General features: G+C 32.6%; 6 protein-coding genes and 1 pseudogene across 8 annotated transcripts in view; 3 read left to right on the plus strand and 4 right to left on the minus strand.

Moving 5' to 3' along the window:
- Window positions 1-1,263: 1,263 nt before the first annotated feature.
- On the minus strand, window positions 1,264-6,577 carry LOC114188380 (uncharacterized; annotated as a pseudogene).
- A 1,027-nt stretch (window positions 6,578-7,604) lies between these two features.
- Window positions 7,605-8,698, plus strand: LOC146884748 (uncharacterized). Its single transcript, XM_085676014.1, has 3 exons — window positions 7,605-7,904; window positions 7,979-8,365; window positions 8,450-8,698. The coding sequence occupies exons 1-3, from the start codon at window positions 7,605-7,607 to the stop codon at window positions 8,696-8,698; spliced, it is 936 nt and encodes a 311-aa protein (XP_085532140.1).
- A 1,582-nt stretch (window positions 8,699-10,280) lies between these two features.
- On the minus strand, window positions 10,281-12,303 carry LOC146884749 (uncharacterized). The gene is made up of 8 exons (XM_085675478.1): window positions 12,192-12,303; window positions 11,854-12,121; window positions 11,699-11,774; window positions 11,495-11,622; window positions 11,333-11,432; window positions 11,126-11,258; window positions 10,443-11,038; window positions 10,281-10,359 (listed from the first exon to the last, which is right to left on the minus strand). The coding sequence occupies exons 1-7, from the start codon at window positions 12,216-12,218 to the stop codon at window positions 10,826-10,828; spliced, it is 945 nt and encodes a 314-aa protein (XP_085531604.1). The 5' UTR covers window positions 12,219-12,303; the 3' UTR covers window positions 10,281-10,359; window positions 10,443-10,825.
- Window positions 12,304-16,728: 4,425 nt separating this feature from the next.
- LOC114191582 (piezo-type mechanosensitive ion channel component) lies at window positions 16,729-47,244 on the plus strand. 3 transcript variants are annotated; one of them, XM_028080833.2, is made up of 21 exons: window positions 16,744-17,233; window positions 17,809-17,889; window positions 18,564-18,723; window positions 18,809-18,966; window positions 21,607-21,763; window positions 21,868-22,054; window positions 22,745-22,860; window positions 24,311-24,395; window positions 26,895-27,110; window positions 27,186-27,363; window positions 32,246-32,374; window positions 32,505-32,678; window positions 32,808-33,041; window positions 33,421-34,956; window positions 35,539-38,027; window positions 39,624-40,019; window positions 40,723-40,881; window positions 45,235-45,741; window positions 46,262-46,409; window positions 46,484-46,628; window positions 46,786-47,244. In XM_028080833.2, exons 1-21 carry the CDS (start codon window positions 17,185-17,187, stop codon window positions 46,919-46,921), a joined length of 7,440 nt encoding a protein of 2,479 aa, XP_027936634.2. In that variant the 5' UTR covers window positions 16,744-17,184; the 3' UTR covers window positions 46,922-47,244. The 3 variants fall into 3 exon arrangements, 2 of the variants coding, with proteins under 2 accessions (XP_027936634.2, XP_027936637.2); XR_003605982.2 differs by lacking the exons at window positions 45,235-45,741; window positions 46,262-46,409; window positions 46,484-46,628; window positions 46,786-47,244 and having other exon boundaries at window positions 16,729-17,233; window positions 39,736-40,019; XM_028080836.2 differs by lacking the exons at window positions 16,744-17,233; window positions 17,809-17,889; window positions 18,564-18,723; window positions 18,809-18,966 and having other exon boundaries at window positions 21,719-21,763; window positions 21,868-21,947.
- Window positions 47,245-48,403: 1,159 nt separating this feature from the next.
- On the minus strand, window positions 48,404-50,616 carry LOC114190363 (methyl-CpG-binding domain-containing protein 4-like). Its single transcript, XM_028079212.2, has 2 exons — window positions 50,479-50,616; window positions 48,404-49,063 (listed from the first exon to the last, which is right to left on the minus strand). Exons 1-2 carry the CDS (start codon window positions 50,530-50,532, stop codon window positions 48,572-48,574), a joined length of 546 nt encoding a protein of 181 aa, XP_027935013.2. The 5' UTR covers window positions 50,533-50,616; the 3' UTR covers window positions 48,404-48,571.
- A 2,264-nt stretch (window positions 50,617-52,880) lies between these two features.
- Window positions 52,881-55,256, minus strand: LOC146884750 (uncharacterized). The gene is made up of 5 exons (XM_085676015.1): window positions 55,056-55,256; window positions 54,084-54,611; window positions 53,903-53,988; window positions 53,567-53,683; window positions 52,881-53,331 (listed from the first exon to the last, which is right to left on the minus strand). Exons 1-5 carry the CDS (start codon window positions 55,254-55,256, stop codon window positions 52,881-52,883), a joined length of 1,383 nt encoding a protein of 460 aa, XP_085532141.1.
- A 9,398-nt stretch (window positions 55,257-64,654) lies between these two features.
- Window positions 64,655-64,853, plus strand: part of LOC114192006 (putative E3 ubiquitin-protein ligase RF298) — a 4,413-nt gene continuing 4,214 nt past the window's right edge. The window contains exon 1 of the mRNA XM_028081511.2: window positions 64,655-64,853. This exon is cut by the window's right edge and continues 29 nt beyond it. The gene's annotated coding sequence lies outside the window, so the exon portion shown is untranslated.

Consider the following 64,853-nt stretch of genomic DNA (forward strand, 5'->3'; position numbering starts at 1 on the left):
CTGTAAAACCTTTTGTAGTAGTTTTAATGTAGTAGTTTGAACAGCTGGAATACTTTAGCATGTTTTAACCGTAGATCTATATATTTTATTAAGTATTCTACTATTTTATTTCTTGTGTTAGTATTGTGTGCTCAATATTGTTAATATGTTTATCCGTACTTATATTTTTGTTTTTATATCCGTTATTGAATTTTCTTAGTCGATGATGAATTGGTCTTTAATAAGCAATTAATTGTTATTTTGTTTTGAGCAATGACATCCAAGTTTAATTGTTATTTTGTTTTCAACAATGACGTATAAAACTATTATCAACTTTTTTAAAAAAATTTCAATTACTCAAGTTTTGTATAATTTCAATTAAAAATTTACAAACATATGATTATCATTACAACAGATGTTGATTTATAAATTTTAACAAAGAATTATTGACCACTGCTTTGTACATATTGGTAACGGTTTTTATTGTTATTGGTCCATAAATTGATCTAAAACATGTTATTTGGAACCGTGTAATAGGCTCTTGTACAATTATACTGGGACATATACATTTATATTCACCACTCATCTTCGGATTTGAAATTACATCAAATCCATTCGTTTGTTTCGGTGTTCGTATCATAACGCCGTTAGGTTGAAGATATTCTGTTATGTAGTTTGAATTAATATAAATATTTTACCGTGACGTTGTTATGTAATGGAGGTGCATAAATCAATTAACGTGGTGTTGTAAGTTAAGTTAACGATGAGTTGGTGGATGAGTTGGTTTTGTCTTAAATACAGCTTTGCATATGTGGAGAATGGTAGAAAGCAATGGTAGAGCTTCGCGGTTTCGATATTGCTTCGTACAATCGTTCATCAAATTCAGCTTGTATGAAGAAAGCAGAAATGGGACCAGAGAACAAAATATGCATCGATCTGGGTAAGAATTACTCCTCCATCACTGTGATCTGGCTATGAAATTGGGCATAATGAAAAATTGTAAATTTGTCTTTAAAGTTTCATGAATAAGATAATTACCCACTCTGTCGATCGTTATTGAATTTAACACATCAAGTGTATACGAAATTTGTTTCTTAATCTGGTATCTAACAACGCGATTTCTAATTTCCAGCATCGACCACGGGTAGACGTTTCACGCATCATTGGCCTGCTTGGATGTATCTCCAAACAAAGTAAGTTTCTACTACAATGGTTAACAATATATCATACTATATCATAGTGCTGGACAAAATAATTTGAAATTAATAACAAAAAATTGCCAAGCTATACATTTTGGAACACCTCTTTGTAAACAACATTTGTTGTTTTGCTGCATCTTTTGTTGTCATTGTCATGGATTAAGATCTTTAATCCAGATTTACTTTGAACTCTAGAAACTGCAACGTAGAGCTGACCGTGGCTAAATACGGGTGTCGGCAAATACAATCCGACAAAACCTAGTGACTGTCCTTGAGATTTGTTTATTGTCATTGCATATGAAAGCATAATGGGAAATTGCTTTCTAATTAGCTTAAATGGCCATGGGGACTGGGACGGAGACATTGACATTCGAGGAATATAAATTTCTTGTCCATCCTTGTTACCTGTTATCAATTTAGCACCTATGACATGGTTTGCAAGCCTCGTGACAATCAATCTGCTTCCATTGCATAATCCTGTAGCTTGGTCCAAGTTTCTCAAGAGCATTATAGGTACTCCAATCTTTAGTTTTGATCTTATGGTTAGGAAGTCCAGACATACTGAGTGAATTTAGGAACTCAGAGGTTATATTGCTATAAGCATCACTTGAAGCGGATTCATCCACTGAATCAGAGCTAAGATATTCTTTTTCTTCTCCTGTGAACAATTGTTAGATATAATAATAAGACTATTATTAATACCGATCTTTCCAACATGTACCATTATAAATTCATGATCTCCATTGGCATACCTGGAATTAGTGATAGCATGTATTCATTGATTTGATTGACAATCTCAATTCTACTTGCTAATATTGCTCTGGGCTGCAAAAATGATTCTTCTGTGTACTTGTGAATTAAATCTGGATATGTTGTATTCACAATTGCTTCTATGGGATCATTGAACTCTGAAATCAGAAATTCTTTGGGTATTTCGACTTCTACTAAACCGTCATTTGGTTCTTCTAACTTACCATCACCAATTTTAACAATCCAATCCGAGAATTCCTGAATCTCGGAAGCAGTACTACCTTGTAAACCTGGCTGTTGTAGACGCATATTTTTGGTCAATGTTAGAACTTCACAGTGATCCCAAAGATAAGACGCATTGATTGTAGAATTTACAATATCAGACCTGCTACCTCCAGGGATAACAGGAAGGATTTGCCTAAAGTCACCTCCGAATAGTATCACTTTTCCACCAAAAACAGCATTATCTTTCGTCATACCACCCATTATGTCATTCAAAGTTCTATCTAATGCTTCAAAACAATATTTGTGTGCCATTGGAGCTTCGTCCCAAATAATAAGTTCAGCTTTCTTTAACAACTCCGAAGCTTCAGATCCTTGTTCGATATTGCAAACTGAATTATCTAATGTTGGTACTGGTATCTTAAATTTAGAATGTGTTGTTCGTCCTCCTGGTAGTAATAGAGAAGCTATTCCACTTGAAGCAACTGTCAGTACAATTTTTCCTTCAGAACGAAATGCAGCTGACAACGTTCTCCACATGAAAGTTTTTCTAGTTCCACCATATCCATATAGAAAGAATACTCCTCCTTGTTTATTTAGAACGGCCTTACTAACCTTTTCAAAAATTTGCTTTTGTTCAGCTGAAAGGAATTGTTATGACAGTTGTTAAATAATGTCATTTTCGTTTAAAGTAATACAATAAGAAAGAACATAGCTTCTAAACCTGTCATTGATCTTAAGTTGGATTGGAACAATTGTCGTTGCTCAGCAATGTTGTAATTCAGTTCTGCATAAATAAGCCTATTTCCACAATTTTGAAGAACAAAATCATTTGGGTATGGCATGGTTGGGAAGAATTTTAAACTGCTTCTATTCTCTTCAAGCAATTTCTCTATCTCGATCAAAGTCAAGTTTTGGAGCATTTCTGTTGCAATGGTTAAATCTGCGTACAAATAATTTATAGAATATATTGTTACATTGGAATAGACAATCTCGTTACCCAATTCATGTGCAAATACACAAAATAGATATAACCTGCAATTCCGGAAATATTTCTCTCGCGATACAAAATTCCATCTGCAAGCCACTCCCATGTTTTGTTCCATAGATCTTCTGGATGATTAACGCTATTCGACAACAATATAGTAACGAATAGTTTCCTAAGATAATATCCGGAACCCCAATCTTTTGCTTCTCTCATAGCTTCAACATATTCTGTATCATCTGTTAAAATTCCTAGAGCTAAGCAAGCTTCTCTAAATGTAGAATATGTTACATTGTTAACTGTTCTTATATCTATGTACGATGTTGGACCTTTTACATGGGTTAGCATTCTCCTAAGATAAAACACTTCACCAGTACTTGGGGGTACCCAAATTAGCCTTCCAATAGTATTTCCTGTTTTCCTTGGTTTCCAACATCTATCTTTCTTTACATAAACAAATTTGGAAACGAATTCAGCATATGTTAACTTTCTGGCTTCTGCATATTTCTTATTACATTCCATCCAGCCTGTAAACATTGATTCTGAAACTGTTGCTTTTCCCACAATATCATCCATTTGGTCATCATCCTTAAAGTACACTGCATGTTCTCCCGGTAGATGAAAAAACAATCTTTCTACTGCTGGATTTCGTCCATGAATGGGGAACGAAAATATTCTCCAACATGCCTCGCATGGAGATACGTATCTGCAGTCCAGATATTGTTTGATTTCATCTACTGCTTGTGTATTCAAATTTCCTTCGTTCTGCTGTGGAACTATGGCAGCTGTTATTCTGTCGTAACCTTTGTTGATATACTTAAATAAGTACTTGATCGAAGTACTGCGATTACACCATTCCACATTTATATGTGCTTGGTACTTAAGAAGTAGTTCAGGGTTATAAGGAACCACAGAACGGTTATCAAGGCAAACACCATTCTTTGTCACAGTTAATGAATCGTTCCTTCTTCGATAATGTGGATATCCATCTTCTGATACACTAGTGGTGTTCTGAAAGTTTTTTGGATATAGGCGCGAGCATTTTCCATTTTTCATGCAAGGCAAAGATCTGTTTATAGTACCACAAGGACCGTGTATCATGTGATCTAGAACACATTGATGCAGTTCAGGACATGTAATTGGACACGGGATTTCAGCAGAGATGACTTTGTCAATATCATCAGGAGTTGGGTATTTACTGCTCGGATGCAAAAAGATGAGCAAGTGTGCATGTGGTAGGCCGCGCTTTTGAAATTCTATAGTATACATGACTACAAAATAATCACAGAACAATTAGTATAATAGAATTATATCATTATTCATAGAAGGGATAACTTACATGCAATAGTTCGGCCCAATAAATGATTCTTGGTTAGATCTATGAGAAGTTGTTCGAATTTAATCTTGAACACCCTTGAAACTATATCAGGACGATCGGTTGAGGACAACTTTAACTTTTTCAATGCTCTAGTAATTTCTGGCCATTTAGGATTGCACGTGAAAGTTATGAAGAGATCTGGAAATCCCAGATAACTACAAATTGTCATTCCATCAAAATACAGTTGGTCCATAAATCTTCTGCTACCAATAAAAGATGAAGGAAGAACAACCCTCTTTCCTTGTTGCGATCCCTTACTTTGTGAATTATCTGAGGCTTGACAGATGTTATTATATTTATCAACCCTTAACTTAGATTGATTATATTTAATGAATGACAATCTTTCGGATTCCATCATTGTATATCCATCAACAATGAATTGTTGAAAAAGTCGTCTAGATGTAAGCAAAGTTAATGCTTCTGAGTGTCTTGTTTGCAACCTGAAACAAAACCACTCCCTAATTGTCAATCTATTTCTTTTCTGGATGATTCCTGGTCTATCACGATGATTGACATCATGTCTATATCCATCTTCCCCATATGGGAATAGTAAAGGATATTGAAACCCTAGGTAGCTTGTGTGCAATTCATTTATTCTTTGTAATTTGCCGGATTGCTTTTCCATTATGATGTCTCTACCTGAAGCAGTATCAACATCTCCAACAATAAGGGCTGCAACTTCTGAAACATTGGGAACATTGTATATCCTTCCATCTTTTGTCCTATCTGCAATAAGTCTCAATTTCAAATCATCAAATGGTTGGTTCCTATATCTATCCCTTGCCATTCTAAATGATTTAGCATGTACATTGAACTCATCGAGCATCCTTTTTAATTTGCTGACAATTTCCAAATCGATATCATCTTGATTCCTGCAAAGAGTAAGAGGTAATATAAGTACTTGTTGAGGTTCGTTTAAGTTGTATAGAAGAAACTTTTCATGTACCTTAATGATTCCATTCTATTTTGAACTTCATTTTCGGTGTCGTAAATATATAGTTGCGCAAACTTTGGAAGCCCACCGGGTACTGGTAAAAGGCTCCCAATTCTATGACAAGATTGACCTTGGATTCTTAAATTGGGCGGTCCTTTTCCATTATTAAAAGTTCTGTCAACTTTAGCTCCAGGAGATGTAAAGGCAAACATCATATTGTATGTCCTAATATGACTTTGATAATTCTTGCTTTCTTTGGATTCATTGTCAAATAACAGACGTTTCAAAACAATTGGTGGTTCTTTTAGAATTGGTAGTTGAACTTTACCATTACCGCAACACAAATGGAAAGTCGGACTTACACATCTCCTGGTCTTTTTAATCCTTTCCTCGTACCACATGTACGCCTTGCATTCCCTGCATATGAATGTTGGATCTCCAATGTCTGCGTACACTGTGTATATTCAAATATACTTCTAGTAAATGAACTAAAATATATGAATAATAAAAATTATAGGTACTATATAAAATCTTATCTGGGATTCATGGGCTGTTCGATTTCCCAATCTTGTGCTATAGAGTCATGTTCCATGTCTTCGTTCCGCTCAGGTGATGAATCTGAAAAAGGTCATTCGTATATGTCAAACATATATTCAAAATTCAAAATTTCAACAGTCTATAAATAATATACTACCAATTTAGAAAGTATTACCTCTAACGATATCCTCAATCCGGGGACTTGTACTCTGATGTAGTCCAACATCTTGTACTATAGCATGGGCTGATGTCTCATATGTTGAACTTTGACGAAACTCTGATGAAAACTCGTTTGCAACTTGAAACTTCTGAAGCAGATTTTGGCGATGAGAAGTGTCATTATGAAATCTAAAGCTCATAGCATTAGTTTTCCTTTGAAGTGGTTCTTCATTATAATTTCCTTGAATATAGTTATTTGGTTTAATCTGCCGATTGAAGAAATCGATCATTGTAATATCAGACAGTGGTGTACAGTTCATTTTCCTTCGATGATCGTCATCATGTACATCTCTATGATTCCTTTTCATTTTCTTTTCTTTGAGCATCATCTTTCTTTTCAGTCTTGCATTCGCACAAGATGCATTGGACTCCATCATCAAACTGTTACTGAAACAATTATCACAAATAATATTGTTGTTCAACCAAAATCATTCTACAGATTTGTATTGCATATCGAATTTCAAGCCAAACACATATTTGTTTTAACATTGATGAATTAAAAACTTCTCCCACTTCATTAGAAGAACACAAAGCATGTAACAATGATATAGAAATAAAAAATAATAATAATACAACAACACATTGTACCTGAAACTTAATGTAGTTGATTTCTGGATTTTGTTTTTCCTATAACTCCTCTTAGTTTAAGTCTTTGATATACCTGAAGCTTTGTGTTAAAATATCTTAGATGAGAGAAAATAAAAAATGCGCGCCAAATTAATATTATTTGTTTAGTTTATTGCAATTAATCCTTTATTATCGAAATGATTGATTGTATAGGATGGGGCAGTTGAATCCCTAAAAGGTATTCTGCATGTACTTCATTCATCTAAATGTCTACATCTATTAATGAACGTTTTCTTTATTTAAGTAATTTTTATAAATAAGTTCAAAAGTAATCATGCTTGGCGTAGAACCTTCCATCCGACGAGTTTGAAGTTGTTTCAGACTTATATAAAGTCGGTTACTATTCATTTCTGCACCAACCAAATTTTCAAGTTGTCCAAAAAACTTTCGAACTTCACCAACCAAATATTCTGAAATGTCGACTTCTCAGGCAAACCAAACCAATCTTGCAAGACGTTATTCCTTCAAGAATTGGTTCCAGAGTTCACTCCACTTGGTATTTCCAACATGGGTAAGTATTAAAGTTGTGGTTTAACTTTTCTTCATGATTATTTTTAGATTTCGGGTAAAGATTGAAACTTTCATCAAGTTATCATCTTCTACACTGTAAATACATACATTTTTTCTAAAAAAATCCTTGCTTGCTATATGCAATTCTTCGGTTCTTTATAAAGATGAATAAAAAAGATGACTTGTTTTGGTTTCGAAACTGTTGGGTAGGAGTTCGTTCATTTTGATGAAACTTTCTTTGACTACTGGGGACAACATATGGAGATGGGGACAAACTACTTTCGTGATCCGGTAGGAAACTATCTTATGCTTGAATTTGAAGAGTCTTTCATGCAAAATCGAAGCTTTCGTATAGCACGGGAAATTTCAAATTTTTATAAGTTGGATGATCTATACTGGCTTGGGATACTATACTGTGGACACCGTTACTTTCAGATTCGTATTTTCAGTTTGGCTATGAAGGAAATAGAGTATCCTGCTCCGAGACTGGTTCCTAATCCCCAACAACCTTTGTCTTCTTCGAGGTTTTTCACTTGCTTTAAATCCGAACTATTGCTGCCTCATGTATTATTTTAACGTTGATAAGTTGATCTTTGTTTCTTAGGCTAGTCATTAATTATACTTTTAAACTGGTGCAGACATTCATTAAGTTGGAATATGCCTTTGTTATTTTTTGGGCACATGAATTGGACTATGACAACATTCAACTAATTGATCCACGTCAGAAGAAACATGATGTTGGTATACACAAGTCGGTAAATGGAGACTTGATTGTACAGAAAGGGGTGTTAGAGATGGTTCAATATTTCAACGTCAAGGAAAACAAAATCATACATATGAGTTATGTTGACAGAAATACGTTTTTATTTAGGCCTTTTTCATATGAGGGAATTGAAATTAATTATGCTCCTGAAGTCGTCAGCATTAGTAACCATGATACACATCTCGGAGACTATGACCCTGCAGATTTTTACTACTCAATGGCCAAATGCTTATCTGAAAATGATACCAAATCATCATCACTGGTATATGATTTTTAACCTTAGATGTTATAGTGCAACGTATTTTCATTTGTTCTAATTATAACTACCCACTTGATTTTCTTTCAGTACTTGGAATCCGAATTTGCAGCAAAAGCTCTTGTTAAGAACAGGACACGATACATATTGGTCAATTCAGAAGGTGATTGTTGGCCTTGTACAATTCGAAGATCGGGAAGAACGAACAAAGAATGCTACTTAAGTTGTGGGTGGAAAGAATTTTGCAAGCAGAACAAATTAAAGGAAGGAACCATAATAAGACTTGGTGTAGATAAGGAACAATCGAATTTTATCTATGTAATGGAGATAAAAGTATAGCCTTTGTATTCGGTACTTTGTTTTGTCCAACAATTAACCACAATAGTATTCATAGGTCCATCAGAAGAACGACAATGTTTTTGATATATATCTGTTAACAAATGTTGCTTATCGTTATTTATTTATATATATAAACATCTAATTTGTCGGTCTATAGAATTTTTATTTATTACTAATTCTATCTGTAATTACCTTGCTTATTCTTATACTTTGAATCTCTTCATGCATACAATAATGTTACCACCATAGTTCGACCTTGTACACAACAAATAGTATAATATATTGAATGTGCGTGGGAAATTACAACAATAAATTCACACAGGCTTAAGCGATTAAGTTGATTGAATATCAATTTCAATATACGAAGAAATAGCTAAATTTTCAACGGAACTTAGAATTTTGATGTGCAATAGTCAATAATATCATTTACATAATAATATAGTAGGTAAACATACTATTTGGTAAACATAGTTCGTGGATAACATATTACAACGATGGTATACTAAAAAGAAATAACTGTCCCGAAATCCAAATCTAGATTATGATTTCCAAAATACAGGACACCATCAGCAACTTTGATCACCACGACATCAAAATCCATATGTATTTACAAACTTCACTGGTCAACCTTACAGCTTCTCCTGTTTCATCCGCTTTTTAGTTTTGGACCTAGAAAATTCTGCACTTGGAATATCATCCAGATGGTCGCAATCAACCTCAAAGTCGAACAACAGTTCCTTGGTAGGGGTAACACAGAAGTCAATATAAGGGTCATGATCTGCGGATCCACTCAAAGTCAACTGCATATTCCAAACAATTTTTGATTATATTTATTTTGTGGATTAAAAAAACATGTAAAACTAACATAAGAATAGATTATAAATTACCGTGCACATATCAGCTTCTGTATTTCGTTCAAAACCTGCCTGTTCAAGGATTTCTTTGTTCTGCGATTTTAAACATAAAATCCTTACATCAAATCAATACTACTATAAAAATTAAGTATACAGTGACTTTAAACTCTAGATACCTTTCCTGTATGGCATGCACTTTTAGTGGAACCACCAGACTTTGATTTGTTTGTGGATCCATCAGATGATTTGGGTTGCTTTGTGGATACAAGTACAGGTGTGGGACTTGACTCTTCAATCTGTCAAATTCATTCAAGAACTTTGAATAAATTTATAATTATGAAAGAAGTACAAAATTTTACAAATTAGACGTACGTTTTTTGTATGACGACCACTTATATTCAGAGCACTTGCTGGAGATTGTGTATTGGGACCACATATAGCCTTAGGCCTCGACTCTTTGGGCTATGATTCACCGAAATGTAAACTGTAAAACTCTACAATTAACAAAGTAAAAAAATTGGACATTACATATACCTTTAACCCATGAGGTGCACTTTTAAAAGAGTCAACTGTTTTTGGTTGGTTATTCCAAACGCATATATCTGTTGCCTTACTTGCTTTATCCTGTCATTGAAAATCAAAGTACTAAATACATAATCTCAAACTAACTTATTGCATCACGAAATCAATAAAAAGTAAAAAGAACTAAATCATAATCAAGAGAATGACCTCCTCTATTTTGGGTCCGTCCTTGGAGTTTGCTTCGGGACTCGAATCAGATGTACCTTCACCACTGTTGTCCTTAATCTACATATAATAATAGTAAAAAAATCATCCTATAAAGGATAAGTCAAACACATAAATTCTCTTGGTACAATATACCAACCTACCATCTTAGGATCAAGTTTACTTCTAATTGAAGCAATAGTTTCAGGATTGCTAGAAGCTTTCATTACAGAGGAAGATCTGTTACTTGGTTGAACTCTAACCTTAAAAGCAAGAGTACATCCTAGCAAAGCATCTAAATCCTCTGGAAAACATTTCGGATCATCTTCACCATCCTAAAAAAAATAAAATGCAATCTTACACATCCATTTAGTGAAACAATTGACAAACAAAGTAATACCACCTCAATCATCTTATTCATCAATTCAAGAGCTGATACACCAATCAAGTTAGTACAGTCTTGATCCCACATTACAAAATTTGTGTAACTGTTCCCATTTGTAACCTGTAATTCTAACTTATATCTGAACCAAAAAGATTTAGTTATTTAATAACATAATATTGCTGTAAACATGAAAAATATCAAAAATATAAATACAAACCTAATTCCATGTTTTTCATTATCAAACCCACAAAGAATACACTTAAAAGGACCTACTTCATCAGTCTTCTTCCTGCAACTATTGCATACTGGATAACACCATCCATCATTACCCAAATTAAACTTTACAGTATTTGCAACGGTAACACAATATTGTTCCTATTAAAAAAAAACAAACTTATATCAACAAATAAATCATAAATTCAACAAAAAAATTACAATAAACCAAAATAACTTACGGATTACCTCTTTCATACATGTGATTTCAGATATCGTACGCACAACAGCTTTATACATAAATTTCTCATGTTCACTATACTGCGACGGTGAACTCAATTGGCTACACTCTTGACTCGGATTAACTTCATTGCCAAAACGTCTATAAGTAGAAAATTTAAATGATTATAATACAATATAAGTTAAACACAATGTCTAAAATATAACAAAACATACTCTATCCATTGCTCCCTGAATCGAACTAACTCAGCACATTCTTCACCCATAAAGAGCTTTGAACCATTCCAGGAATTGGATATTGAGACTGGCCACCGACCTAAATTAACAGCAAGATCAGCACAAAAAAAACCACAAAACACACAAATAAAATGGACAAACCTGAACACGGCTTAATCTTAGTCTGTGTCAACAGAACGACAAGAAGATAGGAATCTGGTTCACCCCTCCAATTACTCATAAACTTGAAGTAATATGAATCCCACAACGTACAACCAATGACTGTAGAACTGTAAAAAATGCGACAATATCAACTGTTAAATGACAATACAACAATATTAAAAAACATAGTAAATAATAACTAACCTCATATCCCTTATATGAAAGACCACATTCTTCGACTGAGGATTACACCTCACATTATCAACCACTCCAATAATATCTAAAACAAAGAATAACAACCCATTCAACTCATAATATTGATACACTAAATTCCAAAGAACAACATCATATGTACATACCATACACCAAATCAGCAGAGTAATTTCCATCCACTATATCTTCAATACTTTTGAAGTTGTAAACGTTCAGTGGAATACTCGAAATTGGTTGTTGTTTTATAGTTGTGGCCCCAATGAACAACAATTTGTAAGGATGTTCACATACCCGAAATTGTCCTTGATTTTTCAATATCTTAAAGTTATGCATTATATAGGTTTGACCCTCTACCACTTTTTCTTCCCACAAACATAAATCCTCCTTTCTTACCATGGCAGGAATCATATCACCCTGAAAAAAAAGCATAAAAATAGCAACACATAAAGCAGGAACACATAAAACAGCATCACAATTGCATTACCTTGTGATCCAAAAGAATCAACTCCATATGACGACTATTATCCCGGTTTTGAACAAACCACAAGTCTTTGACTCTAACAGTAAGTTTCAATGTTTCTTTCTTGTCATCAATATCTTTGATGAGATCAAGTTTTCTCGCCATCAGAACATACAAACACAACCTACACCAAGTTAAAACACAAAGAACGTAATAACACCAACTACAAAATCGGACAAAAAAATAACAGCCACCCTTAACGGAAAGAACAAACGGAAACCATAACTCATAAACTCAAAAACACAAAATACATACCTGGCAAACCATACAAAACTGAAACAACAAAAAAAACGAAGAAAACTACAAAATCACAGAATACATACCTGGCAAACCATACAAAACTGAAACAACAAAAAAAACGAAGAAAACTACAAAATCACAGAATACATACCTGGTAAACCATACAAAAATGAAACAACAAAAAAAAAACGAAGAAAACTACAAAATCACATAATACATACCTGGTAAACCATACAAACGGAAACAACAACAAAAAAACGAAGAAAACTACAGAAAAACGAAGAAAAAAATGAAATCTGAACCAACTAAAAAGACAACAAATCTAAATAACACAAAACCCACGACGAACTCAGAAAAGAAAATAAAATAAAGACTCAACCACAAAAACCAAAGAAATGGAAGACCTTAAGAAGATGGGTTAAGATACTGCAGAACGGAGATGGAAAACTGAGGAAGAAGAAACTGAGTAAGAAGAAACTGCAGAACCCAGCTCAAACAATTTTTGAAATACACAACAATGAACTTTGTACGCAAAGGAATTGAGCAAAGCAGCTGAGAGCATTAATTAATCCATGCAAATCAATCAAATCATGCAGTACTCCTCCATCTAAGGCGGGAAAATGAAAATTACTTCTTTGGCCACACAATCGAACAAAATCCAAGCTTCATCGTAGGGGTACATTGGTCAGAAACGAAATTGACAATGGGCAGATGACGGAAGAAGCAAAGTTATGAAAAAACCTTAAAATGGGACAGCTGTCAAGAATGTAAGTGGGGGTATTGGGGTCTTTTCCAGAGGGCATTGTTTTCATATATTTTAGATTTTTATTTCGATGTCAAACATGTCATATATAATATGTTATTTTGACGCACATATATAATATCTATTATTTTACTAACTAACTACTTATATTATTTTTGTAATACATCGCATTATTTATTATATAACCACAATTGTCAATTTTATTTTTCATTTTTTCAAATATAAAGAGACATGGTTTTTTCCACTAACGAATATAACAATATATTTATCAGTGAAATTAATTTACCATGATAAATTATTAAATGTTATGTGGTTTTTTATTTAATGTCACTTAATAAACAATGATAAAAATAAAGTTTAAATATATATTTTTATCTCAATATTATCACAATTTTAATTATATTTCATTATTTTGAATGTTACCAATTTGAATTATTTTGTTAAAAAATAGTCAATATACTCTCCTGTGTTAACATTATTATTTGCAACAATAATATCATTAATTAAAGTTGACTTATTGGCAAGAAATAAGTAACATGAATAATAAGTGGTCACTTGGTATTGCAAATGATGAATACTAAATGACTTGTCTTTAATTAAAGTTGACTTATTGATGAGGTAATAAGTAACATGAGTAATTATGTCAATTGGTATTGCAACAAAATCATCATCATTATGAATTTGACTAACAATATTATATTGGTTTAATTTTTAAAAAAGTATATCTAAATTGAGATTATTAAAAAAAGTGTAATAAAATTGAAGAATTCATCATAATACAGGAATAAAAAAAAAGTCTATTTAACTAAAAAGATATATAATATAATTGTGATTGAATGACTTGCTCAAAGTTTAATAAATATTTTCGATGTATTTGAAGAAAAATAATTTAGACGTCAATTGATTTCTATCAAGGATTTGAAATATATTATACATAAATATATTGTTTGAATAATTTTATTTTTTTAATAAATACAATAAAAACAATTTTATTATATAACATAATATTTTTTCCAATTTTTATCTAAAGAAATAATAATTTATTGTTTTTAATATTCTATCATCTCTTAAATAAATGTTTTTATCTTCATCTTGTTGAACTTAATTTTAAATGGAACCTTATTGAGGTAATTTTTTATATAAATCAATGTTGTTTCTCATGTGAAAGTTACTTCGGTTTTTAATCAACATCAACTGTATTTTTTAATTGGTGTCATATATATATATATATATATATATATATATATATATATATATATATATATATATATATATATATATATATATATATTGAATTAAACTTGATTAAAGTCACTTTTAATTAACGTTAGTTGGATTTATTTTTTTCAGTCTTGCAACTAACATATGTTACAATTTACTTAATCAAAATTGACATAATTATTTTTTGACTAATACCAATTAATTTTTTCTAATCAACCATAGTGAGTATATTTTTCAGTTAATATAAATAAAAGTTTTCTTTTTATAAACTTTAATATAAATTATTTTTTATTAACATTTTTGAGATTATTTATCCATACATGCAAGATGAAATTATTTCTTAAATGGTGTTATAAAACGTTTTTTCTATAATTATCAATAAACTATATTTTAAATTACAAACTATATTTTTAATTAAAGTCTTTCACGATTATATTTTATTCATGTTTGTAAGCACCTTTTTTTCTCAAACGAAGCAACCTCTGTTATTATTTTTTTTTATCGAAGTTGGTTAATTTATTTTTTCTAATGCAGATCGAAAAACCTTCAATAGATTTCTATTAAAATTCTTTGTGATACATATTAATCCAAAAATTTGTTTTAGTTGACATGGGTAAAGAATTTGCCAAAAATGAATCTATAGAAAAGTTAAAAAAGGATGACCATAATCAATATTATCGAACACAATTGTGATTAGAGTTAGGTGAAAATGAATTTGACCGATATTTATTAAAATATAAACTTGTAAACATATGCTAAAATAGTTTTAATAGAGTATAACAAAGAATAACTTCGACCGATGTCATTTAAAAAATATCACCAACGTATATTTTTGAGAATTATTAATTATTTTTTATTTTTATTTTTACTGGGTTGCAATTAAACTACTCTACTAAAAAAATTAAAAGTTTAAACTATTTTATTCAAATAAAATATTTAAAAGTTAAACAATTTAAAACGAAAAATATTGAAATTTAGTATATTTGTTCTTGTTATAAATTTTGAAATTCTTTGAAAATAAATACATTTACATTGCTTAAGTTAGTCAGAAGTCAGTATAAATTTTAAGCTAATTATTATTATTATTTTTACTTAAATATGACTATCTGTTTAAGGTTAACGAGTTTTACTTTTGTTTTTTATAAAAAGAATATTTGTTTTTTATCCCCTCTCATAAAATTTGAAGTCAATTTTTTTAATTTTTATAAAATTTGAAACCACTCTTTAATTCTTAAAAAATGTGATTTCTTTTTGCTTTAGCTTTAATCACAAGTCAATATAAATTTTAAGCTAATTATTATTATTTTTACTTAAATATGACTATCTGTTTAAAGTTAACGAGTTTTACTTTTGTTTCTTATAAAAAGAATATTTGTTTTTTATCCCCTCTCATAAAATTTGAAATCAATGTTTTTAATTTTTATAAAATTTGAAACCACTCTTTAATTCTTACAAAATGTGATTTCTTTTTGCTTTAGCTTTTAAAAATATTTTTATCTGCTCACAATTTTAAATCTCATTTTATATTTTTTTTGTAATTTAAATAAATATAGTTTATTTTACAAATTTTAAAAGTTTTTGTGAGGTACAAATAAACATTATGGACTACTCAACTCTTTAAAACACACAAGAAAATAAATAGTTAAGTAATGGCACATAATATTATAATAAAAAATGATCATTTTGAATATTAGAGAAAAATTATAAACAATTTTACGAGTCAATAAAAAACTTATTCATGAAATTAGAAGCATATTTATTAATTAAGATGATTATTACAAAATTTAATAGACTTATTGAAGTAATTATACAATAAAATAACGCATTTTACATATATATTATGTAAAATAATTTTTTATTTTCATCAATAAGAATATAATTAAAATATGTTTAAAACTATTATAATAAAATAAATTACCATCCTAAAAATCATCTATAACAAAATTTTGAACTTAACTTTTGATCCTTTATTGTTATTTTCGTAAAAGACACTTCTATCCCTTTTTCCACAAATCCCTGATATTTGTAGGTTGAAGACTGGTAGGTTAACAACAGAAATATTTGGTACGTTAGAATTTTGTTGACCGCCACGAGTCACGGTTTTAAATGGAAATGGCACCAAAATCAAAAACGTCTCAAATGATCAAATGACCATCTTACCCTGCCACATGAGCCGGCTTGAGGCAGAAGCAACGCGGTTCCAAAGCACGAGAATGGAAAACAAATTATTTTTTATTTTATTTTATACGAGAAATTTTCTAATTGGACAATGGCAGCATAGAGAGTCGCGTAATTATTAACTTTTCGGCAATATCTGCTTCCTTTCTTCCTCCTCCTTGCGTAGCAGGATTTTGGCTAAAAATCGTTTATTGTTTATTTATTTATCCGTGTCATAAAAAAATAATTATTTTTATTTATATGTTAGCTTCGCTCGCTTGTGATTTTAGAAAAATCTCGATCAACGGAGCTCCCAATTCTGTGTGTTTTGTAAGAGCATCTTATCTGCGAAAATTTGGGTCAAACTGAAACTGTGCAGCGAAGAGAAGAAAAGCGTGAAACCAACATTTCCGTTTTGTAGAGTTGGCGGTAGTTTGCGGCGAGTTTTTCTCTTAGCGCCGGAAAGTACTTCGCGATTCGGGAAAAGCTCATTTCGCGAAGAAACGATTGAATCTCGTACCAGCTGATTGATTGATTTGAATCTCGATGTGATCGCCGTGTTTACCTCCGATTTCAATGGGAAAGTTTCTCGCTGGCTTCGTGCTGCCTTCACTGCTTCTGCCAGGTACCGTTATTTGCAATTTGTGTTTTCTCAACGAAGTAAGAGTGAGCTTCTTAGTTGGATTGAATATAGTTTTTGTCGCTAAAACTTGTAATATATTATATGCGAAGTTGACAGCATAGGCTGTTTGTTCGTCATTACTGATTGATTTGATTTTATGTAGTTATTGTTTTAAACCTAGTGAAATTCATGTCATCGTAAAATCATAATATTGCATTTGAAGATTCTGAATTAACTAGATTAGAATCACTATGAACTCGTTAATCACTAGATGCTCTTATAGTGAATCATTTATTATTAATTTTGAAGTGACAGTGAGTAGGCACTAGCGACTGGGTTGTGGCAGTATCCACATATATATTGTGTGATTTTATATTTTTATTTCTTAGTCTCAAGATTTAGAAGGAATATTATTGTTACTCTTAGTAAACAATTAAAGCAAGAGTACTAGGTTTATTTTTTAAATGTTGTTTTCAATTACCTTTTTATGTCAGATTTCTTTATGTAAAGACGACACATGATGGAATATGTACCCTCTATTGAAGTATGTGCTGATTTTATGTGCTCCTTTCTTGCAGCTGCTTTAATCAACTGGAGTTTGATCTCTCTTGTTGATTTGATCGCCTTTATTCTCATTCTGTACAATGTATCCCAATTAGGTAAGCTGCTTAGTTCTTTCTGTTTGGTTTCCAAGTTATTGTTGCTTTTAAAGTATTAAACTATAATTTTGATATTTTACCACAATTTGACAACCTTACCATGAGAATTCTACGTTGAAGAGAACTATTCTCTCATCCCCTTCTCTTTTGTTACTGGATAGTTGACAGGTTCTGTTTATCATTTGCAGATTAACAGTGAATTTGCCTCTCGTAGTAATTTTTTTAATACTTATAATTGTTAGTTGTTGGGGTAGCCTCTCACAAATAATTTCGGACTGAGTTCCTCCCAACATTTTATGCCATATATTCAGTGAGGAATGTGGTCCTTCTATGATTTTCAAAAATTTGTGAACATGAACCATAGAAAAAGAAAAAAAATAAGGAACAGATTAACAATCAATGATGTAATTGTGGCAATCTAATCAACCACACCCCTTCAATTTTTTTATTGAAACAGAGAATTCATTCGGACTTAGTTGGAGTTGCTTCTATTTGAAAGATGACATGGTAGATCTTTTGAATGTTTATTTTATTAAGTGCTAATGGTCCTTGTGATACTAATTGCACATAAATTATTCATATGGGTTGATGATTGTTGAAACTAAGTTTTACTAATTCGTGTTGTTTTTAACAGTTTTAATTAACTACTACTATTTCTGTTTTCCTTGCTGTAGGATTTCATTTCCGCAGGAGGTTTTTGTTGCTGTGGCCAATTGTTATCTTTTCTGTAGTTGCAATACTTTCTGAGGTGACTTATTTGGTAATATGGGCTGCTCAACCGATGTCACAGAGTGTGCCACAGGCTTGGTGGGCAAAGTTGATTGGGTTTATGATGTGAGATTATTGTATTTCTCATTTACTACTGATTTTCCCTTTTATAAATACACTGATTTGTTAATTCTGGGTTATGCTCTTGCAGAGTTCAGTCATGGAAATCTCCCTATGCAATTTATTTCTTGGTTATACAACTGCTTGCTCTTCTCGTTGCGTTGGTTGATATATATGGGAAGAGACATTTTCTGAAAACATGGCAAGATTCGTCTCGGGATCATTTCTTATCAATTATAGAACATATAGGTTTGTAAGTAGTTTCTTTCATCCTTTTGTTTCTTTGTTCTCCTGTATTATGATTGCCATGTTCCAAGTGTGAACACACAATATGAAATGTCCAGTGTTGCATATGGATGTCATCTCTTGTGCTAATGCAAATAAATGTGCATTCTTCTTTGAATTGTTTTTAGTGACAAACAACATTTTTCTTGGTTGATTGACGTAAAGGTGGATTTAGTTGAAGTTTGCTTGCATTCTAGTGGATGAGATGCTATTATTCTCTTAGTCAATGCTTTGCATGATAGGCCCTGAAAATTTATATCACATGATTATTCTTATTTAGTTCTTTTACTTTCCTCTTTCTCATGCATTTGCTAGACTTTTCATCTCTCTTTGTTGTCCAATGCCTCTGTTATTAAGTTTATTCTTTATCCCACTCAATTGTTTTGTGAATTTTTCACTTTTTTTAGAATCCAAATGATAGAGGATTCTTTGAATCATGGGATCTATTCATCTATCTTCTAATTCAAATAAGAGAATTTATTCCCTAGACATTGGGGATTCACATTCTCCAAATCCTGTTTCCTTCCCCAGGATAAGTGTATTTGATGCTCATTCCAAGTTTAAATCCTTTGTTTGGAGGGTTGTCGTTGATGATGTGCCAACTGGGTTCTAAATCTTGTTCTCATTTCTTCTTGCATTGCCCATCAGCTTCTAATATATTAAGGATGACTTGTTTGGTGTGTTTCTGATGAACAGTGGTTTGTCCTATGGAGAGAAAAAAATACAGCCAATAGAAGGAAAATTTGGAGAACTTGTGGTCCCATGTGAAATAGTGTTATTGTACAATATGTAGTTGTTGGTCTCTTAAACTAGGCCAATGCTACAAGATAGTGTATGGAGCATAAGTATCCTCATCCAGATTAACCACTATCAAATTTCATCTTTAAACCAATTGATATTAAGCAAAGTTGTATAACAAATATATAAGCTGTACTCCAAGAATTGATGCAGTTGATGTGGGACTTCCCAACACCCCCCTTTGTAGATGCCAATTAGAAAGGCAAGTCCATCATAATGAAATTTTCCAAGATGAGTCTAATATCATGTCATACTTCATCTTAAAACCAATTGTCATTTAGTAAAGTTGTCCAATAATTGAGACAAATGATGTGGGACTTCTCGACAAACACATACTCAATACCCTCTTAAAGGATTTAGAGAAATTAAGTTTGCAAATAGAGCATTTTAGGGTGTAAATTCTTTTTAATGGTCTCACCTAGTGTTTTTCTTGTCCTTGTCCTGGCTTGCATTATTAGGATATTATGTATTTGATCAACCATCATTAGTGTTTTCTTTTGTTATTTTTTTATCCATGGCCAAACCATTGTTTGTTGTTGAACCTTATTTTCCTATTAGCACGACTCCCACTTGAAGTTATTATACCCACTCATTCAACCCAACATTCTCATTTTCTCAACATTTAGCTTATGTGGTTGATGTCTAAAAACTTGTTACCTTGAAGCATGGCTTGTTGCATGGCTGTAGAGATGTTCCAACCCGTGAGCCAATCCAGCTCACCACAGGTTTGAGTCTAGTTGGGTTGAAAAAAAATTCAGTTTTTTCAAAAGTGGTTTGAACTGAGTCCAACCCACTTAACTGATGGGTTAAACAGGTTCGAGTTGAGTTGAAGGTGAATTGACCCACTTAACCCACCAACATTTTTTTACAATTTTTTTTATAATTTTTTTGTTATAATTATTTAGTACTTCTAATTATATAGGTTCATAATTTCATATTTTTAAATGTAGAATGTTGCTCAATAATATTTGAATAGTTTGAATGTTTAATTAATTTTTTTGTCATGTTATATACGTTGATACTTTAATCTTTAACTATTATTTTTATAATAATATTTCGAGAATTAGGTGAACACTTTGATTCCACTACATAAAAAATAAATTAAGTCAATTTACTCTCATTTTAATGCAATAAATATATAAAATAAATTGCAAAAAAACATTTGTAAGTGAGCCAATCCACTAACCCGTGGGTTGGACCGGGTTGCAAAATTTCTGACTTATCAAAAAATGGAGCTGGGTTGAACTGGTCCTTTTTTAGCTCAATCTGTGGTGAGCCAACCTGTATGAGCCGGGTTGGCTCACTTTGACACCCCTATATGGCTGTGATAAGATTTACCTTTTTTTAGTTTGAGAGACTTATTTTGATCAATAACAAGTAACGCAAAATACATTCCTCCATTCTCGAATATTTTGGATTATTTAGATGCTGTAGTGTGACTTTTGGTTTGCTATAATCTCCATTTTTTACCTCTAATACAATGCTAGTGTGTGTTTGGTTAAACTAGGTTCCATATACTCTGTTTTACTTAAATGGAAACCATGAGGCTCTAAAGCTTTCCTGGACAACTCTAGTTTACCATTCAGAGCCATAGTGGTATTATCATTACTTAACCACTCACATATGTTTAGTTCCTTAAAACTTCGGTAGTCGTCTCATTTTTAGCGTGTCTATTTTTGTTTTGTTTTTCTGAACCATTTTAACCCCTCAATATTTTATGAGCAGTATGTTTATTTATAGCTGTCATTCTAGCAACCACATATTGTTGCAAATAATGTCATTGGTACTCTGTTTTGTGTATTGAAGGTTCTCACCTTCGGGTGGCATCTTGCTTGCTGTTGCCTGCCATTCAGCTAGTTGTTGGAATTAGCCATCCTTCATGGGCATCTCTACCTTTTTTCGTTGGTAGTTGTGTTGGTCTAGTGGATTGGTCTCTGACAAGCAATTTTCTTGGGCTTTTCAGGTGATTTTTATCTGATTTTTCCTTTATGCGCTTTCATAATCTCTTTAGGGTATTTGGCACTTTCAGTGTCTTACAGGCTTATGTCTGTGCTATTGGTTCTAAAGGTGGTGGAGGCTTCTTCAGCTGTACGCAGGTTTTAATATATTCCTGCTTTACATATATCAGCTTCCCATGGAACTTCCTGGTATGATTCATTGGATGGCTGATTTAATTGGTCTGTACAAAATATCTTGCAATTCTGAGTGGCCTCAAGTTTGTTCCTGCATTTCTCTGTTGTTTTACTATACAATGGTATGTATCTGTTTCATTATTTTTTTTAGTACTGAATATGATTGGAAAAGACTAGTTTAGCACATTCGGGCTTATTTTAATATTTAGGTAAAGTAGGTCCACTCTCACATAAACCACTTTACTTGTGATATATTTTATTCTTAATGTAGTAGAGCCTACATGTAGCTGAAAATAAAAATTTATTAGAAGCTTGGTCTAAAATTCCTGAAAAATTATTAGAGCCTACATCTATTCCTTTTCACTTTCATCCTGTATGGTTGTTTTACTCCTCTACCCCTCCTCCTCGTCCTCCATAGAATTATCAAAGTACCAATATTTCATGTTGCAAACTGAAGAATATACTTTTTAACTAGCGTCTTTACGCACATAAACCCAACATATTCATTTAAAATGCCATTAAAAATAACTTAATCAATCAAATTGTAAAAAATAAAAGAAATAAAACGTACATAAAAATGAATTTGGATCAGAATAGGGATCTTTTGAAATATAGAGACTACAATTGTAGAAAAAAAAATAATAAACTAAAATCACAAATGAAACCTTAAAGCGGACCATAATTACAATTTAACATATCTATTTTATACAAAATATAATGATATATGACAGTAAAGTTCTTTTTCCCTTATTATTTGTGTTCACTGATTCACTTTACTCTTGCTTCAACTAACATTCTTTCTTGTGGTGCAGCTGTCTTTTATTAAATCTGATTTGGAGGAGATGGGTTTTATTATTTCCAGAACAGACTGTGGTCTGACTGAGCAATTGCTTCCCTCTAAGCATTCATTTTTCATTCGTGAGTCAAGGTATTCAAAAGGAAATGAATATAGTTTTCTAATTTGCTTTATGTGATATCTTTTCAAGTATATGTTCTAGCACCTGTAAATGAGTTTATATTGAAGGAAAATTTCCATTCTATTTTTCTAATTAGGATAGAATAAGATGACCCCATCTTGTTTTTTAGGGGTTGGAGGAGGAAAATGAATATGTTGGATGAAATGAAATGGTATAGATTTTATTAGGTTTCATTTCATTCCATCCTACATACACTTAATACAATCTAAACTGTAGCTCTAAGGCCATTCCTTCTTTTTTCATTAATCGAAGCCCAGCCTTACTGTTTATTGTGCACAAAAAGAACTATACTTTAATGAAATCAGACAATAGAAATATTTTCACAAAGCTTGGTAATGAGTTAAAAGGAGGGAGTTTTTCATGTAACATTCCGCACATACCACAATAAAGCGGTGTTGTTTAAAAGAAAAAAAAAGGAATTTCACCTTGTTGAAACAGCTCATACTTTTACTATAATGTCCCTCTTCACTTCTGGGATGATGCATTTCTTACAACATGCTATTTAATCAATTGCATGCCTTTGTTTGTTATTGACAATCAAGTTCCTTACTTCCTCTTGTACCTTCAGTAGGCTTTGTACACTATTTCTCTTCATGGATTTGGTTCTACCTATTTCGTCCATGATCTCATTCTAAACAAAGACACTTTCTACCGAGTTTTTCAATTGCCTCTTCCTTGGATATGCTGTTTTTCAAAAGGTTATCATTACTTTTGTCTTCAATGGTATCTTGTCTGTGTTGATTTTAGCTTCATTGAGACCACCTATTTACCATCTATTAACCTACCTTCAACATCATCTTCTGCTCCAAATGACTCCATCAACAGCTAATTTCCCCCCCCATTTGCCATTTGGACAGGGGTTTGGTCATCTTGTAACCCTAATTCTTTTTATATGTTTTTTTTTCTCTCTCTCTGAATTATGACTGTTCATCTCATTCTCCCTATTCCATTGTTTCTTCTTTAGATTTTATGTCTATTTTTAAAGTCTACATGTGAATGATATCTCTAATGATTCAGCCTTTAATTCATTCCCATATCATCGTCTGATCCATGTAACAAATATAGCCTAGTAGGATAAGGCTTAAGCCTTGTGTAATTAACTCATGCTCTAGTCTATGACATGACTCTTGTTTGTTTTACGTTTTCAATATGGGCAATGTTTGATTTACTATCTGTTTTTTTTTTTTTTTTAATTTCTACATGGAAGTTTTATCTAAGACTAACCTTCTGAGAAATGAGGTTGAGATATTTGTTCACTGGTGACTAGTGTGTCAATTTTGCTTATTTTAATTGAATGATATTATTGTTTTACATTTACATCTCACTTTTTGTTTCCGGGTTTTTTTTGGGAATGTGGCTTTTGGCTTTAAACCTTGCTGAGTACCTTTATTAAATGTGCAGATCTGGTGTGAGACACACAAATGTTTTACTCAGAGGAGCTGTTTTTCGAACTTTCAGTATCAACTTTTTCACGTATGGTTTCCCGGTATATATTCTTAAAACATGTTGTAATCTGCTATTAATGATGAATGATCTTGGAGTTGTGACTGTCTTTTGTTATAATCTTTCCTCCATCGGTGTACTTTTATAGCCTATTTTAAGTTAACTTTTAATAGAAAATTGCATTCATATACCTGTGTGTGCACTCTTTATGTTAGGTAAATAATCTCGTTTAGGATTAGGATCTTGGCATACTGACATGGGTAACAATGTTAATCCCCATTCTTGTGCCCTCTAGGTGCCTAGATCACCACATCTTCCTCCTTACTTGAATTTTAGTTAATTGAAATATGATTTCCCTTAATCCTTTACTGATGAATTAATAAAACATCTGTGTATTATTATAAAATAAAGAGCATTCATTAAAAATACACCAAACAAGACACATTATTACATACAAAATCATTCTTCTAAAGTTAAACGCAACACAATAAGATGCCAAATGATGACATTTTTTGCATATATTTATTAGTGGCGGTAATGCAATCCATCATCCATCATCCACCCTGTCCATATGTTAAAATTCTGAAGGTTCTAAAGAAAAGATAAACTGAGAGAAAAGTAAACTGAATCTGTAATGCTTTATTTATTAAACCATAGAAGAGCACAAAGGTATTTATAGAAAATAAGATTGTCTAGATTCAATATATCTGGACTCTAACCAACAAACATCAACTACTAATATAACTTACTGTCTAAGAAATACAAATAGCAAGCATACAGAGAATGTTGTACCCACAACTTTAACGACTTTGTTTTCTAACATACCTGAAGAGCCCCTAACTACCAAGGTTGGAGGCAAATGCTTAGGGAAAATAAACTTTAGGAGGGAAGTTCTTCACCTTCTTTCTTTTACTTGGTTTAGTTTCTTGTCTTAGAATTCAAACTATAACATGAACTTACATCAATACCCCTCAAGCTGAAGGTGGCACTCTAGAAGTCACTTTCTTGTCTCTCATAAACTGGAAGCATGTGACTTGGTGAGGACATCGACATATTGTTGATCAGAAGGTATATACATGACTTTTAAAATGTTGTTAAGGACTCTCTTGCGAAGGAAGAATACATTCAGCTCCACATGCTTGGTTAGAGCTTGAAGAATGGAATTATGAGAGAGAGAAACTGTACTGATGTTGTCACAGTATATATTAGGAACGATGTTCGTAATTATTGTAAGATACATGATTTGTATGTTATGATACACTATTCATATTGTACAATAATAAGATACAATCCTCTATCGATGTGATATAATTCATTGCAACACTTGTTTTTGCTCCTAAATTGGTTTTTTATTGTTCAAAATGCTTTTAGAATCGCGTGAATCACGATTTTTGGTTTGATGTAGAGCACTGAGTTGTGGGTGGAATTGTGCCTGGGTCACCCACCGAAAAGGGTTGGGTCATGTGACCTGGTTTGATGAGAACCCCTAAATCTGCATTTCTTTTGTGTGAATCTGAGCAAAAGGAGAGGCAAAATGGTCGTTCGTTTCCTTCCAACCATGATTGTTGATTTTGAACTGTAGGGATAGATTATATCCATCATAAATTAGAATTTTGAGTTTTATGTCTGTGTATTTCTATTTAAGAGCAATTGCTCCTCTATGAATAGTATCAGAAACGGTTTTTTGATATTTGGAATCTTCTTAAAATGTTGCACATTTTATCACTTAAATTTCAAAATTTTGCACATTTACTACCTTAATTTCAAAACTTTGGACTTCTTTTAACTTTGATTGCATATCGGTGCACCATTGCCACATTAAAGTATTTCACATCATCTATAAAATTGTCATGTTACCAGTTTTCTATTGGCAGTTGATGGTAAAATAATGGAAATGGACAGTTGAGCGGTAAAATGTGCAAATAAACCTATATTAATGGAATATTGAACAATTAGTGATTAGAACTTCCTATCCCAAGTTATATTTTTAGATAAAATTATCAAATAAGAAGTTATTGTTTATTGTAATACTTGGTGTAACATGTATTAGTGTCATTTGATCCTCTTTATTTTAATGTGTGTGTATATGTGTGATTAGAAACTTTTACTTTAAGTACATACTTTTAGATAAAATTATCCAATAAGAGGTTATTGCTTAGTGTCATAGTTGGTGTAACTTATAGCAAAGTTATTTGATAATACTACTTCTCTATCTGTGTGTATATTTCGACCATATAATTCAATGGATATTTAAGATTAGAACTAATTGAAACAACCATGACCATTTATAAATGGTATGGATGACCAAGATTAATTCATTTTTCCTCACTTTCATTAGATATGCCCTCCCTTCCCACACACATGCATCGGGCAAATGAATATGGGTACTATAGTACTCATTGTATGTGTCCAATGGGTATAGGATTCGTTGTGATCTCTTCTGATGCATTTGCAACTACTTATATCTTATTTCATACGCATTTAGTTTGCTTAATACCAAATGATTTGTTTATTGATTCCCTTGTTTAATTTTATTTTGCAGGTCTCCTTGTTTGCCCTTTCCTTTTGGAGCTTCAATTTTGCAAGCTTATGTGCATTTGGGCTACTTGCTTATGTCGGATACGTTATTTATGCCTTTCCTTCCTTATTTCGTCTGCATAGATTGAATGGACTGCTTCTTGTCTTCATTCTCTTGTGGGCTGTTAGCACCTATATTTTTAATGTGGCATTCACATTTCTGAACTGGAAACTTGGACGGGTAATCATTTAGAGTGACAATTTTTGAGTGAACGTACTTTCAACTTTTTGTAAATGTTTTCATACATATGTACAGGACATGAAAATTTGGGAGATGGTAGGACTATGGCACTATCCAATACCTGGATTTTTTTTGCTTGCACAATTTTGTCTTGGAATTTTGGTTGCATTAGGTAATCTTGTGAACAATTCAGTTTTCCTCTGCGTGTCTGATGAGAGTGGCCAATCGTCAAATGACTATTCCTCAGTAAAAGGTAATTTATTACAATCTTGTCATACCTGATACATGAAAATTTAACAAACCTCTTTAATTTAGAGTTATGTACAGCCACGTACAGTCGTACGCTTCTTACCGGTGACTTATATATGCCCATATACAGTGGAGTATGTGTGTATTTGTATGTATTCATGTTTATTTTCTCTTTTCATATTTAACTCCTCTGATAATCATCTATAGCCCATCTGGGATCTCATGACTTTTTTTTTTTTTTTTCAATACTTAGTCTCACTAGGTTGTTATCAAGAATTTTGTACATCTTTTGTGTATATCACCTTATTTTGGCTTGAAACTTTTTTTGGGGAGTTTCATGTCTTGGTTATCTTGTCGTTGCATATTTTAATTGCCTGCGGTTCTGTGTTAATTCTTCAGGAGACAAATGGAATTTGCTTAAGGGATGAATTTCATTGTAAGAAAACAAGCAATCCTAAAATATAATATAAAAAATCATAAATGTCACATAGAACAGTCAAGAATATACTAACCATGTGTTTAGATAGGGAATTTAAAAATCTTTTAGAAATGCAAATACATTGAATGTGATTTGCTTTTTCTTTTTAAATGTTTTTGTTTTGAAAACAATTCAAATTTATTGAATTTTAATTTTCTTGTTTTAGTATCGAGTATTTAAGTTACCACCAATTACAAAATTTTATATTAATAATAAATAACAAACAACATTCAATAATTTAAAAATCATTTGGTGATGTTTTTCAATTGATGTTGACTGAGGTTATTCAGTCTTGAAGATTTTTTTTTTTTTCACTTCATGTCAATTAGAGTTTTTCTTGATCAACATCAACTCAGGTTATATTCACACCACAATTATTGTGACTAACATCGATCATGGTTATCTTTTTTTGTTGACATTGTTAGTCAGGTTCTTTTTGGCCTACTCTTGGATTGTTGGCTACGAAAAAAATCTGCTTGGCTGAAACTGGCCAAAACAATCTTGGTTAAGATTGACCACAAATTTTCCCATTTGACATTAGACAAAAATACTGACAAACTTTGGACAAAAGTGACATTGGTTATGTTGATAAAACAAATCCCTACAGTGATTGATAAAAATGAATAACCATATTAGCTATATGGTATGATTATATTACATAAGGAGATGTTATATTATTTAATAATCAGAAATATTTGGTAAGATATTTCATTATCAAATCTGTGAGAATCCCTTGATTTATGCTGCAGTAAATATTTTCTTGTACAGTTTTAATCACATAATTAGGAGATTTAATTGCATTCCATAATTAGGAGGGTTAATAGGCTGACATTTTTTTATTTATTCTGCAGGATCATTAATCCTGAATTGTAGTGATAGATTATATCCATCATAAATTAGGATTTTAAGTTAAGTCTTTGTATTTTATTTAAGAGCAATGAATGCTGTATGAATAATATCAGAAACAGTTTTTCTGACATAGTATCAGCAAGGAGTAATTCCCCTTGTGTATAAAATACACATGGAGTAATATATTTATAATGAACAATAATAAAGAAAATATGGGCTAGACCCAAATACATAATATTGTAACTAACATAAGATATTGTAACTAACAATATCTTAACAATGTCTAACACTTCCCCTTAAGTTGGTGCATATAAATTGTATGTACAAAGTTTGTTACAAAAATAATCAATTCTAGATCCCGGTAAAGATTTACTGAAATATTTGCTAACTGATTACTTGAGTTAACAAACTTAGTCATGATGTTTTCGGATACAATATTTTCTCAGATAAAATGACAGTTAATTTGGTCCTTTCATGAAACATAAGATTAGAGATAATTTGAAGAGCAACTTTATTGTCACATATAGATGTCATTTGAGTGACATCTTGAAGTTGAAATTCTTTAATTAATTACTTGAGATTGAAATTGAAAAATATATGAGTAGTGGGCTTATTGGACCACTCTCATTTTCCTCTATTTATAATGAATATCCAATGTTATCAAATTTCGGCCATGGCGGCGCCATGGCGGAAATCGGTTGCGGTTTCCCGACCTACCGCCACAACATGACGGAGGCGAAGCGGGTTTCCTGTGGCGGCTCGTGGCGGCCGCTTTTCGCATGGCGGCTGGCGGTGGCGAAACGGTAATGGCGAAAAAAGAGAACTGAAGAAAGAGACAAGCAGTAGCAAAGTGGAAGAGATACTGCAGCTACCGTGTCTGAGAAGAGATGAGTAGTGTGGGAGATGAGATAGGCGGTGGCTGCCACAAATAAACCCTAATTTCATCCTTCTATGCGTTTTACTCCATCAGTTTTACTGAGGTTTAATTTGGGTCAGGCCCACTAACATTATTTGACCTAACCTAAGTCCAAAACCCCTCCTCTCTTTTTCTTTTATATTTTACTGTGGCCCTTTTCTTATTCTTTTACCAGTTACTGCAGTAAAATATTACTAATGCAGTTAAATATCCATTAAAACATCTCTTTTCTTATTCTTTCAACTTTGGCCTTAGTTACTGCAACTAAGAGCCACAACTGCCACCACCAGTTGCTGCTGCCCACCATTGTCAGCCACTGCCGTCTGTCGCCTACCGTCACAATCAGCCACCGCCGCCTGCCTCCGGCTGCCACAGTCAGCCACTGCCGCCTGCCGCCACTGTCAACTCCTTTTTTTTCAAATTTTTTTCTACTTCTCTTCTTTCTCTATAATTATTTTTTCAAAAATTATACTTTCCGCTATAACCCGATATGATTTCCGTTATAACTTTATAACGGATTTTTTGCTTGCCGATATTTTCCGTTATCCGATATTGATAACACTGTGAATATCTGATACAAGGTTACATAGAAGACTAAGTGACTGCACTAGGGCCCTAGGTGCAGAACTAAATACAACAGTATTAAGTTTCCCACACTCTACACCCTATACATAGGGTTAATGATACTACATAGAAGTAATAATTCTAACATAATTGTTTAATTACATTCCACAATTAGGAGGATAATTAGGAGGTTAATAGGTGACAATATATTCTATATTATTTGAAGTCCTGATTTGTAGGGATAAATTATATCCATCATAAATTAAGGCTTTTAGTTACTAAGTCTTTGTATTCTATTTAAGAACAATGGCTCCTCTATGAATTATATAAGAAACAGTTTTTTTGACAACATCCTATAATATGTTCCTATTTAATGTAATCAAATTATATCTCGAACAGAATTAAATCATACCTCTTAACACTTTCCATCAAGTTGGTGCATTGTATTATATGTGATCATCTTGTTACCAATGTCATTAACATAATAATTTTACGAGAATCATCTCAGCCGATTGATTGTTGAATTTAATAAAGTAAATAATGACTAACAATATCTTTAATCAATAAAAAGAATCTAACTAACATCAACTAAAATATATCCTTGCCAATGTAGGCCGAGAAAACTCCAACTAAAGTTAATTAGGAAATAAACTTGGTTTGCTTTTGTGGACAAATAATTCAAAATGTGAACTGAAGAAAACCCCTATCAGTATCAGCTGAAAAAACCAGAACTTACATTGGTAAAAAAATAGTCCCATTGTCATCGATAAAAAAGCCCTTAGCTAACATTGATCAAAAAATAGTTTTGCTATAGTTGATTGTGAAATCCTTAATTAACGTTGGTCAATAAATAACTTCAATCTATATTTGCAAAAGAATAACTTTGGTCAATGTTGGCCAAAAGACAACCTTGATTGTTATCAAATGAAAATAACCTCAATTAATGTCAACATAAAAGCCTTGTTGATGTTGACAAGAAAACCTTGATGAGAATACTAGCTTATATTATCTCAAAATTAGAAGAAAACAATTTCTCTTTCATTCAGTCTTGTTACATATGATATATGTATACATTGATTGGTTAATTTAGGAAACAAGCATAGCCTATTCTACGAAACAAATCTTTGAGATTGTGGGATTGATATGCTAGTAATAAAACAAAGATATAGCCAATATTCAGAATTAAGATCAATAGGAATAAAATCTGAAACTTCTTAAAATATCTCGACATATTAGCAAAAGAATAATATTGATAATATCGACTAAAATTGGCCATGACTGACTTTAGTCTAAGAGAAACTCTCACTAACATCATTTGAAAACTAAATGTTAAGCCGATATCACCCCAACCTCAGTTGTGTTGATGACATCTCGATCTTTGCTTAGTTGACGATGTCCCAACAAACATTGAGTTGACGATGCACTAGCCTAGTCGACGAAAGAATGTGAAGTGAAATAACATTGGTGTTATAGAGGAGAGAGTATGAAGAATTTCATATTCCTACTATTTTGTTGGAATTTGAAATTTCCTAAATGTAATTAATCCAATCATCATCATCATCGATACTTTCTATAATTTCAATTTCTTTTAGAATTCTCTGCCCAATCAATATATTGTCATAAAACATTTCAAATTTTCTTCTAAAATGAATCCTCTATACCTCCCTGAAAACACTATGGTGTGGTAGTACATGTGCATCAAATACTGTTGAGTTCAAGCCCAACTGTTTCAAACTCTTTGCACACAGGCATGCATGCACCTATGTATGGCTATAAACTCTGATAATTGTTGGCTGAATAACAAATGGAAGCCAAATAGCTGACCATATCCAAAAGCTTCTTTTAGCAAAAATAACCTTTTTCCTATGTACTCAGTTGTTGTTGATGTAGTAAATTTAGCATTCTTTTTCTATCAGTATTAACTTCAGCTTTATTTGACTGGATTTTATTGACCATCACTATAGTACGAGTGACTTGCATCATTTCTTTTTTCTGTTTATTTTATTTTTCATCCAAAGAACAAATTTTCTGATTACATTTGATTTTTCTTGTGTCCCGTCCCATCTTTCTTATCTTCAGTGGAGGGAGAGACTAAGGTGTTGATTGTGGCAACAATAGCATGGGGACTGCGCAAATGCTCTCGTGCTATCATGCTGGCATTGATCTTTCTCATTGCTCTGAAACCTGGTTTCATCCATGCTGTATATAGTACGTGTATTCAAATAATTTATGTTCATTTTGCATGGAATCCATTTAAATGATCTGTGGAATGCAGTTTTTTGTGTGTCCTTATCCTATGCTAGTTTATTGATTAGCTTCTGTTCTGTCTTTTCTTCAGTGATATTCTTTCTGATGTACCTTTTGACTCACAATGTCAGTAGAAAGATACGACAGGCTCTGATTCTCTTATGCGAGATTCATTTTTCACTGTTGTATGTTCTTCAAATTAATTTGATCTCAACTGCATTGGAGAAAAAGGGCTCTTTAAGCATGGAAGTTGTAACGCAATTAGGTATTAGTGTATTTTAGTTTGTTCATACTTTTAAATGATATCAATTCCATTATATTCATAGGCTTTACCACTTATTAATTGACATGGAGAAATGGGAGATTCACAGCATGTTCTATGAAATTGTTGCAGGTCTCCGTGAAGAAGATAGTGCCTGGGATTTCTTGGAAGTAGCTTTACTGGCCTGCTTCTGTGCAATTCATAACTATGGTTTTGAGATGTTATTTTCATTTTCAGCAATCATACAGCATGCCCCTAGCCCTCCTATTGGATTTGGTATCTTGAAAGCTGGTCTTAACAAATCTGTTCTATTGTCTGTATATTCTTCCTCCTCTTTGAGAAACAGTGATGAAAGTTTCTCTCATGGTACATTTCAAAAACGTTTATAGTGCTTCCATTCTGAGTGTCATTTTACCTTTTACAGTCATAGTGTATAATTAATTTCGTGTTAGTTCATGGTGGTTGATATAATATTTGTCTTGAGTATTATATCCAAAGATGAATATAAGAAAATCGTTAAGCATATAAGTGACATCATTTATTCTCTAGGACTCACATGCTGCCCCAAGGCTCTACTTGGATGATGAAAATGTTTTGATGAGTAAGCTCTGATTAGGATGCTTTAAATGCAAAACTTATATGCTCCTCCTATTCATAGAAAACCAAGTTTTTGGACTGCAATTACTTTTGCAGCTGCTGTCTTATTTGTGTGATCCTGTTTTCTCATCATATTTTCTTTTTACAGAAAGAAGAATAGCATCGTACCTGAGTGCAACTGGGCAGAAGTTCCTATCTCTATATCGATCATGTGGTACTTACATTGCTTTTCTGACAATTCTTCTCACTGTATACATGGTGAGACCTAATTACATATCATTTGGTTATGTCTTACTTCTCCTTCTCTGGATTATTGGAAGACAACTTGTTGAGAGAACGAAAAGACAGCTTTGGCTTCCATTGAAAGTGTATGCAATTTTGGTGTTTATTTTCATATATAGTTTGAGCAGCTTCTCAAGCCTAGAGATGTGGTTGTCCAAATTAATAGATCTCTACTTTTATTTGGGATATGACTCAAAAGCATCTTCTTTTGACAATATTTGGGAATCTATGGCCGTGTTAATTGTTATGCAACTTTATAGTTATGAGAGGAGGAATAACAAGCAGAACAGTCAGGATCACATGGATCAGTTAGAACCAGGGGCACTGGGGTTTATCAGGCGATTTATTATCTGGCACAGCCAGAAGATCTTGTTTATTGCTCTGTTTTATGCATCTTTAAGCTCAATTAGTGCATTTGGTTTCGTGTATCTGGTTGGCCTCGTCTTCTGCTCCATTTTACCAAAAGTTTCTACTATACCCTCTAAATCATTCTTAGCTTACACAGGTTTTCTGGTGACAGCTGAATATCTTTTTCAGTTATTGGGCAAGCAGGCTAAAATGTTTCCAGGGCAGAAATATTCTGATATATCTCTCTTTTTGGGGTTCCACGTATTTCAGCCTGGCTTTTGGGGTCTAGAATCTGGATTGAGGGGAAAAGTGCTAGTGATTGTGGCTTGTACTCTTCAATACAATGTCTTCCGTTGGCTGGAGAGGATGCCAAGTGAAGTTCTTAGCAAAGGACAATGGGAAGAACCTTGTCCTCTGTTTGTTCCCACAGAAGATGCATACATCAATGATGCTATATGCAATGAGGAAAGTAAAGGATCATATAATTCACATCCTCCATCTTCAGTAAAAGAAAGGACGCCAGGCAAGTCACTGCAAATTATTACCTCTGGTCTTTCACAAGCACCTGATACTCCATCCTCTAAAAGAGGAGGTTCTGATAGTAACGGTAAAAAATATTCATTTGGGTTTATTTGGGGAAGCTCCAAAGAGAGTCACAAGTGGAACAAGAAACGGATTATTGCTTTGAGAAAGGAGCGATTTGAAACACAGAAGACTGTCTTAAAGATATATTTGAAATTTTGGATTGAGAATATGTTTAATTTATTTGGACTTGAGATAAACATGATATCATTACTGCTGGTAAGCTTTGCCTTGTTGAATGCATTATCCATGCTGTATATTGCACTGCTTGCTGCTTGTATTCTTCTCAATCGGCAAATAGTACGCAAAGTCTGGCCTATGTTTGTCTTTTTGTTTGCTTCCATTCTCATCCTTGAATACTTGGTAATCTGGAAAGATATGAAGCTTTCGAATTCTCATGCTTCAAATCGTTGCCATGACTGCTGGAAAATTTCTCATCCGTATTTCCATTTTTGTGAAAAGTGTTGGTTCGGTAGGGCTCTCTTATCCTTCTTTGAGTTGCACTTTCTTTGGAAGAAGTCCATGATCATTTTGTTAATATTTAGTTCTAAAACTTTTTAAGTGTGTGAAGGCATTAGACAGTTTTCTTTTAGCTTAAATATTTGGCTAATTGGTTCTTTACTTTTATTTAGGTACTTGAAATATCTAGTCATTTTCTTCCTATGTGAAGCATCTCCCTGTGGTGCAGATTAAAACTAGTGATTAGGGACATCAGTTCTTAAAATTCCCCGTGGCTCTCCACTACTGTATTTAATATGCATGTATTATTTTAGGATAATGCTAGATTTGGTTTTAAATAATTTGAAGTATTTAACATAATGTTCTGTCTTTAAGGCAACTGGTTATTGAGACCCATTATTTAATGAGATATGGTACACATCAAATAATGTATACAATATTTTTTCTATTTATTTCTCTCCACCAATATGATATTTAATAATTATATACAAACTATTCTATGAATTGTTATAGAAATAAGATTTCTCTTATTTAATATATTACTTTGCACGTTGAAACCTTCAATAACCTGTTCATTTCACTGTCTTTTCTGTAGGACTTATTGTTGACGACCCCAGGATGTTGATCAGCTACTTTGTGGTGTTCATGCTGGCTTGCTTCAAACTTCGTGCAGATCACTTGCCTAGCTTTTCAGGATCATCAACATATCGTCAAATCATGTCCCAGCGAAGGAACACATTTGTTTGGCGAGATCTATCTTTTGAAACTAAAAGCATGTGGACCTTTCTTGACTATTTGAGGCTTTACTGTTATTGCCATCTTCTTGACCTTGTGCTGATATTAATATTGATTACTGGAACACTTGAATATGACATTTTGCATCTTGGTTATCTTGCCTTTGCTCTGGTATTCTTTCGCATGAGATTTGAAATACTGAAGAAGAAGAACAGAATATTCAAGTTCTTGCGCATATACAACTTCACTGTTATTATGATTTCTCTTGCTTATCAGTCTCCTTTTATTGGGGGACCAAGTGCGGGGAACTGTGAGACAGTGAATAACATTTATGAAATGATTGGTTTTTATAAATATGATTATGGATTTCGGATAACAGCCAGATCTGCAATTGTAGAGATTATCATTTTTGTGCTTGTATCGCTTCAGTCATATATGTTTTCCTCACAAGAGTTTGATTATGTATGCCGCTACTTGGAAGCAGAGCAAATTGGGGCTATTGTGCGTGAGCAAGAGAAAAAGGCTGCATGGAAAACTGCACAATTACAACAAAATCGTGAAAGTGAAGAGAATAAACGACAACGTAATTTACAGGTGGAGAAGATGAAATCTGAAATGCTTAATTTGCAAATACAACTACATAGCATGAATGGATCAACTAATTGTATTGATGGATTTTCTCACAATAGTGAAGGTCTGAGAAGAAGAAGGAGTGTTTCTCTCACATCAAATAATGACATTGGAATCTCTGATAAAGAAGACCAAGTTTTGGGGAGACTAGATTATGCAATAAGAGAGGATTCTGTTCATCCCAGTGAACTGCAGGAAACATCTGCTTGTACAAATGTAGAAACTCCATTGACAGAAGAGTACATGAAACATCTGCAGGACCCTCCTATTTGTGAAATTACTGAAATAGATATTGATACTGCTTCTAGTGATTCTGGAAAAAAGGAAAAAGTTAAAGGGCAACCAAAAGAGAACCCTCTCAAGTCTGCTGTACAATTAATAGGTGATGGTGTTTCCCAGGTACAGTTCATTGGGAATAAGGCAGTCAATAATCTAGTGAGCTTTCTGAATATTTCACAAGATTCTGATTCAAATGAGCGCACCAACACTGAGGATAGGATCTATGACGAGATGGAGAGTCAGAAAACTCAGCACATATATATGGATCGTTCTTCATCTATGCAATCTGATAAGAGTTCTGAGGCTGCAAGTCTGCAGTTGGGAAGGATCTTTCGATTTATGTGGAACCAGATGCGATCCAATAATGATGTTGTATGTTACTGTTCCTTTGTTCTCGTGTTCTTATGGAATTTCAGTTTGCTATCAATGGTGTATATAGGGGCTCTCTTTTTGTATGCTTTATGTGTACATACAGGTCCAAGTTACATCTTCTGGATTGTGGTGCTGATCTATACAGAACTTTATATTTTACTTCAGTATCTATACCAAATTGTCATCCAGCATTGTGGGTTGAACATTGATCCTTGGCTGCTACGAGAATTGGGTTTTCCAACACACAAAATCACTTCTTCATTTGTCGTCAGTTCATTACCTCTCTTTCTTGTGTATTTATTTACCCTCATTCAAAGCTCCATAACTCCTAAAGATGATGAATTAATGTCTTCCACAGACTTCAAGTATAAGAGGAATGATCTTCATGCAAATGATGACCATACTAGTTATAATTGGCAAGATAGAGCATGGGATCTGCTAAATCAGATGATCAACATGGTAAAACTGGTAATCAGAAGCTTCTTTAGGTACTGGAAATCACTCACACAAGGAGCCGAATCTCCTCCTTACTTTGTTCAGGTTTCTCTGGATGTCAACTTCTGGCCAGAGGATGGGATTCAACCACAGAGAATTGAATCTGGAATTAATCAGGTGCTCAGAATTGTTCATACTGAAAACTGCAAGGAAAAGAATCCAAATCTTTGCTCTTTTGCCAGCAGGGTTAATGTTCAAAGCATTGAAAGAAGTCTAGAGAAACCCAATGTTGCCTTGGTTGTTTTTGAAGTTGTGTATGCTTCACCTGTAACTGACAGCTCTTCCACAGAATGGAATAAGTCTTTAACTCCAGCAGCTGATGTGGCCAAGGAAATCCTCAAAGCTCAGCGTACTGGTTTGGTGGAAGAAGTGGGATTTCCTTACCATATTCTTTCTGTAATTGGTGGAGGCAAGAGAGAAATTGATCTGTATGCTTACATATTTTGTGCAGATTTGATTGTATTCTTTCTTGTTGCTATCTTCTATCAGTCTGTCATAAAAAATAAAAGTGAGTTTCTCGATGTGTATCAGCTTGAAGACCAGTTTCCAAAAGAATATGTCTTTATGTTGATGGTATGTCTGTACTTTTTACTTTTAATTTATCCTTCCATATTTAAGCAGGTCAATAAGAGTTTTTCCATAGTATATTAATAAATCACGGTCTTGTTTGCATCAACTTATCTACAATGGTATTGTGGTAGGGAAGACAGAAAATAGAAAGAAAGGAAAATATAGATAACTGTGTTTTCCTTTGGTTGAAGAGAAAGCAGAAAGAAAATAGAAGGAAAAGTTTTTTAGGAACACAAATTCATATTTCAATTTTCTCCATCATCTTTCTCTTATTCTAAATAGAGGGTAAATGTTATAGTTATTTATTTCTGTATCTTCACATTTGATCTGCTTATAGTCTGTTAAATTTCATGTCAAAAACCAATTGGCAATATGTGATGTTGGCCAACAAATATATAAGCAACACCTAAAGAAATGACACAGGTGTTGTGGAACTTCCCAGTACCTCCCTTCCACAAATGACTGCCAGAATACTCAATTTACCAAGATGTGTTATAGACTTGATACCATGTTAGATTTCATCTTAAAACTAATTGACATTGAAAGAAGTTTCCAAAAAAATGTATAAGCAACACATCAATAATTGAGGCAGATGATGTGAAACTTTTCTAAATAGTAACTTGTTTTGATTAGACAGTTATAAATGTCATTGTCAGTCAGTTGCAGCGGACACCTATTAGTGATTATTCTTTGACCTGTATATAGGACTTCTGTAATAAAGGATTGTCACCTTTGTATCATTTACAGTTATTATCGATAACTCTACTATAATATAAGTACTTATAAGAGAAGAGCACAATAAGATACACTGAATTGACTTGGGAAGTTTTAGATATTATTCCTACTGTATTTTAATTCTGTATATTTGTTGTATCTTTCTTTTATTACTGGCATAACAATCTCGAGGATTTGTTCCCGAATAGGTTATTCTTATTTCCAAAAATATCCAACAAGTATGTAAGGAGATAATCTTATAATTTAGGGTATAATCATTCAATTTATTATGCTGAGAATACAATTCATATATACAAGACTTTAGAAAGCTATTTTAGGAAGTATAATAATAGTACCTAGTCAACCGAATCCCTATGATTCAGGGATACCATCTTACACAGAAATAATACAGCTAATAGAACAGGTTCTAAGATATAATAATAAGAAAGAAGTTATTTCTTCTAAACTTGAGAGTTAATACCATGCACTTCAGCTTTTACAGAATCTCTCATCTACTCCAAGAATTGGGGTGAATAGGTTGATTTTAACTTAAGAGAGGTTTTTAGTTCATCTTATGCATGTTAGACATCCAATATAAACCATTCTTATGTTTCTTCACTTACTAGCTTAAACCTCCGGGATTGTTAATAATGCCAAAAAGTTTCCCAGAACCTTTGAAAAATGTTTCTTTTGATTTTCCAAATGTAAGGGTTAAAATATAAATACTTTGAAAGAGAATGACCACAATTCATAATTTGCATGCTTAAGAAACACAGTTTCTTCGTTACATGTTAGAATGACGGGATGATTTATTGCATGCTTATACGTGCGGCTAGAGTTGCTATTTCATATAGATTTCTAATAAGAGTTAATTATTCTGTTCAGGCTATCTTCTTCCTGATTGTGCTTGATCGAATAATATACCTCTGCTCATTTGCCACGGGGAAAGTGGTTTTCTATATTTTCAACCTTATTCTCTTCACATATTCCGTCACAGAGTATGCTTGGCAATTGGAGCCATCACAACAACGTACAGCTCAGTTTGCTCTCCGATCCATATTTCTTGCAAAGGCTGTTTCTCTAGGACTGCAGGCCGTACAACTTCAATATGGTGTTCCTCACAAGAGCACTTTATATAGGCAATTTTTGACCAGTGAAGTTTCAAGAGTTAATTATTTAGGGTATAGACTTTATCGGGCACTGCCATTCCTTTATGAATTACGATGTGTTCTTGACTGGTCATGCACAACTACATCCCTGACCATGTATGACTGGCTAAAGGTACGTGTAAATATTTATTTATTATTTATAAAATAACAATCTTTCATTCAAAAAGTTAAATTTGCCTACTAAATACAATTTTCAGCAACAACTTTGATAAACTATCTTTTTTATTAATTTATCTTTAGTGCTACCCTATTATTGTGAATACTGTTTTCCAATGAAATGTGTATTATATTTAGTGAAGTTCCTTTGTCCCTGATTATTCAATTTGAAAAATGGCAGCTACTTGAGAATTTCATGAGATGGTGATAATAGTTATCGCTATACATGTTTTGTAATACCAACCTATTCCAAACGGAAGGACAAAAGAAAAACTACAAATAGTGGTTGATCAAAATTTCATCTCTTTTATAATAAAATGGCAATACTTTGTTGAGTATATAATCGGTATTGTTTATTTGGATAAGGCAAATAATTTGAGATATCTGTCACTATTCCTGATTTGTTTTTTAAAACAACAGAGTAAAACTGTTACTTTAGGATTGAAATTGAATGTGTTTTAGGATATTAGTAAGCCATATGTTTGATTGAAGTTTGTTATTGGCAGCACTTTTTAGATTAACTTTCTCTGTATAATAAGCTCCTTTGAAAACTCATTTGGAAAAGCTCAAGTTTAATTTCATGGTTTTATTTTTTTATTTTTTCCTTCCAATTTTTGCATGGTTTAGAAAGTAACAACATGGTTTCCCCGTTTTGATAGCTGGAGGACATAAATGCTAGTTTGTACCTTGTCAAATGTGATTCAGTTTTGAATAGAGCTACACACAAACAGGGAGAGAAGCAAACAAAAATGACCAAATGCTGTAATGGGATATGCCTTTTCTTTGTATTGATCTGTGTTATATGGGCTCCGATGTTGGTAAGTAATAGACTAAACGTAAATTTCCAGAATCATATCTTTGATTGTTTTCTAAATTGGTTAACATATTTCCTGTTTATCTCTTGGATTGGTTACTATTTTTTATTATTTGTTTCCCTAATTAGTTAGATATTTATCAGTGTGAACAGGGATTATTGCTATAGATTCTATGAACATGTCAATGTTGTAATATACTTTATTACACAATAGAATATACAGAGATCCTTTTCTCTCAACTGAGATCAAATGAGAATTTTTTTTTTTTCTGGCTGAGCTTGAATCAGTTTTTCCACATAGTAAAATGGATTTACCTTTTTATATTAATAAAGAGCATTACAAAGATAGTTAATGTCATTAACGTAGTTGTCAATTGTGTGCTTTTGCACCACCGGTGGTGAGCAAAGTGGTTACCCTCCCATCCGCCACTCACATTGCCCTTGTTGTCGAGCACCTTAGCATCATGGTCATCATGCTGCTATTTGTAGCAGAAATCAAAGCCAAAGAGGCTTCATTGCCTCCTTTTTTAGTTTTCAAATTCAAGGACAGAAACACCCTTCAAACCAATGTTATTTTAGGAATTTCTGAAGGGTGAAAGCATAAGACCAACTATATTAAGTTGTTCTCTCATCATTTTTACATACAAATTCAAAAACGTAGGATGTTTCTGAATCAAGAATCCAAACACCCTGAGACAAAGGGCATACTCTTACCTTTCATGGGTAGGGTATACGATCTAGAGGTCTTGGCCATTGATTCAATCATTGTTTTCAAATGATCAAGTTCCTCTTTAAAAGCTTTCACACTAGATATTGAAAAACATAAAACAAAAAGATAATAAAGATTCAACCTGTAACACTCACATAAAATTATCATATTTACTATAAACCCAACAAAGGACTTATACAAAGCATTTCGTATTTCGAAATACAGCTTAAACATGACAAAATTTAAATAAATACAAATTTATACAAAAGAGAGTCTAAAATGGAACTCTATTGTCTTCTAGATGTTTGCTTATGCACATGTACCTATATTTGCTCGTGTACACAGTACAATCATAACAAACCACCACACAAACAACACATACAGGGGTAAGTTATTGAAATAAATTTTCAACATAGTACAAATGTATATAAAAGAAAACATTAAAATAGGCAATCCACAAACAATTCATATTCATCGAACACAAACATACAAAACCATATAGACTAAATATGAATCTATACATCAAAGGATATTCAACAAATGGAATATCAACTTACGTCTTCCAAAATATTCATATCAAGTATGTTCTACTAGAGATTACCATCTAATCCAAATCAAGACTTGGATAAGTAAGCCTAAGAGTAATGGATTAAGGTAAGTTCATTACAATCCAAACTGCATATCTACACATGTCACGATATAAAAGAACTCCCTCATGAGCTTTTCACCACCTATATCATAGTTTGTGACTTAGACTATCTAAAACAAGGAGATCTCTATTATAACATAGTTGTCTTTACTTAATACACTAAGCAAGCAATGGTTCACATATTAGTCTAGATTTGTGACCCTAACTTCATACAAATCTTATCATTCTTAACAACCATTTTCATACAACATAACTAATTTAATCAAAATCACAAATCAGTTGAATATAATACTTTATTTACTCATAACTAACATTCACATTCAATCCATTAAGGAGAGAGAAAAAAATTTAGCTTGAGTGAAAATTGCCTCGCTTAAACAAAAACTTCTTAGTTGGAGTGAAAATTTAGTTGAGAGCAAGAGTTGACTTCCAACCCTATTTTCCCTTGAACAAATAATCCTTTGCTTAAGCGAAAATAGGCCAAGAGCAAAGGTTGAGCTTTTGCTCTATTTTTTCTTGAGCAAAAATATCAAGATATCAACTTTATGCAGTAGAACTAAATCTGTTTTTAAAATTTTTACTAAATACTACTCTATCAAATACAACCTACAAATAAATTCAAAATTACCAATACAACCATAATTCGCTCAAATATCACTCTTCACTCATTTCAATTCAACCTTGATCATTTAAAAATATATTTTCATACACATCAAACTCATTAACTACTCTATGGATAACTTACTTATCCAAACCATATTCGAAACTTACTTAAGAAACTACATACTTTAACATGCATAGTCTAGCAATTTTATCAACATTTCCACAAGAGATTCAAAGCATTTTACAACATTTCTCTATTAACCAAAAACTCAAATAACATTTTCACTCAATTTCAAACATTCAAATTGTTTTCTAATAAAAGTAATCCCTGCATAGAAATCAAGATATTGTGGCAGGTCATCTACCCTAAGATTCTATAAAAAAAACATAAATGTCTTCCCTTTTGTTTTGTTCCTTGCTCTAAATAACTTCGAACTCAAGCAACAGAACTACTCAATCTATAGATCTAGACCAAAGTATTCAAACATAACAAAAAATCAGTATAAGCTTAACCAAGATGAGAGGATCACTTTTCTTAACTAACCTCACTAAGATTGATGACAAATCCAAAAGAAAAAAAATATATAAAATCTTCAGGACAAATAGGAACTTTCTAGGAACTTACTGTGATTTAAAAACTGATTGGTTGAAAATGATCCTTAGCTCCCTAGCTATTGCAAGGTGTAATTAGATTCTCAAATATATAAAGTTTGGAGGAATGAAATCAGAAAGAAGCTAGAGAGAGAAACAAAGAAATCTAGAAAATGGTGAAATAAAAAAATGGGTTTTACGCCTATGGCTCTTATCGCTTTGATTTGTAACAAATAAAAACAAAAATTGTTTGAACCAAATCAAAGTCAAATGAGATGCCACTTTATGGTGCTCAAGAGGTTATGATGATAGTGTCTAAGGCAACAACAAGTGGGGCATGCCTTTCAAGTCCACCAGTAACCTTAAAGACAATGATGAACAACGGCAGTGACAAGCTGTTAATGAGGCAGCGAAAATAGGGCTTCCAAGATTGGGAGCTCTAATCGTGACTTTAAGAAAATAAAGAATTATTTTATTGATATCTCTTAAGTTTAGAAGAAAATAATCTCTCATTCAGTTTCATTACATACATTTGATACATATATAGACATTAATTGGACAAATTTTGATATAAGTACTGCCTATTCTAGAAAACAAATCCCTAAGAATGGCCTTTCCTATCTGGACGTACACCAAATCTTTTCGAAATTTTGTATTAACATGTGGTATAATAACTGGTCCAGCAGATTCAGGATTTTGATTCACCTCTTCTCTCTCCCTCTCAACTTCATTTTCAGTTGTATTACTCTTTTGAATTTCATTTTCTGATCCAAAAGACAGATTTGGTAATATAAAAGAATGAGTGTAGAACTTCCATTGAACTTTTTAAAGACAACAAAAGAAGGTAATATGTTAATTAAATAATATGTGGCAGTAAGTACAGGTTCCAACAAAATTTTTTTGGAACATTATTTTGAAAAAGGAGTGCTCTAGTTTGTTCTAGTAAGTGCTCATTTTTCCATTAGGCAACTCCATTTTGTTGGGGTGCGTATACACATGAGAATTCATGAATTATCCCTTCCTTTCAAAATTATCCCTTCCTTTCAACTGAAAGAATCTAAGGTATGGTTTAAATAATCTTTAGCTTTATCAGACCTAATTTTCTTGATAGTAACCCCAAATTGATTCTTAATCATTGACACAAACTCCATAACATTGGAGCTAACCTCAGATTTGTGTTTTAAGGAGAAAATCATCAATAAACCATTTAGGAATCAATAAAGGTGATAAACCATTTAGCTCCTGAAATATTAGGAACTTTGGAAGGACCCCACACATAAGTATGAACAAGATGAAAAGGAGAAATGTTTATTTTATTACTCATAGGAAAAGGTACACATTTGTGTTTGGCCAGTTCACACATCTCACAATGAATATTATGCATATTTAAGTTTTTGAACAAGGAAGGAAACAAAAACTTTATAACCTGAAATGAAGGATGTCCCAGATGACAAGGTATAATTATAATTTCCATTTTTCCTAATTACTATGGAAATGTTGAGAATATTTTTTATCTGAATAATTTGTTTACGACAATTTGGTAAAGGTATAATCATAATTTCCAATGATTCTGTAGAAAATAGTGTTAGTGAATGCTTTTATTAATTTTTTTTTTTTCATTTTTCAAATCCAATATTGATTGATAAGTTTTCAACAACTTTGTTTGGAAATAACGGTGTTGTGAGATATCATTATAAAACCGTTAATATTAAACTTGTGTTCATGTGCTTGACCATTACAATTTTTCAGTTGCCCCAAATAGCATATAACAAATCATTGAAGCACATCTTGTTTTTTCCTTACAGATGTATAGCAGTGGTAACCCGACAAACATTGCAAACCCCATAAAAGATGCTACCTTTCAGGTTGATATCAAGACAGTAAGTGGAAGGTTGAATTTGTATCAAACTACTCTATGCGAAAGACTACGGTGGGATCAACTAGATTCAAATGTCAATTCCGATCCCTTTGGCTATTTGGATGCATATAATAAGAATGATATCCAGTTGATATGTTGTCAAGCTGATGCTAGTACACTGTGGCTTGTTCCACTTGTTGTTCGGACCAGATTGATTCAGTCCCTTGAATGGAATACTGACATGGAAATCTTTTTCACCTGGATACTTTCAAGGGATAGGCCAAAAGGGAAAGAAGTTGTGAAATATGAAAAAGCTGTTGACCCTCAATATCTTCCAACGCAGTCTGATGTTCAAATGGTTCTTAATGGTTCTGTAAACAGCTTTAGGATTTATAATGTTTATCCAAGATATTTCCGCCTCACTGGTTCGGGTGACGTTAGACCTTTGGAGGAGGTAATCTGATTCTGAGTTCATATTTTCTGTTGAGATATACTAGGAACACATTTATCGTGAAAATCGCAATACTTTGGAGCATACTGAACTTCTCTTATGATTCAAAATTTTTAATAATTTATTTATTAATAAAGTAGTGCATAGGTAGGACTTAGAAAATGTGTTTGTCTCTAACACTTTTCTTTTTAGTGCACCCCTTTCCTCTTTTATTTGAACTAACGTTTCTGTGTTTCTTCCTTCAATTGTTGATTTCATATGAATTGAGAAAATAACTGCATATTGGTATTACATGGGTGACCGCTAGAAGTTAATCATCTTTTGTTGCCAATAGTGCTGTACTTTACCAGTAAACGCTGGAATTTTTCCTTCTAACAATTGGTTTTAAATTAGAAATTACTATTTCTTTTTAATACGAGTGATAGACACGACGAGGCAGGGAGAGATGGTGTTCATTTCTTGTACTACTTTTTCCAGAAGTGATCCAAAATTACTATTGAAAACTTCTACTTCAATTTTTCAGGATAATACTGTTAGTGCTGATCTCATTATTAATCGTGAGCAATTTGAGTGGTGGACATTCCGAGATATTAATCGATCAAATTTAAGTGGACTTTGTGGTGCTTTGACGGGACCTATGGCAATCATAATATCTGAGGAGACTCCACCACGTAAGTTGGTCATGAAATTATTTGTATCCATAGTTCATTTATACAATATTTCTAATATTGTAATATTACTTCAGAGGGCATTCTCGGTGACACACTCAGCAAGTTCAGCATATGGGGGCTTTACATAACTTTTGTTCTAGCTGTTGGTCGTTTTATCAGACTCCAGTGCTCTGACTTAAGGATGAGAATTCCCTATGAGAACCTACCTTCCTGTGACAGGTACTGCAGAGTTCCTTCCTGAAGATAACCGTACCAATGATAATTTTTTCCGCACTCTTCCTTGAACATGCATTTTTCTACAATAATATCGTTAGTTACCTTATTTATGATACATCATGCAGTAACTAACATTACTTCTTGCCTGCATCTTGTGTAGATTGATTGCCATATGTGAGGACATATATGCTGCTAGAGCTGAGGGTGAGCTTGGAGTGGAAGAGGTCCTTTACTGGACTCTGGTCAAGATATACCGTTCCCCGCACATGCTGCTTGAGTACACAAAACCTGATTAAATTTTTGGTTGTACCATTTGGTGGTCACTAACAGCTAACCAGATTCAGTGCTGGCACATGGTTTGACTGCAACGCACATTGAACGAGCGGAGTTCAGAGCAGTACGATGCAGGTTGATGCCTGCATCATAAGATTGATACTGCAACATTTTTGGTGTGGAATTCATTTTGCGATGATGAAACATTTCTGTGAACAGATTGCGGGGATGACATCGTGATTCATGACTTATTGTACACATCATTGATGCTTATTTTGGGGGAAATCATATATACGGTGTATAATACAGTCAATAGAATTATAGTGAAGAAATTTTGTATAGTTAACCAAGAGTGTTGCTTTGTTCTCTCCCCTATTCTCACCTTTAAAACAAAGCAGCAAGATTAAGTTCACCGAAAGTTAAATGAAAAATAGAATATCGAGTCAATAATACCATGACTGCTCGATTTTATATGGATAAAAAAGAACTCGTACAGGCAATTTCATTCCCATCTAATGCTTCGAAATCGTTTTAATGGAGAAAAAAATAGTGTACAATCATTTAGTTATTATTTTTAAACATTAATATTTTCTAAATAAAATAGCAAAAGTATAAATGATATTATTGCTATTTTAATTATGTGAACGCGGTATAAACGTGATGTATTTATATTTTTTAATTTCAGATCATTGGACCATTATACTAAAGTAATCAAATCGTATTAAATTTTATAAGCTGAAGAAAAATAAACCTGATGAGAACGTCATAAAATTTTACGTTTTTATTAGTCATCGTAAGCATTTAAAATCATTGATATTTTGCATTACAATTTCTCTCCTTAATTATAAATCATTGACACAATGATATTAAGTGTTCACGTAGAGAGCAATTTTTCTTTTTCTCGGCGAAGAAGAGATGTATTATTAAAAGAAGGAAAGTTAGATGATGTTTACCACAATTACCAAATTGAGAGAATACAAGCCCTCCTTTATAACCCCTAAATAGATGTTCCCAAACACCACTCAAAGCACTACCAACTACAATAGGGTTCCTTTTTTGAAAGGAGCAATACTCTTTTTTCTTAATGTAACTGTAAGAGTACTTTAGCTTTTAATATGAAATTCATTAAAAAAAAAAAGTAAATAATTTGGGAGGTCAAAATTTTTTCTCTACTTTATCAACAGAATGATTCCATGTAATTAGAAAAAATGAAAACAACGGCAAGAAATCGAGTGCATGTCCGAAGTCACTTTTCCGAAGCGAATTTATTCTCAGTTACTTTATGAAACAAATGGGGGAGTTTTAAAGTAGTAATCAGCTATTCCTTTCGCAAGAGAATCCTTGTGGTTGATTAAAAAGCGGAAAAAAGAAGATTAAGAGACACAGAAGCCTGGTGCGAAAAAAGGACACGAGGTGTTTAGCAGAAGAATACAGTGATATCTTTCGTGTTCTGTGCACATTTGATGTTTGAAAACCGAATATATGTGGCAGTAAATTTGGGCTAATTTTAAGCAATGATAACATAATTAACAATAAAATTAAAATTACAATATAATACAACAAAATTCGTTCGTACGCTGCTATGTTTAGTTTTACAACAATTTCTAAAATAATATCCAACAAACCAACCAGAATCAACATCTTTGCATGATGCAAACTTGAGATGATATTCCTCAAACATCACCTTTGGCTATCTTAGCTTTCTTGTTAGCAGAATCCTTCTGCTCAACTATCTCTGGGATGGTGTCCTGCATTATCTTTGGGGAAGAAAAATCAAAATCTGCAACAGTAACACCTTTGAATTCTGGATTATCTTTTAGAAACGCTCCTATCTCATTGCGGGTTCTCAGTTTTTTCCCAGAAGGTGTGATGTAGTAAGCGTCCAATTTGGAGTAATCTTTTCTAAGTACCAAGCTCCTCTTGAAACCTTGTGGAGTTTTTGGGAGGTTAGGCTTGTCAATGACCCAGGTTCGAGTGGAATCATATTCAATATCAGCAGGTTCATCACATGAACAATTATCCTTTCTGCTGCATATGAACGGTTCCTCAGTGGCTTTACTTCTAATCTCTTCAAACTCTTCCTGTGTATCAATCACCCTCCATTTCAAGCAGTTTTTGCATTGCGCCGCGTATATATCCACTGAACCCTGACTTGACAGTGTTCTCTGTTTGGAAAACATTCAAATATGCAAACTTTAGTTTTAATTTTTTAATGCAGTGAATCTATTAGTTTAGTTCCTTTCAACGGTAGAAACAAACACCACTTTACACGTAGCAGCGGCAAAAGCAATCTAAACATCAAGCATTAGTTGGTAATGCAAGTTCTAATGTATAAAAGTTTATCAAACAAATATCAATTCGTAACTAAACTATGCGCTGCACAAACTGGTTTCAACGAGCTATGAATCATTTGGCCTCTCGACAAGCTTTGCCTTAATTGATTAATAAACTGGGAATAATTCAGGTAATACATAACCACTATATCTAATTTGACTGCTAAAACCAAAACCATAGGCTAAAGAGAATTTAGGTCAATGAAGCTCTGGAACCTACAAGGGCTTTCCAACAAACAGGCATGAGCAATGAGCCACCTTTTGACATATCAGATACACGAGCGCCACCACAGACGCATACAAGGGCAGAACAATAGCGCATCACCTTCTGAAAGAAGGTAGATCCTCTGTTGTACATTTGGATATTTTATCAAAATTGTTAATTCCGTTTGTAGAACTTTTACATAAAGATTCAGAAAATTTTATAAATTATTATGAATTTTTCACAAACACAACTTTTTATTTGAGTTTCACTTTTTGAAAAATATTTCTGGCATCTTTTGTGTACAAATCGGTTATCTGTAGCAGATATATTAACCATTGATCATATTCTCTTAATTAACTACTATTATATTAATCTATCAATCATCCAGATTTTGCAGCATCTAGAGGATTTTGGCAGAACAAAGGATCTGAGTTCCTTCTGAACAAGGATGGTTGCCGTTACCATGTCAGGAAAAGTTAGATTACATTAGTACTAGGTTTGGTACCCATCACACCCACGGTCCTCAAATTTGGTTAAAACTTGCTGAGATCTCTGACGTCCTATCTCATCCTTAGCCCATTTGAACACTTAATAATCTAAAATTATGACCCAAAACAGTACATTAATAATTTTTTCCCTTTCCCTAGACGTGAATCGTAAATTCCAGAATCAAATACAACATTATATGTTTGAGGGATCCGAACCCTACTCACTAAACGAACACATGCAGACGAAGTGAACAACAACTTATGCGGAATACCACTAAAAAAAGAAAAAAAAAAACATGATAAATTGTGTAGCTTTATTAAAGAGAACAATGCCCATTGCATGATAGACAGGATAATATGATTCACCTACAAACAAAGAACAAGCAGTAAAATTGACCGAGAAACAACCAATTATTTGCAGCGAATCCATGAAAAGTGAAGAAAAATGAATCAAGCGACAAAGTTGAAAAGCAGGAGATCTCGCGCATGTAAAACCCTAACTGCAAAATCATCAGAAACAAAGGAAATTAGTTGAAGAAAGAGATGAGAAGTACCTTGGAAGAGGATGGTGTTTTTGAGATTTCTTGACTTCCCTTCATTTCTTTCATTCACATAAGCTGCTTTCCTTTCAACTCTCTGCAAATACAATTCCCAGCATTTATATTCATCTAAGTCTGTTAAGTAAAGGTAGCTGTAATATCTAGGAATAATTATTCGTATGTGTCAAATAAATATTCACCTCATTTAAAAAAAGTGTCAAATATATCCCAACTTTTGAAAAAGTACTTCATTTAGGTCCCTTTTAACGGAATAATCATATGTTAGTTGGTGATTTTTTTTATTTCTTTTTATTTTATTTTTAATTTTTTTAATTTTTTTTTAATTTTTTGAAAAAAAAAATTAAAATGTCATGTGTCAAGTCCATGTGTGTGACATGTGACATTGTGAGTGCCACGTAGCATTGCAATGCCACGTGCCAGTATCACTATCATATGTCATTCATATATGTTTTTTTGTTTCAATTTAGTACTAACTTTTGTGTATCTGATTCAATTTTGACCTAATATTTTTTAATAATTAAAATCCATTTTTTATAAAATTAAAAGTAATTAAGTATAAAAGTTTTACAAAAATTAAGTATTTGAAATTTATATTAAAATTTAATGGTAAAAGACATTTTATTAAGTTATTTTTAATAAAAAAAATTAGTATAACATTCATACCTATAGAAATTTTGGTTTAAAATTAGTAAGAGATAATATTGTTCTATTTTGAAAAAAATATAAAAATTAACAAAACATGAGTACTTACTTAAAAAAGTAATTAATAAAATAATACGTTAAAAAGTCGTTTTTAATAAAAAATATTAGTATAACATACAAACAATAAATTTGGTCTGAAATTGAGATAAATAATATAAATATTAGTACTTAATTTTGTAAAAATATTTATACTTAATTATTTGGTTAAAATACCTTTTTGGTCCCAATTTTCGTCAACTTTTTTCAAATAGGTCCCAATTTTCACGGGGTGCTCAAATAGGTCCTAATTTTGGTCAATTTGATTCAATTAAGTCCTAATTGGGTAACGCCGTTTAAATTGATAGCGTTTCACTGTACAGTTGGCTTTTCTTTGCTACGTGTCGAAATACTAATCCTACGTGTCCGTGTTTCTTTACAATGAGGTGGTTAATTAGTGGGTTAAACACATTAAGTTTTTAATTAAATGCAAATAATGAAAATTAAAAAATAAAGTGTTAGGGTTTATAAAAAGTCGAAGAAGTCATCTCGTGTGTGACCTTGCTCATGGTTGGAACGTTGAAGCTTTGTTGCAGCGATGTCTCGGACCCAATCATCTTCTTCATACTGTAATAATTGCGTGCAGCGTAGTGTTCCCTCTTCTCACACCCAAGCTTTAAGACCTATTTGTGATTGTGGGGAAGCTGCAGTTCTGAGGACAGCAAGAACTCCGAGAAATGTGGGTAGAAAGTTATGGGGTTGTGCTAACTACAAGGTAAGATTGATTTAATTGCTATTGTTCTGGGTATGTCTGATTTAATGAATCTTTTATGTATTTTCTGTTCATCAACAGCGGCAAAGTGAAGGTGGTGGTGTTTGCTGCAATTTTTTTAAATGGTGGTATGAAGACGTTGATGAAGAAAAAGAAGTTGTTATTGTGAACCAAAACATGAAGATAGAAGATCTCGAGAATGTAGTTAGGGATCTGAAAAAATGGTTTAATGTATTAGCCATAGTGGTTAGTATCGTTGCGTTGATAAACATTGTGATGTTGGCGTTGATGCTGAAAGATTGACAGAAAAGGGTTGTAATTGTGAAGGTTATGATGTACGAAGTTTCCAAAATTATGAATGAATTAAGTTATTTATGTTCAATCAGGTCCTCAATTGTGTTAGTTTTGTTCAAATAGGTCTCTACTTTTGTAATTGATGTTCAAATAGGTCCCAAAATTTAAAAAAATTGTTTAATTAGATTGTATACTGGATAAACTTTTCCTGTTTAATAATGTTCTCAATAGAATAAATTGCATTGTAAGTCGTATAAGAATGTCAATACTAATAAAATTTTAATTCATAAATAACCAAAATCCTCATAATTGTGATTAAACAAGTTGTTCTCCTTCACCATAATCTTGAATTAACCAACTTACAAAACGAAAAAGTCTGTGATCCAATTGATCCAAAAATGGCTAATGAATTTTACAAAATAACAGCCATCAAAATTCAAACTTAAAGACCAAATTACATATACAGTAAAAGGTCGCTTAAACACGTGAATCAAACTGCACAATTGGTTGGTTCTTGACATGGCTGGGTTGGTTGTGGAGGAGCAGAAGTTGGTTCCTGAGATGGCTGGGTTGGTTGTGGAGTAGCAGAAATTGGTTCCTGAGATGGCTGGGTTGGTTGTGGAGGACCATCAGTTGGTTGTGAGGATTGTCCTTATGTAGGCAATTGTGGGCAATGTGTTCTATTGTGCCCCAGTTCACGACAAACTCTGCATCTTTTTCTATGGCCACCTTTTCGTAATTGCGTGTCATCTTTCCTCAACTCCCATTGTTTCAGCCTTCTCTTTTTCTTGGGTCGCCCAGGCATAATCCTTTTATGTGGAGGCATGACATCTGGGAAATCAGTGGTGGGCCACATGTTTTGTCCATTGATAGGGTAGATAATGGAGTTGTACATCTCTTCAAAAGTTGATTTCCTGAAACATAAGGGGATATAATCTTCTGCATTCAAGTTCAAGAACCGGATGGCAGCAAGTGCATGGCAGCACGGGATGCCAGTTATCATCCACTTCCTGCAGCTGCAATCTTGGGTGTCTAGGTTGACAACATACTTGTCACCTAGCACTGATAGGTGTGCAACTTTAAATACTTTGCCCCCATCACAACTACATTACAATTCATATAGACATATCAGATTCTACAGCAGAAATCATCAACACAGATCAGGTTATACATGAACAACACTTAAATAAATCATACCTTGGGATCCAGTATCTAGTTTTTTTGGATTCTTCTTGTAGTCTGCTGTTTATTTTAGGACAGATTTGCCCTTCCATTTTTTCCAGCTTTTGTCTTTTAAATTGCCACCTCTTCATCATGTATATTCATATGTCTTCCAACATTGAGATAACAGGCTTGCTTCTAGCATCAACAAGCACACTGTTAAATGCCTCTGTCATGTTATTTACAACTGTGTCAGTCACAACATTCCTAGTGAATCTTGATCTAGACCAAAACCTGTGTATAAACAAACATTAATTATGATAAGTCAGTTTTGATATTAAATAGTATAAAATAAATGAGATTTCAATACATACCTAGGTGGTATAGCAATGAGGTACTTGAAAGCATCCCCATTCTCCTTTTTTATATCTCTCATTACCCTTTTCCCAGGCCACAGGATGTGTCAAAGTTGCTGCCTTCCACATTAAGTTTTTCAACTTCTGGTCACCAAACCGTTTTCTGAAATTAGAGTACAAATGCCTCATACAAAATCGTTGCTCTGCACCAGGTAATAACTCCTGAATTGCAGGCAACAAACCCTGTTTCACAGCAGTAATATGCATTAAAATTAATATAGTACATGGCTATAAAATGATTAATGTGAATAAAAATAATTGCATGAACAGATACAAACCTTTTGTTGATCTGACATAAATGTACATGCCCCACAAACTTCAGGTCCTCCTAGATCATCCATTAGGATTTCCAAAAACCATTTCCAAGTCTCTTTGTTCTCTACCTCCACAATGGCGTATGCTAGAGGAAGCATCTGGTCGTTAGCATCCCATGCCACTGCAGTTAGCAACTCGCCCCCATATTTCCCTTTGAGGAAGCAACCATCTAACCCAATAAAGGGGCGACAAAGCACAAAAGCATCTTTGAATGCTTTGAAACATGCGTAAAACCTACCAAATACAGACTCACCTTGCATTTCATCCACTTTAACTTTGACTGTGCTCCTTGGATTGCATCTCAGAATTTCATAAGCATAATCATGTATTCTTCGAAACTGTTCTTTGAATGACCCTTCCACTTGGTCTGAAGCTAAGGATTTTGCCCTACGAGCCATAGCCACTGAAATACTTGTATTCCACTTCCTCAACCCTTTTTCTCGCACATCCTTAATCTTGAATTTAGGATTTTCAATCAAAGACTTCTCTACCTTCTTACTCAGTCATTTTGCACTCATAATCTTAAGTTTAAACTCCCTAGAACAGTTATGCCTATCAACCACTTTTCTTAGTTGCCATGTCTTGCGTAATGGAATATATGCAGTATATGCGGACCATTCACATTTTCCTTGTGCCCCCATACATTTCACCCTCACTCTTTGTTTATCATTTTTAACCCATCTTATGTTTCTACCAGAATGAACTGCATAAGTTATTATTGCTTGTTGGAAATGTTCCTTATCTATGAAATTTGTGCCCACATCCCACCTATAGTCAGCCCTGGAATTTGGCATGACAAAAGTGCCAAAAGGACCACAGCTGCCCCCTTTATCACCTGAACTTTCATCAACATATCCTTCATCATCACTTTTATTAAGACTAAGGAGGTCATCTGATTGCCATTCATCTCATGTTGTCTCTCTATCCGAAATTACATAACTAGCATCTTCCTCATTGTCATTGTATTCCTCTTCATCACTTTCATTCTTTTTTTCAATATGTTCCACCTGGTCAGACTCTTGCTCATTATTCACCTCTACACTCCCTTCAAACAAATTATGATCACCATTGTCCAAACTGATCTGGACATCAACAAGTCCCTCATCCTCATGTTGAACTCCTTCCTCACCCCTCATATGAGATTGCACCTCACATTCACTTAAACCATCACCCCCATCTGCACTTCAACCTGAACCTCGTGAACCTCCTCCTCAACCTCCATATTAACCTTCTCATGAACCTCCTCATGAACCTCCTCACGAACCTCCTCATGAACCTCCTCATTAACCTCCTCCTCAACCTCCTTTTCAACCTCCTTTTGGACCTCCTCCTCAACCTCCTTTTGGACCTCCTCCTCAACCTGTTGTACCTCCTTCTCAACCTCCTGTACCTCCACATTTATGTGATTGCCCTCCCCACTCTCTAACTCAGCCCCACAAAGCAAACCCTGTTGATCCTCTAAGTCGTTTTCCACAACTTCTGCTTCAGATATACCATGCACAACAAACATATGAACCTGGCCATAGTGTTTGGCAATATGCATCATATTTATTGCACTTTTGTCATCCTCCAACTTATACATGGCATTCTCTATTGCATACCATAACTCCTTAATATTAACATACCCCATTTCCCTGATTTCCCCTACCACCTCAAAATAACTCCACGTGTCTGGGTCACAACCCCAAACAGTGGTTTCCCCACCTATGTAATTAATAGGACCAAACTGTTTAAAAAGTCCACCATGGTGGACCACAACTTCGAAAGTGTCATCACACATTACACACCACTTTTTCAAACAAGTGATATGTGGCAGATATAAAAAACATTTGTAAGCAACACACATAGGGTCCACAAAAACATTTAATATGGCATAAAACATTCGAAACAACACACACAGGGTCCACGAACAAAAAAGGGACCACAACTTTCAAACAAACCGCACCGACACCGACAAAGCACGCACACAACCCCAATCCACTGACAAAGATGTTCAGGACAAACGAGTGGGACACTACAACAAAAATCAGAATGCCATAAAATAGCAGACAATGACAACACAATAGCACAATAAAACAAACAAAATCGCTTTCGAAACAAACACCAAGCCAATCGCAAACGACCAAAAACAAAATCGCAAACGAGCAAAAACCAAAAACGAAATCGAAACCGCTAACGCAATAGAAAACCTAACCTGGTAGCGATATCTGCAATGAATTGACGATGACCCCGTAGCAATTGCACACCACAAATGAAGTGACATTCCTTTTCAATCTTTTCCACAAATTCGAGCGCAGTAACCTAAATCGCCAATTCCCTCAGCACAAACCTTAAGATGGGTTAACCCCTTTTACTTTTTAATCGCGCTGCAATTTCTGTTTTATTTGACTTTCTTTCTTTTTTCGTTAAATCCTCTTAATTAAAGACTTAATGTGTTTAACCCCCTAATTAACCATCTCATTATAAAGAAAAAATGACACGTAGGATTACTATTTCGACATGTAGCAAGGAAAAGTCAATTGTACAGTGAAACGTTATCAATTTAAATGGCGTTACCCAATTAGGACCTAATTGAATCAAATTGACCAAAATTAGGACCTATTTGAGCACCCCGCGAAAATTGGGACCTATTTGAAAAAAGTTGACGAAAATTGGGACCAAAAAGGTATTTTAACCTAATTATTTTTAATCTTATAAAAAATGGATTACAAAAATATTTTAATTATTAAAAAAAATTGGGACAAAATTGAATCAGATACACATACTTAGGTACTAAATTGAATCAAAAAGAGATATATGGAGACTAAATCGAAATCAACACAATGGTATCTCGTAGTGACACTAACACATGGCATTGCAATGCCACATGACATTGACAATGCCACGTGGCACTGACAATGCCACATGTCACTGACAATGCCACATATCACACACAGGGACTTGACACGTGGTATTTTTAATTTTTTTTCAAAAAATAAAAAAAGAATTTAAAATTTAAAAAAAATCTAAAAACAATTCAAAAAAACAAAAAAAAACCACAGATTGACACGTGGCACGTTGACTAACGGCATTAGTCAACTCTGTCTGAAAAGAACCTAATTGAAGCACTTTTTCAAAAGTTGGGATGCAATTGACACTTTTTTTAAATCGGGTACCTATTTGACACACTAACCCCAAACTGTGTACTATACAAGTAATTATACCTAATATCTATGAACCTAACAAATTAAAAGATTTATTTCATGTAAGAAACTTTCTCACATAAAATAATTTATTAATTATTTAATTTAAAAGATTAAAAAATAGTTTGTTTATTATTTAATTTTTATTTTAATTAAAAAAATCACAAGACAAAATTGTTTATTGATTATTTAATTTAAAACACTTTTAAAGAGATAAATGATTTATCAATTATTTAATTTATTCCATTAAAATTTTTTTTAAAATGGTTTATTAATTATTTAATTTAAAAGTAAATATTTGATTTTTGAAGATTACTATAAAAGAGATAAAATTTGGTAAATAATTAATTAATAAAGAAAATATTAAATAGATATAGTAGTTATAAGATGTATATAAACTAAATTAGATCTATAAGTATATTAAATATGTTTTAAGAGTGGTTTCTTATCTTTTGACACCAAAATAAATATGAAAATATAGTTAGATTTGTAAAATAGGTGGCATAAAGGGAGTGAAAACGAAATTAAAAACTTCATAAATAAACATTGATGTGCATAAACTTCAAAGGGGAAAGAAAACAAAGGGAGATAAGGGAACTTAACGAGTTGTTATCATTGAAAAATAATACTTTAACAAACTTTTGGTTAACAAAATTGACTAACTCCACGTGGCAGCATAACAAATTTTTTTTTTTTTAAATAAAAAGAATAGATGGGTGTTTTGTAATTTGATCCTCGTTTTGAAGGTTGCAGTTTCGTCTTCTACTCTTCTTTTTTGCATTTCTCTCTTCCACTCTTCTTCTTCATCTTCTCCGACAAGAACAACAAAGCCCTTTTCCACTCTTTTTCTTCGTTTTCACCAGCAAGAACAACAACGCTCTTGTCCACATCCTTCATCCTAGCCACTTCTCTATATTCCCTTATGCCTTCAGCCTCGGGTTTTTGATTCTGTCCTGCAAGGTCCCAGTTTAGAAATAAAAAGGTGTGTATCTTATCTTTCCCTTATGTTTTCATTTTGTTGCGCGAAAGGGACAAAGTAGCCAATTTTGATTGTTCCATTTGGCCATCCTTCGTAAATTAGGGTTTATTTGGTGATTTCGTGAACAATTTGTTTTAGAGTTAATTTTTTGCTTTTTTGTGTAGTGGTAATTGAATCCTTTTTTTTTTTCAAATTGATTGTTGTGGAGTGGTTCATGGATGGGGATAATGTTGGTAGGGTTTTATGAGACTATTATGGAACTTTCACTTATTAGCATTGTTAGTGGGTTTTGGATGAAGAAATCTATACAAACTTTGTGGGTAAATATTGATGTTTTTTTATTGCATTTTTATTACCATATAAGTAGTCTGTGTTTGATATTTAATTCTTTGCATATTGTTTTAGTAGTTGCTTCAGCCCCTGGTTTGATTTGTTTTGTGGATTCATTTTTGTTGTGTCATATATGTCATGTTGTTGTATACTATTGCTTTGGGGCATGGGATTGTATACCATGTGTGGATTGGTATTTTGTTTTGAATTCTAATTTAGTGAAAGTGTTGGCTTCTACTTTGGTAAAAGTTTTTTCCTTTATTTTAGGTGTACTCAGTTTATGTTTTGTATTATTTGGTTAGTGTTTTAGGTGATCTACATTGAGTAAAGACATTGAAGATGGTAATCGCTCCATTATTGATAGTAAATTTGATTTGTGTTTGAGAATTCTACAAGTGCCTTACTATAGTTGTTCATTGGCTTTTGTAGATACATTTGAGGCATTCGTGTGGAACAAAATATGTTGGAAGACGAAAAGTGGAAGATAGAAGTGCAAAGAAGAAGAATGGAAGACAAAACCGCAACCTTCAAAACAAGGGTCATATTACAAAACACCCCCTGTTTTCTTTATTTTAAAAATAAAAACAAAATTTTGTTGTGCCGCGCCACGTGGAGTTTGTCAACTTAAAATTTTCTTAAAGTATCATTTCTCTTTGTCATTTGGTTATGAGTTGATCTATATTAATGTTATTGGCGTGCAATAAAACGCTTGATATCATTCGAGTTCTATGTGTTGGCATGTGTTTGCGTTACTATTATATGTTGAAGAAGGTATATGTTGCTTTGTGTGAGAGTAAACTAATGTTCATATTTTACTTGATGAATGCATGGAGGTTCGGGTGTATAGAAAAAGGAAGAGTATTTGTGATTGATAAATATGAAGAAGATCTATGTTATTAACCAAGTTATGTCCATGATTTATGTGTGGAAATTGTGTTTATGTTAGAATGAATATTTGTATGTATATATTGTGATGATCCTTGTGAAGAAATGTATATGTGATCTATTATGAATGAGAAATATTGATTTTGTGTGTGCATCACATTGTAGCTTTCTCTTAGTGAGAGATTTGGTAGTTTTGTGTGAGTTGTCAACATATTTTAGAAAGTTTCAGATTTGATTCATGTTGAGATATTTTAGAAAATTTTTGATATTATTCTTATTGATTATAATTATGCATTTATTGGATTTAAATTTTGTATATTTTATTTTTATATCTAAAATTGTCTAGTAGGATTCTAGAAATTTTCCAAAAGAATATATATATATATATATATATATATATATATATATATATATATATATATATATATATATATATATATAATGAAAAAAATAAGAGAGAAATTACTCTCTTCAAAATTTGATATGGGATTAAAACTCCTTACCCTGGGGGGCTTCCCTGATTGTATGGTTTAATTATAGTCTTCATTGTTGCATAAACTCTAAAATGCAGTATTCATTGTTGTATAAACTATAAAATGCAACCTTCATTGTTGTGTAAACTTTAAAACGGAACCTTCAATGTTGAACAAAACCCTAAAACACAACCTTCATTTTTAAGCAACTCCTAAAACATAGTCTTCATTGTTGTGGAAACCCTAAAACACAACCTTCCTTGTTGTGACTCTTGGGTTCCTATTGCAACCTTCATTGTTGTCCCACCTCCAAGGAGTTGTTGTGCCTCTTTGGTCCTTATTGTCGCCTTCATTGTTGCCCCACCTCCAATGAGTTATTGTGCCTCTCTAGTCTCTATTCTAATTTTCATTGCTATATTGCAACTCTTATTGATGCATTATTCATTTTGTGTCCAACTTTATTTTTGTGATTCATTTTGTGTCCAAATTCATTCCTCCATTTTTGTGCCTTAATTGCACATATTTATAATGGATGAAATGAAAATTTGAGACAAGCCCTACAATGTAGGAGAAGTGTAGAATGTTAATTGAGCCTATTGATTAAATAGGAAAAATGATCTCAAGTGATCACAACTCATTACGATCATTTTTAAGGGAAAGGAAAGGCTAACCATTTAATTAGTGATGCCCTTGTGGAAGATGGTCCTAAATTCAAGTCATGAGAAGAAGAAGATTCCATAATCATAGCATGGTTATGGAATTCAATGGTTCCAAAAATCAGTGACACATGTATGTTCCTCAATTTAGCAAAATCAATATTAAACTAAACAATAGTAAACTTTGAGAGAGTTATATCCAAGTTGAAAATGGGGAGCACATATTCATCAACTTTAGGGGGAGTGTCAAGATATTATAGGAAGTTTCAAATTTGATTCCTGTTGAGATATTTTAAAGAATTTATGATATTATTCTTATGAATTATAATTATGCATTTATTGGGTTTTAATTTTGTGTATTTATATTTATTTGTAAAATTGTCTGAAAGGATTTATGTGTCTATATATATATATAATGTGTAAAATGGTAGTTTTGAATGAGCGAGAATGGTAGTTTTGTGTGAGCGAGAGATGTATTAGCTCTGTGTGAGTGAGAATGGTAATTGATAAATGTCAAGAATAAGTAAATTTTCCATTTGAAAATGACACTTATCATGTATCAAATGGTGCTAGTTGTGTATAAAACAAAACTGCTTAGTTAAGATACAAAATAATGTAGTGAGAATTGGAGTTTTATGAATTATAATGATATTTTGCTATTCTGCAAGAGAAAATAACAAGTATGCATGAGTCATGGTCATTGGTGTTGAGCCATGGAAGTAGAAAAGACAAGACAAAATATTTTTACTTTTTGGCTAAGAAAACAAATGAAGCTCAGCCTCATGAGGAAACGTTCTTTGCAAGGAAATTTGGAGCACAAATTCATCAGGCTAAGCAGCCAAGAAAACCCTACTAAGTGGGAAAGGTCAAGTATTAAGCACCAAGATAAGGGGTTGAGCTGGAAGGAAACCTACTTGTGAAGAAACCCTTGTGGCTGAGCACCAAAAATTGGGGTGAGCACCGCCTAAATTTTTTTATAAATAAAGACCTTAAGTCCTCATTTGAAGCATTGTGTAGGGATGTAGAAATGTAGCAATAAGAGAGAATAGGGTCTATGAGGCTCGACGAAGATGCTCTTAATGTAAATCTTATGAGTAGATGTTGTTGGAATTGTGTTGTAATATTTTATGAGTAGTTGAACTTCTTCGTGTCCAGGTTTGATGTAATCAATTTTGATTCTATACACTTCTAGTTATTAGGTATTTATTTTTGCTTTTATTTAATTGTTTGTGGTTTGATCTATGCTTAACGATGACTTGATCACTCATCTTATTTCACCGATTTGGATTAAGTTGGAAGACTGGTCTCAACTTGTGTGGGTGAATTGACAACTCATCATATTTCACTGGTTTGGATTGAGTTGAAATATTGATCTCAAACTGAGGTCCAATCAAACCTCCATACATGTATAAGATGCTTCATTAGATACTATAGGGGATGTTGAATGAAAGAGTCTTGCACATTAAAGCAAGGATTCATTCAACCAGGAGTTAAAGAATCACACTGGATTTGAAGTCCTTGGGTTCTAGTGATTTAGGGATGAACCTAGATCTACATAGAAAGAGTACTCCAGGACATTGAATGATTTGCATAGTAAGCAAATAAGATGGTAGTGGTGTAGTAGAAGAAGATGAGATGAACTCAAATTATAGCTCCTACTCCACTCAATCTAATTACTACTATCTATTTTTACATGCACTTTCTATCCAAACCAAAAAAACTAAAAACTAAAAACTAACTATCAATATACTTGTTAAATCCCTGTAGATACAACAGTTGTTGATACTACTACTCATCAGTGCACTTGTTGGGAAATGATTGTTAAGAAACAGTCATCAGTAACATTATTTCTATGTGAGTGAGAAACGTAATAACTCTATGTGAGCAAATTATGGTTAACTTTGTCTAAGCGCATTGTAATAGGGTTATCATATCAACTAGGACTAAAAGTATATTGATAATTAAAACTCTTATTGTTCTTAGATTTTTTCATATATTATAATAGTAATTATGCATAAGATAAAATGGGGTCCTTAAATATAAATTGAGTAATGTAGAAACCATATTTAAGAGTTATGTTATTAGTTACAATATGTGATAGGAAGAAATGAGTTCAATAAACAACTTTACACTTCTTACTCATGCATGCAATTTTTCTGTTCAGTCGAAAGATTTGAATATAATGTTGACATCCAAAACAATATTTGATTTATGTTGAATTGGTCGATAATTTATTTAATTAATTTTATTATATGTTGGTGTATATGTTAATTATTTCACAAGCAAAGTATTTTTAGTAATGGAGACGATTGAAACAACATTCTTATCGTCTAGAAATGTGATTTAATTGTTTAAGTAAAAATACGAACGTGGAGATTTTTCTTAGAATATTATTAATTAAAAAAAATGACACAAAATCTTCCTTTAAATGAATTTTTTTCTCAGGTAATGATTTATAAGCTAATTTATATATATCAAGCAATGATTTATAAGCTAATTTATATATAAATAAAGAAATTATGTTTAAATAATTGTAAAAACTATATATATGGTTTCATGTATATAACATGGGACATATAAATTTCTTAATTAAAGCATGTCCTATGGTATCATCGATGTATCATGTTTTTTGTGAATGAGTTGTAACTCTTCTACCTTTATAAAAAGTGTGAACAATTCTAAATTTTTTAATAAAATTTAAAATTATCTAATTTTAAATATTCTACTTAGTGTCATAATTTTAAAAATTATAATTTGTTTTAAAATTTATTATCACAATAATATATATTTACAATAAAATAATTCAAAATTTCTATAAAAATAAAGACAAAATATGTTATAATAAAGATAAATTGGTTATTTGCATTAAATAGACAATAAAGAGAAAGAAAACAAAGCTCTAATTCACAAATCAGAGTACCATGTTAATTAAAAGATGTTATAATAAAGACAAATTGGTTATTTATTAATTAACATAAAGATACAGAAAGAAATTAATATTCTATCCTTATATCAGACGTTATAGCTCTTTCTTTTGTATGTAATTAAAATGTAAAATAAATTGATAGTTTGTCTATATTAATTATATTATAATAAAAATTAAAAATAAATTAATTAATAAATATTTTTTACCATAAAAGTTATACTTTATATTTATTATAAATAATTTATACAGTGATAGAGAATTATTTGAACTATTGATATTTTATTTTATTAAAATATTAAAACATATTTTTGTAATAGAGATAATGACGATATATAGAGAGATAAGGGATTAAGAAAAAAAGTAAAGAAAAAATTTCTAAATAAATTCTTGTTTAAATTAGTTACTTAAAATGCTTTTGCTTAATAGAATTATTTTCATATTTTTAAATGGCGGATATTTAATTATAAGTTTTTTTTTTTGAAATAAAAATCTCAAACTGTAATATCATAAATGAAGAAAATGTGTGACTGTTCCTCTGTAAATAAGTTCATTTAACTTTATTTGAATTAGTCAGAACTCAATTTAAATTTTCAAGTAAAGAAACCAGCATAAATTAATTGCAGCAAATCAAAGTTAAGGAAAATATTAAATTATTTAGTGAACTAAACAATATCTTTAAAAACTCATTTAATTTAATCTTAGCAGTTATTAATTATTGAAATAAAAGCTAAAAAATGAACATGTTTTTTTTTATTAAGAATATTAGCTGAAAAAAACCGGTCTTTTAAATAAACCTAAATATTTTAATTATTAGCTATTTTATTTGAATTGAAAGATATTCTAGATTCATAAAAAATATACTCTATAAATCTCCAACATGTGTTTGTTTTAATGTTTTAGTTTTTTTTTTTTTTTGAAAACTTTGATTATTTATCTAGATTATGAAATTTGGTCTTTAATAATCCGTGTGTTTTTAATCTTCTAACATTATGTTTAATGTAAAAAATAAATTTAATTTGGATGAGAAAAAAAAATGTAATAATAGATGAGGGTAGATTAGGTTGGGTATAAAAAGAGGAGAAGGTTTAACCGCAAGTAGAGTAGTAGTTAGCGCCTAAACCAAGAGCCGCAGCACCCTTTTCTTGCCTTAGTTTATGTATGAAAGAGATCATTCCAAAACCCAGAACCCAAACAAACCGTGACTGAGAAGTGTGGGCGCACACATACACAGCACCACAAGTGTTCACTGTGTGAGCAAAAATCTTGACCCATAATCACTTTAATTAATTTCCTCTTCCTTAA

The sequence above is a fragment of the Vigna unguiculata genome, chromosome 7, assembly GCF_037176805.1.
Source record: "Vigna unguiculata cultivar grain cowpea cultivar isolate G323 ecotype 2 chromosome 7, ASM3717680v1, whole genome shotgun sequence".
Classification (NCBI taxonomy): domain Eukaryota; kingdom Viridiplantae; phylum Streptophyta; class Magnoliopsida; order Fabales; family Fabaceae; genus Vigna; species Vigna unguiculata.

Bases quoted from the DNA above. Each gene is read 5' to 3' on its own strand.
- LOC146884748 (XM_085676014.1), top strand. From the start codon at position 7,605: ATGGGGACAAACTACTTTCGTGATCCGGTAGGAAACTATCTTATGCTT. The intron at 7,905-7,978 runs GTATTATTTTAA...AAACTGGTGCAG, and splicing joins CCGAACTATTGCTGCCTCAT to ACATTCATTAAGTTGGAATA. The intron at 8,366-8,449 runs GTATATGATTTT...ATTTTCTTTCAG, and splicing joins ATACCAAATCATCATCACTG to TACTTGGAATCCGAATTTGC.
- LOC146884749 (XM_085675478.1), bottom strand. From the start codon at position 12,218: ATGGAGTTGATTCTTTTGGATCACAAG. The intron at 11,775-11,853 runs GTATGTACATAT...TCTTTGTTTTAG, and splicing joins CTCTGCTGATTTGGTGTATG to ATATTATTGGAGTGGTTGAT. The intron at 11,259-11,332 runs GTATGTTTTGTT...TTCTACTTATAG, and splicing joins TTCAGGGAGCAATGGATAGA to ACGTTTTGGCAATGAAGTTA.
- LOC114191582 (XM_028080833.2), top strand. From the start codon at position 17,185: ATGGGAAAGTTTCTCGCTGGCTTCGTGCTGCCTTCACTGCTTCTGCCA. The intron at 18,967-21,606 runs GTTTGTAAGTAG...TGTGTATTGAAG, and splicing joins ATCAATTATAGAACATATAG to GTTCTCACCTTCGGGTGGCA. The intron at 45,742-46,261 runs GTAATCTGATTC...TCAATTTTTCAG, and splicing joins ACGTTAGACCTTTGGAGGAG to GATAATACTGTTAGTGCTGA.
- LOC114190363 (XM_028079212.2), bottom strand. From the start codon at position 50,532: ATGAAAGAAATGAAGGGAAGTCAAGAAATCTCAAAAACACCATCCTCT. The intron at 49,064-50,478 runs GTACTTCTCATC...TTTTCCAAACAG, and splicing joins AAACACCATCCTCTTCCAAG to AGAACACTGTCAAGTCAGGG.
- LOC146884750 (XM_085676015.1), bottom strand. From the start codon at position 55,256: ATGAGGGGTGAGGAAGGAGTTCAACATGAGGATGAGGGACTTGTTGAT. The intron at 53,989-54,083 runs GTTTGTATCTGT...GCTGTGAAACAG, and splicing joins TTATGTCAGATCAACAAAAG to GGTTTGTTGCCTGCAATTCA. The intron at 53,332-53,566 runs GTTGGAAGACAT...ATTGTAATGTAG, and splicing joins AGCAAGCCTGTTATCTCAAT to TTGTGATGGGGGCAAAGTAT.